The sequence below is a fragment of the Salvia splendens genome, chromosome 1 (genome assembly GCF_004379255.2).
Source record: "Salvia splendens isolate huo1 chromosome 1, SspV2, whole genome shotgun sequence".
Taxonomy (NCBI): domain Eukaryota; kingdom Viridiplantae; phylum Streptophyta; class Magnoliopsida; order Lamiales; family Lamiaceae; genus Salvia; species Salvia splendens.
In genome coordinates this window covers 18207992-18262153 of record NC_056032.1, presented here as the reverse complement: position 1 = coordinate 18262153, position 54162 = coordinate 18207992, and the positions used below count along the sequence as shown (strand labels likewise).

General features: G+C 40.2%; 5 protein-coding genes and 1 pseudogene across 9 annotated transcripts in view; 4 read left to right on the top strand and 2 right to left on the bottom strand.

Moving 5' to 3' along the window:
• Positions 1-702: 702 nt before the first annotated feature.
• Positions 703-1387, top strand: LOC121744803 (ubiquitin-40S ribosomal protein S27a-like). The gene has a single exon (XM_042138457.1). The coding sequence runs from the start codon at positions 718-720 to the stop codon at positions 1288-1290; it is 573 nt and encodes a 190-aa protein (XP_041994391.1). The 5' UTR covers positions 703-717; the 3' UTR covers positions 1291-1387.
• Positions 1388-1948: 561 nt separating this feature from the next.
• LOC121744784 lies at positions 1949-4280 on the bottom strand. Of its 5 annotated transcripts, none has more exons than XM_042138435.1 (8): positions 3494-4266; positions 3372-3405; positions 3185-3286; positions 2982-3071; positions 2833-2898; positions 2658-2749; positions 2343-2450; positions 2112-2236 (listed from the first exon to the last, which is right to left on the bottom strand). In XM_042138435.1, the coding sequence occupies exons 1-8, from the start codon at positions 3700-3702 to the stop codon at positions 2212-2214; spliced, it is 726 nt and encodes a 241-aa protein (XP_041994369.1). In that variant the 5' UTR covers positions 3703-4266; the 3' UTR covers positions 2112-2211. The 5 variants fall into 5 exon arrangements, 4 of the variants coding, with proteins under 4 accessions (XP_041994360.1, XP_041994377.1, XP_041994381.1 ...); XR_006038680.1 differs by having other exon boundaries at positions 2204-2236; positions 2531-2749; positions 3494-4272; XM_042138426.1 differs by lacking the exon at positions 2658-2749 and having other exon boundaries at positions 1949-2236; positions 3494-4273.
• Positions 4281-8168: 3888 nt separating this feature from the next.
• LOC121741709 lies at positions 8169-24733 on the bottom strand (annotated as a pseudogene).
• Positions 24734-25339: 606 nt separating this feature from the next.
• On the top strand, positions 25340-25795 carry LOC121741638. The gene has a single exon (XM_042134521.1). It carries the CDS (start codon positions 25340-25342, stop codon positions 25793-25795), a length of 456 nt encoding a protein of 151 aa, XP_041990455.1.
• An 18160-nt stretch (positions 25796-43955) lies between these two features.
• Positions 43956-48536, top strand: LOC121744775 (shaggy-related protein kinase alpha). Its single transcript, XM_042138415.1, has 13 exons — positions 43956-44164; positions 44889-45082; positions 45168-45260; positions 45350-45409; positions 45520-45792; positions 45926-46000; positions 46073-46129; positions 46215-46355; positions 46452-46502; positions 47353-47448; positions 47530-47613; positions 48006-48108; positions 48204-48536. Exons 2-13 carry the CDS (start codon positions 44969-44971, stop codon positions 48284-48286), a joined length of 1230 nt encoding a protein of 409 aa, XP_041994349.1. The 5' UTR covers positions 43956-44164; positions 44889-44968; the 3' UTR covers positions 48287-48536.
• Positions 48537-51999: 3463 nt separating this feature from the next.
• LOC121744769 (polygalacturonase At1g48100-like) overlaps positions 52000-54162 on the top strand; it is a 3304-nt gene continuing 1141 nt past the window's right edge. Inside the window, exons 1-4 of the mRNA XM_042138405.1 lie at positions 52000-52513; positions 52919-53131; positions 53221-53428; positions 53509-53590. Coding sequence (XP_041994339.1) covers positions 52139-52513; positions 52919-53131; positions 53221-53428; positions 53509-53590 — 878 coding nt within the window. The 5' untranslated portion in view covers positions 52000-52138. The remainder of the gene's footprint in view (positions 52514-52918; positions 53132-53220; positions 53429-53508; positions 53591-54162) is intronic.

Below are 54162 nucleotides of genomic sequence, written 5' to 3'. Positions count from 1 at the left end.
AAAAATTTAAAAAAAATGACTCAATTAACATGGAACATGGGTAGTATGTATGAGGCTAATTTTTAAGTTAGAAAAAACAAGCTATATTCCCTTAATAATACTCGCTCTGCACATCTAAAGTGATTGATTGTTTTTTGACACATGTTTGAGAAAAAAAATTATAAATAATTAAAGTTGAGAGAAAGTAAAATAAGAGAGAGAATAACATTTGATTGATTGTTTTTCAGCACATGTTTGTGGAAAATGATTTTAAATAGTTAAAGTGAGATAAAGTAAAATAAGAGTGAGAATAATGTAGATGAAGCTCTCTTCTATATTATTATATATTTTACTTTATTTTCTCTCTTCTTTAACTATTTGTTACTCCCTCCGTTCCATAGTAGTAAAGTCATTTTGCCATTTTGGTACGTTCAATAGTAGTGGAGTCATTTCCCTCTTTAGTAAAATTCAACACATTTCTTCCAAATTACTTTTCTTTCTCTCTAATACTTTATTATCTTTTTATTTAAAACATTACACACCTTTTTTCTTAATCTCTGTGCCAGAAAAAAACATCTCTACTACTATAAAATGGATGGAATATTTATTATTATGTTTTCAAAATATCAGCAAAAAAAATTAATCACGTGAGGTGGGACGGGGGGAGCGTAATAATTACTACTAGTATAACATAAATATGAACCACGGACTTCTAACTTGGGCCGAGTCGACAAAAAGATGATAGGCCTGGAAGGAAAAGCCCAGCAATTTGTGAGCAAGAAAACCCTAATGTATAAAAACGAGGCATCCCCAATTGCCCCAATTTCCATCATTCTCAAGATGCAGATCTTCGTGAAAACCCTAACGGGTAAGACCATCACGTTGGAGGTTGAATCCTCCGATACAATCGACAATGTGAAGGCCAAGATCCAGGACAAGGAAGGCATACCGCCGGACCAGCAGCGCCTCATCTTCGCCGGAAAGCAGCTCGAGGACGGCCGCACCCTCGCCGACTACAACATCCAGAAGGAGTCCACTCTCCACCTCGTGCTCCGCCTCCGCGGCGGCGCCAAGAAGCGCAAGAAGAAGACCTACACCAAGCCAAAGAAGATCAAGCACAAGCACAAGAAGGTCAAGCTCGCCGTGCTCCAGTTCTACAAGGTCGATGACTCCGGGAAGGTGCAGAGGCTCCGGAAGGAGTGCCCCAACGCCGAGTGCGGCGCTGGAACTTTCATGGCGAATCACTTCGATAGGCACTACTGCGGTAAGTGTGGGTTGACCTATGTCTACAATAAAACCGCCGGTGATTGAGCGCCTTCTTTCAATTTCATGTTTCTTTTTTCTATAGGCTTCTGTTGTTTTGGATTTTGGTTTTGATACTCAATTTTAAGTTTCTGAATTTGTTTTACTTCTCTATTTATGCTTTTTCTTTCCAATTATGCGTTACTGTTTTGTGTAGGTTTGACAACTTTGATTGATAAATTCCGCATTTTTACTGTGAAAACCTCTTGAGTTTATTGGGGTTTCGACTGCTGGAAACAATTCTTTCATAGTTAGCAAATATCTCAATTTGTGTTTCATATAGGACATGTTCCGTTGGTTTTTTTTCCCTTTCTGCTCTGTAGCTGCTGTGTTGTTTCTTAGATAAAATAATCATGAGATATAATCTAAGTTGAGAAATTATTTTGGAGGGGAATGACTATGACTAATTAACGTATAATTATCCATTGATTGAGTTATGAGATTAATCCCATGAACTGTAGATGGTAGTATAGTTTTGCAAACTGCCAGTCATATTTGGTGTGGGTATGGATTTAAGAAATGCAAAGAATAGTAGGTTGAAAAAGTTATTAGGAATCATTTTTTATATTAGTTTTATAATAAAATGTGAGTGAGGAGGTAATGGAACGTGGGACTTATTATTTTTGGTAAAAGTGAAATAAAACTCTTATTGTGTGACTGACTGAAGTTACAAAATGCGAATAACAATCTGTTATTGGATTTTCATCTGTTTCATCTGTTAATCAAATTCTACAGTATTGGATTTTTTTGGTAGTACTAGTGATAACAATCTCTGTGTTTATCACAAATACAGTAAGAATATACCCTTCAGAAGAGAATGATCTAGCATATCATCTCGTATAAATATTGATCTTATTGTTGTACATTTGCTGTCTAACTCGAAATACATTTTACATGCATCCATTTCCAATTGCAAGAATCTGGCGAACCCTAAATTTCTTTCTTCTTTGGAAACCTGCAAATACACATTATGTGTTCAGAAATTTTAATATTGATGATCTTATCATACAGTAGTAGTATTTGATATGGAAATTGAGTAAAAAATTTGATGGTGATTGCACCTCATAAATGCATTGGGAAACCATGTTGAGAAGGCCTTGTGTTTTGCTTTTGTAAGCCATACATACAATCCGTAGAAGGGGATGTGAACCAACGCTAGAGCCAGATACCTTTGAAACAAAAAAACTTGTTACATGAGTAGTTGTAAGTGTTGTTTAGTTTCTTTAGCTGTGAGTTTGTGTTTTTTTACCATAGAGGTGCCCATGGTGTTGAAAGATCAAGAAAAGGATATGGCCACATGCACCCCTCCAAAATGTTAATCATGTTTTATGATGAGAAACAGTATGTTATACAATATATATTAGTGTATCAATTACCATTTGACGCAACAAGCATGAATAGCCCATTGAAAGACGACGTAGGAGCAGCTCCATAGAATGAAGTAGATGAGCCCAAACCAAGTAAATGGCTGGAAATGACATTGGTGTATATTTGAGTGTGTGTACTTACCATGTGGATTCAAGAAAATAGATGGGGTTAGGAAAAACTTACCATGCGATTGAGGGCCGATTCAAGAATGAGAAAGACGGCATTTACAGAGTGCATGGACCCGATCAACTGCAACATATAAATCAAATCAAACGAACCAAACTTAGAAATGATCTACTTAGTGCATTTGTGGAAAGGCAGATGATGCTCACAAGAGTGAGCTGAAAGCTCTCTCCCAACATGAATGGAAGTAAGAGGCACCAGAACACAATATCCGTGAGCATGACGGCTCCTGCAGATGTCTGTTTCAACACATTAGCCCAGTGTTATGCTGATTTACAATTGAAACAAGATGTACGACAATGCTAATACTGATAACTATCATTAAATTCATAAAATTAGGAAGGAGGCTAACCTGATAGATGATTTGCATTAGGTGTTCGAGAAATCCAAGCTTCTCATCTGATTCATTCTCCACAGGTTTCGTACATCCTCGAATCGAAACGAGAGTAGCAATCTGCAACAGAGCAAGCTCAAGCCCTAAGATTCAAATTAAACACTAAAATTGCAATCAGAGAGGGTGAATTAAACGATTTACGAACCCCAAAGTATACTAGCACTAGAACAAACGTCCACCTGGATTAACAATCACACAAATTCGAGTTAAATCTAGCAAAATTATACTACTACTGTGTGTGTGTGTGTGAGAGAGAGGGAGAGTTACTGAGTGTAGAAAAAGAAGACGATGAAGCCCAAGGCAGCAACAGTCTGGTAGAGCAAGTAAGGGTGTCCACTATAAGGTGGACACGCCCAATAGCCCCGCCCCAGTTTTTTGTCCATAGCCCCGGATTTTTGTCCATAGCCCCAAAATTCTATTTCCGCCACTATAGTGGATACCTCCAATAGCCCCCAAATTTTATAATCAATTTTCATTTTAAAAATAAAAAATTTTGCATGCGTCGACCGCCGCGCCGGAAGCTGCGGTCACTATGACCGCCGCGCCTATAGGCGCGCCTCACCCCCACCAGCCGCGTCCTCGCCCCGCACGCGGCGAAGCCGTTTCCGCCCCCCTCCCCCGTCCTCAGGCGCGGCGGCCACCCCAGCCACTATGACCGCCGCGCCTCCCGCCTCGCCCCACACCCCTCTTCGGCGACCGCCGAGCCGCTCCCATAGTGGACACCCTAAGCCATGGAAATGAAGGCGAAGGCGCGGTAGAAGAGGAGCAATCGAGGATGGAGATTCCGCCAGCAAGGAGACCAGAGATCGGCCGACTTGACCGGATGGCTTCCGCCGCCTATCCTGCGGAGGAATCTGATCGCGACGACCGTAGGGATCACGCATACAAGAGCGGAAAGCAGTACCTGCCACTGTAACCAATATCCGACTCCCTCCGCCGCTCCGGCATTCTCCATTTCGAATTCAATTTTCCGGTGTAATCAAGCACGGATGGCAGTTGTGGAATTACTAGGAAAATGGGGACGGATTTGGGAATAAATATATTAAGCATATTTAATTTAGGTAGCGGAATAAATATAGTGACTCGTAATTTGGCATTAGTTGTAAGTTAATTTAGTCACAATCCTACGTAGACTTTTGAAGACACAGCTCGTGTTCGGTGAAGGGTCCACAATTGTAAGAGCATCCACAATACTGCCTAGCGAACCGCCTAGCCGAGCGCCGGCGCTAGGCGGTGCGCTAGGCGAACTATTGCAGCCGCCTAGCCGATTTCGCGGAAAAAAACCGCCTAGCGCTCGGCGGATCCGCGGCGCTAGGCGGTGCGCTAGGCGATCCGCTAGGCGCTATTGCAGCGTCCGGATCGCCTAGCACGAATTTTTAATTTTTTTTTTGTTTCCGAAACACTATATATACGCGACTTGCCCGTCATTTTCATTCGCACCACTTGTATTAACGAGTACTCTCTCTATCTTAATTTATGTACAAGATCAACATCTAGAAATGAGTAACGCCGGTGGTAGTGGTGGGAGTGGTGGGGATGCTGAGGAGTACGAGTGTATAATGACCGAAGCGCTAGAGGCCTATACGAACCGTGAGATTGATCAATTGATGCAGAGGGCATTGCAGCCGGCGGTACCTCGACCTCGACCAGTGGTACACCGCCGAGCGGTGATTGATCGTGATCACGTAGCTGCACATCAGCGCCTATACGAAGACTACTTCGCACAGGAGCCGCGGTTCAACGCCAACCTTTTCAGGCGCCGTTTTAGGATGCGCAGGTCCCTGTTTATGCGTATTGTTAACGGATTGGAGCAACGATATCTGTATTTCCGCTTTAGGCACGATGCGGCTGGCAGACCCGGCCACACTCCTATTCAAAAGTGCACTGCGGCAATCCGGCAGTTGGCCTACGGAGGCGCTGCAGACATGTGGGACGAGTACCTCCACATCGGTGAGATGACTGCCCTGGAGTGTATGAAGTATTTCTGTCAGGGTGTGATTGAAATATTCGGTGAGCAGTACCTTCGAAGCCCTACCACCGATGACTGCCGGGATTTGCTGCGGATGCACGGGGAACAGCATGGGTTCCCAGGGATGTTGGGCAGCATAGATTGTATGCATTGGGAGTGGAAGAACTGCCCCGCCGCCTAGAAGGGGATGTACACTACCGTCTACAAGGGAAAGAATCCCACGATGATCCTCGAGGCCGTAGCTGATTACCGGCTGTGGATTTGGCATGCGTATTTTGGGATAGCTGGTTCGAACAACGACCTCAACGTCCTCAACTCGTCGCCACTTTTCAACGAGCAGTGTCAGGGTGTCGGTCCGGCCATCAGTTTTGTCGCCAACGACAACCGACATGATATGGGCTACTACTTGGCGGATGGGATATACCCTAGGTGGCCCGTCTTTGTGAAGACGATCCGATGCCCAGGAGATGAGAAGAAGGCCTACTTTGCGGCACGGCAGAAGTCGGCGCGCAAGGACGTGGAACGCGCATTTGGTGTGCTCCAGGCTCGATGGGCGGCAGTTAAGGGGCCAACGCGTTTGTGGCACGTCGACTGCATTGCTGATATAATGTACGCCTGTATAATCATGCACAGCATGATTGTCGAAGATGAAGATGGACAACTGACTGATTGGGCCAACGACGATAATGAAGCTGGTCCAAGCCACGGCGTTGCCGCCCCTAACGTACGGAGTGGGGTACCCCACGATGAAGACGGCCGCCTCCAAGCACATGCCGACATGCGCCAAACGGAGGCTCATATTCGACTCCAAAAGGATTTAATTGAAGAGTTATGGGCGCGGAGGACTGCACGATGTTAATTTTTTTTTAATTATGTAATTTTTTTTTAATTAATGTACTTTTTAAATTTTATTAATATTAGTGAATTTTCTCGTTTTTGTGGCGTAAATTTAATTCCGTATATTGTGTGATTGTTAATTATTTCATTTTATATAATTGTTATTAGTGATGTGGCTATTGATGTGGCTGGGCTATTTATGATGTGGCTAGGCTATAGCTGGGCTATTTATGATGTGGCAGGAGGATTTTTAGTGCTGATGATGTGGCAGTGGCTAGGCTATGGCTGGGCTATTGCTGGGCTATTCCTATTGTGGATGGCCTAAATGAACTATCAACCTCTATTTAATTCTTAACAAATCTACTACTCATAAAGTTGGTAATTCAAGATTAGATTTCAAATTATGGCTCACTTTCTTCTAGATTAGATTTCAAATTATCTACACTATTTTCTCCATTCTATTATAAGCGGCCCACTTTCTTTTTTTTTTTGTATGATGTACCACCATAAGTCATTATTTTCATTTCTAGTAAAAATAATACTTCATTCATCCCATTTAAAATGACATATTTTTCTTTTTAATTTGTTTCAACTCTCAATCAAGATGACATTTCTATATTTGGTTATTTCTCTCTCCGATTAATACATTCAACTATTTTTTTCTCACACCAATTAAATATTCAACTCTTTTTCTCACTCTATTTAATACTTACATCCCCTCTTTCTCTCTCTAATTAAACATATTAACAACAACTTCAAAAATCTTGTGCCGACTAACATCTAAGCCGGGACCAAGGGAGTACTATAAAATTAATATTTCATTAATACTCTCTTTGTCCCACTCTAAGAGATACAATACATTTTTCTTTTTGGCATGTCCCACTTTATTCTCTCTCCACTTACCTCACATAATTACGTTGTATAAAATCTCTTGTCTAATAGAAAATGCTTCACGCACTTCGAGTGGGACATAGGAGTATATAAAAACGAGATCCATATTCCGCTACTTTTTTACTCATTTTTTTATAAAGTAAAATAATTTCTTAAACTTCGTGCAGAGTCAAAATGTGTCTTGACGGACACAGAGAGTAGCACTCTCAAATCCGGAAACCTAGTTTAGAGGAATCAAAAGTAGATTTACTAAAATTTTGTGAGATAAGTGTAAATAATATAGTAGGAAAAAGAATAAAATAGGAGAGGGTGGTGTTTTTAGTTAGAATAAAGTGGGACATAAGGTAAAAGTTATTTATCAACAGTTTTGTAATAATAAAACTGTCTGAGAATAGAATATAACACAATAGCGAAGCATATAGAGGTTGACAGACATTTTATAAAAGATATTGAACCGAGAATTGTGAAGTTGCCGTTTGTTAGAACAAACGACCAGTTATTAGTTGTTATTATAGCTAAAGTTTCAAATTTCAAGATGTTATGCAAGTTAAAAATAAAAAATCCCATTACTAAATAAATATCAATCAAGAACAAAAGATAAAAATAAAATTATTTTCTTCTTGATTATCAATTTATTCAATAGATAACTTTAAAAAATAAAATAGGCCTATAAAAGCGTAAAAATCAAATGTTAAGATATGCAAAACAATGTTCAATAGTACAATATACAATGTCTGTCTTTATTGTTTTGAATCGGTTTAACACTTACACGTGATGTTTTAAAAAGTCCATGAGCAAACCATATCCCTTTAAATATTTACAATAATTAGTGCTTTAATCTCTGACAACAGTAATTTAATTTGGTCAGAGTTCTTAATGTTAATAAAAACTAAAGAATGTCATTTTCTTTGTTCTTAATCCTAGCTTTCACATCTCCATTTTCTGTTCAATGTCTGCATCTCTCATGTTCACCACCCCATTTTGTGTGCATTTATTACACTACATGATCGATTTCCTCATGTGTAACTATCGAAAGTTGAAACACACCCATGATAAACTCCACCGACACCAAAAAAATCAATTTGAATTCAATCTAATCAAGTTAAAAAATATGATCAATTAAAATAGGGAACAATTTTCATGTTTATGAGACTTTTTTTTTTTTACTTTACTATCACTAAAAACACATTATCAAATAAAAATGTGTTTCCAATATACTAGCTAAAACAATTTTTTTTACCACATTCAAACTTTATGAATTTTTAATGTGCTAGGCCGGTGATCTTGAGACATATCGATCGCGTCGCCTTTCCGACAGAGAACTGCTCTGCAGTCTCCTGCGTTCGCCACCATTAGAAGCCTGAGTGGGATTTTAGGAGTTATTGGTTAATGTGATTAATTAGAGTGGCAAAGAGAATTGAATAGTATTTAATTGGAGAGAAAAATAAGTGGTTGCGTGTATTAATTGGAGAGAAATTAGTTTAAAAAATATAAATGTGTCATCTTGGTTGGGACAAACTAAAAAGAAAATTGTATCATCTTAGTTGGGACGGAGGGAATACAATCTACGGAGAGCGCGAAGAAAAGAAATGTACCTTCCAACAACGAGAGCTGTTAAAGCAGTCGTTCCAGAAGAACTGCTCACGCTGCTGTCCTCAGCCAAGGCCATATCTGCTAAGAGAAATGCTTCCCTCAGATAATTCTCAACATCCAATACGAAGGCATCGTTTACTTCAGAAGCTCGTGGGAAATCACCGGCTTCAAAAAATGAATCTCATCGCTTGTTTTCTAACATAGGCTGCAGCCTCAGGCCCTCCATGGCCATGAAAAACCTGCAAAATGGCACCAAAATCAGATGTTGCCGCGATTTCAACATCATCAGAAAAGATAGGGCGAAAAAGCCACTTGCCCCACTAGGTTCGGGGACTGTGATGAGCGACCCCAAGTGTGCTGACTGATCGTCTATTCTTATGTGTTCGTCTTCTATGTATCTCCGTGGACCAATATCAGCAAAACCACCAGAACGGATGCTTGGGACAAACAGCACAGGCGTCTCCGGGGATTTAACATCCTTTGCATACACATACATATTTGTGAGTTGCGATCAAACATGATACAAACAAATTTGATCGTGCTAGTTCACAGTTAGTACTATCAAATATGGCTTAGTTATAGAATTATGGATCAGCCTTAACAATGTTTGTCAAATAATCATGGATTTATCAAAGATGATCAAAGTTAAGGAGAGGTCACAGAAAAAACATCATGGAATATGCCATAAAGAAAAAAATGATTCCCAGAAATTTGCTTAAATCTTGCGTTGATTTAGTAGCAACAATATAAAAACTAATCAATTATCAAATTTGTTAAATTTCATATCCAATTCCTTACTACAACACTTTCTTCACCAAAACAACTATTCTAAGGCAATTTACAATTAACAGTATCTTCCTAACAATACAATAATAGCCCCAGATATCTTTCCACCAAAAAGATAAGAGTCATTTTTTCCAGAATCTTCCCCAAATCTCATCAACAAATCCAAGACTCATGACCAACCTAAGTTTTCCCCAGTCAAGTAGAAATTTTCCACCATTAAAAACTAGAGCAACAGCTCAAGCAACAAGATAAAACCAATCAAATATTATACTAGTACTAGTACTTGTTAATTTCATATACATTTCCTTATTCCAACAATTTCTTGACAAAAAAGTATTCTAGTGCTATTTTTTTCAATTCACAATATGTCCACAAGAATTCAAGAATGGCCCAGATATCTTTCATCAAAAAGATTGAATCTTTTTATCAAGAATCATTTTATATTGTTTCAACAAATCCAAGACTCAAACAATCTCAGGTTATTTCGCAGATAAGCAGAGATATTCCACAATTCATGAACCAAACATACAACAATACAAAACAATTAATTTCAAATTTGTTCAATTTCACACACAATTCCTTACTACTCCAATAATTTAGTGTTATTCTCAATTCCACCATATCAATAATCTTCCTATGTTCTCTTCTCCCCTCAAACATCATCAACAAATCCAAGACCAACAACCAATCTCAATTCCTCCCCAGACAATCAGAAATGCCCCAAAATTCAAGAACTAAAAAAGTTATGGAAAAAGGGAGTTGAGGTAGGAATCTTACAAGTTGAGAAGAGGGCACATCCAACATAGGGATGCTTGTTCGAACAACCACCTCAGCTTCCGCTCTGATGGTTGGGCGAATTTTTGATGGTAGTAAATGCAGGTAATGAATATGGATCACGACACAAGGAATTACGTGGTTCGATTTACTGAAGTAAATCTACGTCCACGGGAAGAAAGGAGGGCAAGATTGTATTGCTTGATCTGGTTTACAGCTTACAAATACAGACTTGCTATATGATATTTGATGTCTCGGCCTTCCTCTATCTGATCTAAGTTCTATTTATACATTGAACTAAGATCGTGGCTTGCATCACCACTAACTAGGTAGTGGATGTCGTGGAGGTCATGAGATCCTGCATGGGTCCACTATCTCTTTGTTTGGTCCGCTATCCTGCATGAGATCCTGCATGAGTTGACACCACTAAATAGATCGTGTAGTGGAGGTCGTGGAGGTTCTGCATGAGTCCACTATCTCCCAGTTCGGTCGAATACTGAGACCGAACTTCTGAACTATTGCCGAGCAGCTTTTGCCGATCTGAGAGTAGAGCTTGATTGGTCGGCTTTTACCGAGCTGTAGGCTGGGGCCGAACTCTTTGGTAATGCCGAACTGATTGGTTGGCTTTTACCGAGCTGTAGGCTGGGGCCGAACTCTTTGGTAATGCGGCTGGGGCCGAACTCTTTGGTAATGCCGAACTGATGCTCTTCCTCGGGCTTTGGGCTGATGGGCCGTCACTGCTATTGGGCTTGTTTAGTACGTACCCCATCACTACCCCCCCCGAAAAGCGAAGTGAATCACTTCGGCGAAGCGAGTCACTTCGGCATTCTGGATAAAGGTACGGGGGAGGCTGACGTCAGGGGACGTGCCTTGCGCGTGACTGCATTAAATGCGACAGTAAAATCCGGCCGTTGAATCCTGAAAAGGTGGGATTCGAAACGGTGCGATGATTTTGAAATCTTCTCCGAATCTGATAAATACGTCCTTTCTTCATCAGTTGAACACTTTTGCTATTGCTTCTTCTGCAATCTCTCTCTTTTGCGAAAAAAAATTTCCTTCCGCTTTCGAGAATTTCTTCAGAATTTCTTCAGACATTCAAAGAGTAAGAACCATGTCTTCTTCTTCTTCTTCTGAGTCAGGTAGCGGTAGGAAAGGGGATAAGGGGTCTTCTAGCCGGAAAGAATCCGGGGAGAAGACCGTAGAGTATTTTCACAGTATCTTGAGTAAGGATACTGTGATATCCTTACACGAAAAATATTTTTTTCCTGGGGGGAAGGTTGCGATTCCCGACGACCTTCATAGGGCTGACTCGCCGCCGGAGGGTTACGCCACCGTTTATGAAGCCGGCTTGGAATGCGGGCTTCGTTTCCCTCTTCCCCCTGCCTTTGTAGAGCTGCTAGATTTTTTTCAACTCCCTTTAGGTCAGGTGACTCCGAACTCTTGGAGGCACTTATCGGCCTTTGCTGCCGAACTGCGTAGGCTAGATAAGGATCTGTCTCTGAGGGCAATCCTTAATTTCTTCCAGTTTAAGAGGAAGGGATCTTGGTTTTACTTGATCCCTTTACAGCCCTTTAGGGCCTTCTGCAAAACCAAGTGGCCAAAGTGGCAACATCGCTTCTTTTTTTATAATAGGACAGCGGCTCCGGGCTTTCCCTGGAGAGGGCCGAAGTCCGTGATTCCTCATCCTCGGTTAGAACCGTTGGACGAGCTCGAGGGCGAGCTCAATAAGATTCCTATGATTAGGAAGCAGTACCTGGAGTCTGAGCTCGTCAAGGGCGACTTCGTGTTCGACTCCTCGTCTTCGGACGAAGAGGCTGAGGGTGAGGATTTCTTTTTTATGCATTACTGCCTTGACGACGAAAACTAACCTTGTTTTCTTGCTTTTTGGCAGTGAACTTGCTAAACAAGTTCGGTCGCAAATCCTCCGAATCTAAGGAACCGGAGAGGCCGAAAACCAGCAGCTCGGCGTCTGATGCCGAGAAGAATCCGAAGAGGCAGAAGACCTCTTCTTCGGATCCAAAAGAGCCGGAGTCCACTTCGGCAAAGAGGAAGGGGAAGACCCAGAAGCCCCCAAGAGCGCCAGAGAAAGACGTGGTCTTGGCGCCTCCTTCGGAACATATCTGTGAGCCTTTTTTATGGCCCACGGACTTCGCCGAGGTGAATTCTCTTCTTGATTTTCTGGCCTTGCTTTTTTCCTGTATTTTTTGTGGCCCCTCGGTTGACTTTTTCCTTTTTCCATTTTCAGAGGAACGATATGCTCTCCAAGCTCGTCGCCGTTGAACTCTCCAAAGCGTCCAACGATTATGCTGAGATGTAGAGGAAGTTGGCGGCTGCTCGTCACCAGGCCGAACAGGCTAAGGCAGACTTTGAGAAGGCCAGAGCTGCTAGGATCTCGGCCCAGGATGAAGCCCAGTTTGCCAAAAACCAGCTCGTCATCCAGCGAGAGCAGACGAAACGGAGGGATGCTGCCGCCGTGGTGGCCCAAGGGGAGGTTCTCCGTGCTTTCGCGGAGAAACTCTTTCTGAGCAATCAATTTTCGGCCTTTGTCGGTGATCTGCTGAAACTGATGACCGATAATGCCGAGCAGGGGCCCGAAGTCGTCCTGCCGCTGTACGGCCGAGAGATAGCAGCTCGTCTCCAGAGTCTGCCGCTCCTTGAGGAGCTTGCTTCGTCCTCGGTCCTGCTTTCTGCTGACCGAGTTCGTAGTTGCCGAGCTGACCGGGACGAGAATATGGAGGCTATCTTTACCTCCTTAGGGCCAGTTTCACCCGCTCCAATTTTCCACGGAGAGGGTGAGACCGAGCAGCTTGATCAGCAGACCGGAGACAGGCAGGCCGAGCAAGAGGTGCTGCTGATCGGTGATGGGGGCACCGAGCAGGCTGGGGGGAGCAGGGAGGCCGAGGCTGAAGCTGAGGCAGACAAGGAGAAGGAAGCTGAACCTCACCGAGGAGCCGGAGACGAAGCTGGCGGAGTATGATTTCGTCTCCCTTCTCTTAGTTTAGTTTCTTCCTTCTTGTAAAATGGCTTTGAAGCCCTCCTTGTGTAAAAATTTTTTTCTTATGAATGAAAAAATTCTTCTTTCTGCACTTGTGTCTTCGTATAGCTTTTCGTACTCTCTTTTACTCCTGTTGTGGTTTACTACCTGCTCAGTAAACTGAAATGCCGAACTGACATAGCTGCTTTGTATTCTTAACTCTTAAGGAGCTGGAGGTACTTCACTGGAAACGGCTGTACTCTTCCGCTTTAGACGAAGCTGAGAAAAAAGCCATGGCTGACCAGATGAAAAATGACGAACTCTTGGCTTGTTTAGTGAAGCTGGAGGCCGACAATAAGGACTTAGAGTCCGAAAAGAAAGATCTGGAGGCCGAACTGAATACTGCTGTCGCTGAGAGGACTGCGTATGAGGATTTCATCAGCAGGCGCGGGGGAATGACCATCTCTGAAGTTCAGGAACGAGTTGACGAACTGTGGGAGGAATATCATGTACTCCGGAGGAACAATGCGCTGGAGAGCTCGGCTTGCCAACAAGTTGTGAAATCATTGCGGCGCTGGGCTTCTCGGTACGACATCATTCTTTCCCGGCGTCCCTCAATCGAGAGATTCCTTAGGCATTTCCCGCCAACAGATGGTCGCACTCCAGCTCAAACCCCTGATTCACTTGCTCAAAACCCTACTCCAAGTCAGCAACGAACTCAGGAACAGCCGGAAACGTCAAGACGAGAACGGACTCAGGAGCAACCGGAAACGTCAAGACAAGGACGGACTGAAGTTCGTAGAGGAGCTGTGATTATGAGTGAGCAAGATCAACAAATGCTTCGTGAAGAGACTCTTCGCCGCCGAGGTGCCAGAGCTTCCCGGGCTCAGGGAAGAGGCGGTAGGTCGATTAGAGCATCTCGTCGACCTGCTTATTCTTCAGCTGCCCGGAATGACCGAACTCGGCTTCACGAGGATTTTGTGAATAGATGGCTCAACTTTAGCAGCCAGGGACAGTAGAATAGTCCTTTGTAATGGCGTAACGCCTTCTTGTAGGGCAGCAGAATTATATGCCGAACAAGATTTAATAAATGAAATTTTCATTTCGCTTCTATCACTGCGTATTTACAGCTCAGCGAAAAAATTTCATCGTGCTCGTCCTCGGTCTTATGAAGTAAACTTCTTTGACCGGACTCGTCCTCGGTCTTATGAAGTAAGCTTCTTTGACCGAACTCGTCTTTGGTCTTATGAAGTAAACTTCTTTGACCGGACTTGGTCCTTGGTCTTATGAAATAAACTTCTTTGACCGGACTCGTCTTTGGTCTTATGAAGTAAACTTCTTTGACCGGACTCGTCTTTGGTCTTATGAAGTAAATTTCTTTGACCGGACTAAGCTTGTGTCCTAATTTGGCGAGTTTTATCGCTTGGATCGGACTTTCCCTTGTCCTAATTCGGCGAGTTTTATCGCGTGGATCGGACTTTCCCTTGTCCTAATTCGGCGAGTTTTATCGCGTGGATCGGACTTTCCCTTTGTTGCAGTTCGTTTCAGACGAACTGCTTGTTTCTTAAGCTGAATTGTGGTCTTGTATCCTCCTTAGAAGCTTGGACTCACAATCGTTGGCTTATATATGTTCTAAAAAGGGGATCAGCCTTCGAAGAACAAGATACCTCAGTAACATTTGTAAGAGACGACACGCACATAGACAGACAAAACGCACATAGACAAACATGAAAAACAAGTAACAAACAAAGAAAGCACATACCCCTAGGACCGAACTAGACACAAGACTGACTGACCGGACTGTCTCTTACAAATGGAACTTCTTGAGGTTGGAAATGTACCATGTTCGGGGTGCTTGTTCTCCTGACATGTGAGTCAATTTATAAGACCCTTTGCCGAGGACTTCTGACACCCGATATGGACCTTCCCATGTGGGTTCGAGTTTGCCCAGCTTTTCTGCTCGGCTTACTTCGTTGTTTCTCAAGACGAGATCTCCCACTTGAAATTGCAGCTTTTTCACCCTTTTGTTATAATACCGGGCTACTTGCTCCTTGTACTTGGCTGCTTTTATGCAGGCCAATTCTCTTCTTTCTTCGGCCAGATCTAGTTCGGCCCTCAGTCCGTCATCATTCATTTCTGAGGAGAAATTTAGAGTTCGGGGACTGGGTACGCCGATCTCAACCGGAATCACGGCTTCAGTGCCGTACACCATCGAGTTCGGCTCCGGTGTGACTTCGGTCATTTCGCCTGCCTCTGACTCCGGCTGCTGTGATTGCTATGCTTGATGGTGCCGATCTGATTGCTCGGCACTTTTAAGCGCAATCTGCAAACACTCGCTCTTTTTTGATCACCTCGGATGACCGCTATCCCTCCTTTAGTGGGGAAGGAGTTCGGCGAGGAAGCCTCTGATCGCTATGATCGGGCTTCTTTTTGTCTTCTCTAGATGAGCTGTCTAAAGACCGTTTTCGACGGTCTGCCTCATCGGCACGAGAAAACTGGTCCGCAATGTCCCACATCTCTTGAGCTGTTTGCGGACTGCATTCCACGAGCTTTCTGTAGAGAGCTCCGGGCAGGATTCCATTTTGGAATGCCGAAATGACAAGTAGATCATTGAGATCATCTACTTGTAGGCATTCCTTGTGGAACCTCGTCATAAAGTCGTTGATCTTTTCGTCGCGACCTTGACGTGTAGAAAGCAGCTGAGCCGAAGTGATTCGGGCTTCCGCTTTCTGAAAGAACCTCCTGTGAAAAGCATCCATTAGATCCCGGTAAGATCTAATGCTGCCTTGGGGGAGGCTATCGAACCACCTTCTTGCGTTCCCGATAAGCAGCTCGGGAAACAGCTTGCACATATGGACCTCATTGAGACCCTGGTTCACCATGTTATACTGATAGCGTCCCAGGAAGTCATGAGGATTCACTAACCCGTCATAAGTCATTGACGGAGTTCGGTAGTTCTGTGGTAAGGGAGTTCGGGTGATATCGTCCGAGAACGGAGTCTTCAATGCTCCGTACATGGCGAACCCGACATCTCTTCGGTATGGAGGAGATGGAGTTCTCCTGTGATTCCGGTACCGAGGAGGAACAGGAACATGTCGGGGTTGAGGATTCTTCTTCCTGGAAGACACAGCACTACTGCGGTAGTGACTTTCATGTCTGGATGAGGAGGGAGAATCCACCGTTTTCGTCTCCGGCTTTTGGCCCTTTTGCAGGAAAATTAAGAACTCTTCCTGCTTCTCGGCCAAAAACAACTTGACAGCCTCGTTCAAATCGGGCTGCTGGGAAGACTCGGTGCGATGAGTCTTTGAGCGGCTTGTTCCTTCTCCGTGAGAACTGGAAGTAGATTTCTCCCGAGGCTGTTTTCCAGACCTGCGGGCTGGACTAGCTTCCTCATGGTTATCACGAACGGTATTATGGGTGTTACGTGATCTGGTATGCATTTTTTTGGTGGAAGAGGATCAAAAACTCGCTTTATCACAAATTTGGTTCTCTGTTTCCCACAGACGGCGCCAGTGATGGTTGGGCGAATTTTTGATGGTAGTAAATGCAGGTAATGAATATGGATCACGACACAAGGAATTACGTGGTTCGATTTACTGAAGTAAATCTACGTCCACGGGAAGAAAGGAGGGCAAGATTGTATTGCTTGATCTGGTTTACAGCTTACAAATACAGACTTGCTATATGATATTTGATGTCTCGGCCTTCCTCTATCTGATCTAAGTTCTATTTATACATTGAACTAAGATCGTGGCTTGCATCACCACTAACTAGGTCGTGGCTTGCATCACCACTAACTAGGTAGTGGATGTCGTGGAGGTCATGAGATCCTGCATGGGTCCACTATCTCTTTGTTTGGTCCGCTATCCTGCATGAGATCCTGCATGAGTTGACACCACTAAATAGATCGTGTAGTGGAGGTCGTGGAGGTTCTGCATGAGTCCACTATCTCCCAGTTCGGTCGAATACTGAGACCGAACTTCTGAACTATTGCCGAGCAGCTTTTGCCGATCTGAGAGTAGAGCTTGATTGGTCGGCTTTTACCGAGCTGTAGGCTGGGGCCGAACTCTTTGGTAATGCCGAACTGATTGGTTGGCTTTTACCGAGCTGTAGGCTGGGGCCGAACTCTTTGGTAATGCGGCTGGGGCCGAACTCTTTGGTAATGCCGAACTGATGCTCTTCCTCGGGCTTTGGGCTGATGGGCCGTCACTGCTATTGGGCTTGTTTAGTACGTACCCCATCACGCTCCCATCTTCTTCTTCTTCAATCACTGATAAGGCTCATTTCATGCATCGGTTTAAGGGTAAAATGTATGCTACTTGATCAGTTTATCGCGCAAAACAAGTGTTAAATGTACAGAAATGCCACTTGACCAAGGCAGCAAGGCCGAACTGATCAAGCAAGTACAAAAGGCGATAAGAGGTCAAGGATCGCGGGAGTTGATCAAGGGGGAGTGATCAAGCAGTTAGGCGGGGACCGCTGGCTTCTAGAAGAAGAACACGTGAGGAAATGAGCTGGATATGGCGCACCATTCTGTTATCAAGGACGACGTTCTAGAAGGGGACACGTGCTAACTTATGAGACGCAAGGACGGAGCTGAGTCAGGAATCTGTTACTCAAAAGCGTCGTTCTAGAAGAAAGAGCTCGTAGCAATCAATGAGTCGCTCATTCTCAGCATTAGCGAATATTCCCTATCAAGATCGTTATCCAGCTGGAAGCCGAATCGAGCTTATAAATAGAGGGTGTGCCACCACAAGAGGGAGAGATCCGACACTTTACTTTCCGTCTAGCTTAGCTTAGCTTAGTTATCTAGTTTAGTTCAGCTCTCTAGCTTAGTTTAGTTCAGCTCTCTAGCTTAGTTTAGATAGCTTAGTTAAAAGGGCGACCGAAGGGAGCGCTGCAGAATACTCATTTCTGTTAGCGTTATCTTAAGTTTCCCGCTGAGATTCTTCTCAGTTTTTATCGCTTTCTTAGTTTCCGAAGTGTTAGCTTAGTTTAAATTCACGCTGTACTCAGTTTTTAGTTTAATCGAAGTTATTTTTCGTTTACATCCTCCCATTTACTTTCCGCTGTTACCTGCAATTTACTTGACCTAGTAGTTAAAGTTCCATTGATCAAGCTAGCTAATTTAATTCTGCCTAGATTAAAAACAGTAGTTAAAAACTCTCAAGTTAAAGCGTGGCAGCAGCCAACCCCCCTGTTCACTACTCACACACTCGACACACCATCTTTTCTGTGGGATCGACCCCGAACTTGCCGCTTTACTGTTAAAGTTGTGCAAAATTGGGAGTTATAAATATTTTTCTTGCGTGAGTCGGTTTGAGGATTGATTTGATTAAGTGGCAATGACAATTTGCTAACTGATCCGAACGGTTCGGTTATCTTCCATATAACTTAATCCAATTCCAATCCGTCGATCTCGACCTCACCAATCACATACACCACAAGATAGGTTTCTGCTCAGCTCTTTCAGACAACGATTTTCTTGAAAACTGGAACTTTTTTCTCTTAATTTTCAGGCGATGAATTTGATAGTAGTAACAAAGATTGAATTTTTAGGTTCTGGGAGTTTCTCGGGATTCCTATCCGTGTGTCAAAGAAGACCAAAACAACGATCAAGTCGGCTGCTGGAATGGATACTTATAGGTGGGGTGAAAAACGGGAAACCGGCAACTGACTCATGGTTTGTACCTGTATTTAATTTAGAGTGATGCTAAATGGCCATAATGTGGCCGGCCATAAAGAGTTAATTTAGTTCATTTACATGTATAAAAAATTAGAATTACCGATATAAACTTATATGTGTATGAATGGACTTGTGAGTTGATACTTATCTTTGAATTCCATTACGTAAAACACATTAATATCACGAATTACTGTATACGTTGAGCAACAATCAAGAAATGACAGTAGTAATAAGTTGAGCAAAAACTAACATGTTAAGCAACATATAATGAAGATGATATAAAAGTAAAATCAAGTAGTATTAAACCAAAAATTTGAAAAAAAATCAACTTTTTTTGTTATTTAATTAATTTATGGCTGACCATAATGTGGCCGCATAGCATTATTCTTTAATTTATGATTACTCTAACCGTACTTGTTAAGTGGGTTAACTTTTTTATCCGAATTAAAATTCTTCATTTGCTCATAAAAATAGTCTTCATGGCGGAAATGTTTTACGCAAAATTGATAAACAGATTCAACATTATTAATGAAAATAGAACTCATTTTAATTACTTAAGGTAAATCATTTATTGAGTATAAAGTTTTTAAATGCATGATATACAGTAAGAGTATCTCTAATTATTTACATAAACTCAAACTCATTTTAGTGTAAATGTCACATCAAATATGATTTTATTCTAATTATTTTATAATAATTCAAACTTAAAATAACATTCTCTATATTATACGGCATTTTTCACTCAAAATTAAAAAAAAAAGTATTTTATTTTATTTTATTTTAGTGTAAATCTAAAAATAGGTATTTTTTAGACTTTTAGTGTACAATTGATAATGTAGTTATATTGCGGAATGTTGTATAGTACTCCTACTAGTAACACTTTTATGAATAGGTCATATCTACTAAAAACACACACCCCGAATGCACTATTTGAATCTAAACACACGTACACACATACTTATACTATTAGGTACTAATTCTTTTACCAAATACTACAAAATAACTCAAAAAATACTCCCTCCCCTCCATCCCACAAGAATATGCATTTTGCCAAAGTGCATACACTTTTTCTTTTTTAGTCTGTCCCATAAAAATATACACTTTCTAATTTTGAAAAGTCTTTTCTTTCTAATAAGGTGGGACTCATTCTCCACTAACAATACTTAAATTACTTTTTCTCTCTACCTCTCTCTTACTTTACCAATTTTACATTAAAATCGTGCCGAACCCAAAGTGCATATTCTTTGAGGACGGAGGGAGTATAAAATTACTGTTATCTTATATAATTATTTAAATGTTAATTTCAGTTTTGATATAAGTACTACTCCTAATTCTTTTATCAAATACTACAAATTAACTCAAAAATATATAATTACTATTATTTTATATAATTATTTTAAATGTTAATTTCAGTTTTGATAATAAAATATAATTAATTAGTAAGATAATTCTACTTAAATTAATAAACTTGGGTTTGAGACACTATAAAGGATCGAAAAATAAGAAAAGATATAAAATAAAAAAAGTTATACTACTACTATAATATTGAATTGATTTCGTTTATACTAGCCATTATTTATAAAAAGAGCAAGTGATCAATAAAATTAAATTTATCAAAACAATAAATATTGGCAAAATGTTAGTCCCTCCATCCCACGATATGAGTCACAATTTGTGTGAGCACGAATTTTAGGAAATATAAATAAAAGTAAGTTAAATAAGTTGGTGGACTATATGTCTCACTTATATGGAATAGTATATAGGACTGACTGAAATAATAAATATGAGTCTTATTGTAGGACGGAAGAAATGTTAATAGATAAAAATAAGAAGACGTTTGTGATTTGTGGATGGCACACGCAAGAGCAACGTCCAAACATGGCAATAGACACACGTGTAGGTTTTGATTGTCCTGAAGTGGGACCCAGACGCGTGACTTTGTATGAACCCACCCGTTGACAAACATCAGCAATGACGTTTTCAACTGTTTTACACTAAGCTATACGGGGATGGATCCCCTGCAGAGCATACAATGCTGTGGTCAAAACGCAAATTTTAAAGCACCAAACGCAGGCCAATTTGTTACTATTTGATTAGTGGAGTATTAGAATTTTCATTATTTCTTACATGTTGTGCATGAAACTTAATTGTAGAGTATGTCACAAAAGCTATATTTTTATACTATTTCTAAACATTTTTTTTTGAATAGTTTTAGCCCTCAATTGAAACACTACTACAAAATCCAATCATAAAAATGAGCTCTCTTTATAAATTTTAAAAACTTATAAATTCTAATTTACGTACAGTAATCCCTAAAATAAAATAATTATCTAAATGAAATAAAAAATTTGTGAAATAAACTTATAAATGGTATAGTGGAGTATATAAAAATGAACCCACTCAAAATAATAAATCAACTAATTGGTATGTGTTTAATGCTTTAAAACTCGCTTTTTGAATTAACTAATAAAATGGCCAGCGTTTAGTGCTTTAAAATTTGCGTTTTTAACCACAGCATTGTATGCTGTGGAATCCCCCACTGCAGGGGATCCATCCCCAAGTTATACACCCTCTTTTCCTTTACTTCACACTCTTTTTTAAGTACTCCCCATCGTTTCTTGTTAATAGAAATATTTCTTTTCAGCATGAAGTTTAACAATAGTGTATTAAATGGATGGTAGAAAAAGTAAGATAGAGTAAAATAAGTGAGATGAAGAGAGAATAAAGTAAAAATGAGAATTACTTTTTGCCAAAACAGAAATGACTCAATTAACTTGGAACTTCCCAAAATAGAAAAATGACTCTATTAACATGGAACGGATGGAGTACTTCCTCTGTCCCACTATAAATGGAGGCTGGAGCGATAAATAGTTAGAGTGGAGAGAAAGTAAAGTAACAGAGAATAATATAGAAGAGAGTAGTATATACATTATTTTCTAATTACTTTACTTTCTTTTCACTCTATTTATTTATTACTCCCTCCGTTCCATGTTAATAGAGTCATTTTTCTATTTTAGGAAGTTCCAAGTTAATTGAGTCATTTCTATTTTTAGCAAAAAGTAATTCTTCCTTTTACTTTAGTCTCTCTTCATCTCTCTTACTTTACTCTCTCTAACTTTTTCCACCATCCATTTAATACACTATTGTTAAACTCTGTGCCGAAAAGAAATGTCTCTATTAACAAGGAACGGAGGGAGTATAATTTATGCAAAAGAACGTTCGAATAAAATTGTCTCACTTGCAATGGGACAGAGGGAGGATGTTTAGTGTGTTAAATGGTTAAATAAATAAATAAATAAAGTAAGAGAATGAAAAAGTAGAGGGAATAAAGTAAAAAAGTAAATAAAATAGAGAGTATAAAGTATGAGAGAGTATGACTGTGGAAAGAAAAAGTAAGTTAATTATTAGTATATATGGAAATGACTCAACTATAAAATAATTTCTCAAAATAGAAAAATGACTCAACTATGAAGGAACGGAGAAAGTATATGACACAGATTTTTATGCACAATTTGTAAAGTAAAAGTTGTAGGAGGAAAAGGTAGATGTTGAAGTAGTGTTGTGGGGTCCATATTATTTGTTTAAAATGTTCTATATTTATAAATTAGTCTAATTTTGATAGACGACCAAAAATAGTAAAACTAGTAGTATATTTTTTTATGGACGGAGATAGTAATAAATTTGTGTCTAGAATTTAATGTTCTGGATAAGCCACGATTGGCGGGCTGGGATCTCCTGCTGTGGAGTGGTGCACAACAAGGGGTGCTGGGGTGTGAGGGACAACACCCCCTTCTGTGCACCCTCGACAGTAGCGGATCTCATCCCCAATTTAGCAGAGTAGCGTTTTTTCTAGTACTAGATAATTTCACGAGTTTGAGATTTTCTTAAATTATGGTTGAATTTTTAGGCTATGTTAGGTAGTAGTTAAGCCATTTTATCTGTGCTCTCCTCTTTGTTTGGTATAAGTTGGGAAACACTTGGGAGCCATTTTGTTTCGGTGAAACTCAATCAATAATTAAGACAATGGGCATAAAAGCAGTTGTCCAAACTATAGTTTCATTTTCTGGGTCAGCTGTTTGGTTTCTATGAAACAAATTCTGTATTAGGATATACCTATAATGGGACGCCCGATGGCACGCCCTATGCGTGCCATCGTCCTCGGGCGCGGACGATGTCTCCATTGTGGGTGCTCGCCATAGGGCGCGCCCTATGCCCACGCCCTAAGCTTCGGGCGCGGAAGAAGCGCGGACGATAGCCTATCGTCCGCGACATCGGGCACCATTGTGGGCTCGGTGGAAGATGGTCGTGGACGATAGGCCATCGTCCGCGCCATCAGGCACCATTGTGGGCTCGGCGGACGATGGCACGCGTTTTTGAATTTTTTTTTTCCGAATTTTGTCTATTTAAACTTCGTTTCTCATTCACTTGTTCATACGAACATCTCGCCTCTCTCATTTCTCTCATCTCTCATCTCTCATCTTTTGACCTCTCTCACATACCAAAATGAACCACGACGACGACACTAGTTCTAGTTCCTCGGAGTCAGGTAGTTCGACCTCGGAAGCCTTAGATGCAGCCGTTAAAGAGGCCATGGCGGAATGCTTAGTCGAAATGCAGCGCGAGGAGGCGGCGGCGGAGCAGATCCACAGGCCTATTCGACGTCGGACGGTTGTCCGACTTCGAATAGGCCTGTGGATCTGCTCCGACGCAACCACGCGGTAGCTCACCAACGTCTGATTGCAGACTATTTTGCCGAGCAACCACGGTGGGGACTGACCATTTTCCGCCGCCGGTTTAGAATGTCGCGTTACCTTTTTCTCAGCATTGTTCGGACTTTGTCGTCACGTGATGAATACATGACGTATCGGGAAGATGGCGTCGGCAGACCCGGCCTTACACCATTGCAAAAGTGTACAGCTGCACTCCGTCAGTTGGCCTACGGCACCACGACGGACATTTTCGACGAGTACCTCCACATCGGGGAGACAACAGGCCTGGAGTGCCTGAAGAGATTTGTAGGGGAGTTGTGGAGGCCTACGACGACACATATTTGCGCAGGCCGACTGCCGTTGATTGCCAGGGCTGATGAAGAAGCACGAGACGACGCGCGACTTTCCTAGGATGCTATGGAGCATCGACTGTATGCACTGGGAGTGGAAGAATTGTCCGACGGCGTAGAGAGGCCAATTCACTAGTGGATACAAGGGTAGCCACCCGACGATGATCCCCGAAGCCGTCGCTGACCATCTGCTCTGGATCTGGCATGCTTACTTCGGCGTGGCTGGGTCGAACAACGACATTAACGTCCTCAACTCATCCACCCCCTTCACCGAGCAATGCAATGGACCGGCCATCGAGTTCACTGCCAACAGGTGTCAATACCACATGGGGTACTACTTGGCCGATGACATATACCCACGGTGGCCTGTTTTTGTAAAGACGGTCAGCTGCCCAATTGGTGAGAAGAGGGTTTTATTTGCGCAAAAGCAGGAGGCGGCGCGGAAGGATGTCGAGCGGGCATTTGGTGTGCTCCAAGCACGGTGGACAATTGTGAAAGGGTCGGCTCGTCTCTTGTTCAAGGAAGTCATCGCCGATGTCATGTATGCGTGCATAAGCATGCACAACATGATAGTCGAGCATGAAGGTGGGGCCATCACCGACTAGAACGATGATGAAGGTGAATCTAGCTCGTCCAGCACGACAACCGAGCCCCCTGCTAGAGGATTACCGACAGGCTTCAATGATGTTCTATCTAGACAGGCCTCAATGCGCAACCAACAAGACCATGCACAGCTCATGAACGACATGATTGAAGAAGTGTGGGCCCGTAACCCTTTTGGGTTCAAGCTGTGGTGGAGACTGCTAGCTCAGGATTCTCTTTGGGCCAATTTTATGACCCAGAAGTTTGGCTTACCTCCAGATGTGATAGACCAGATCAGAGCCACGCCGATCGAGTTGGGGGCGAAGGATGTGAGGCGGTGGAGTCTGACTAGCCATGGCGAGTTCTCTGTGACCTCATCGTGGGAAAGCATCCGGACTAGATTGCTGAAGAGGGAGATTTTTGGGCTTATCTGGAACCAAGGGTTGACCCCTACCATCTAGGTGTTCATTTGGAGGTTGTTATTTGGTAGGTTGCTGGATGAGAAGTTGCAGAGGAGAGGGATTGAGTTAGCGTCTAGATGTCAGTGTTGTCGGTCTCCTTCAGTCGAGTCTCTTAGTCATGTCTTTTTCTTGAGTCAATCGGCTTTTTCTGCATGAGAGTATTTTGATGCCTGGTTTCCTTCCTCGCACACACCGATTTACACGAGCACTAACATTGCACTTAGACTAGGTCACTGGCGGAGGTCCTCTTTCCAGAGGGCTCCAGCCTTACATATTAGTTTTCTTATTCCCTGTTTGATTGCTTGGTTTCTTTGGACGGAGAGGAACGACTGCAAGCATGGCGGTCGTCCTTTTCGTCATTCTCATGTTATTTGGCAGGTCACTAACCACCTGCACGTGCTTGTCTTGGCCGGCAAGATCACCCCGACCCACTGGAGGGGATGCTCGCCGTCGGTTGATTTCATGCCTTTCTCCCCCAGACAGCGTGTTCTGCGGTCACTCATGGTCCTATGGCATCCACCTGATGCCCCTTGGGTGAAGCTAAACACTGATGGTGCATTCTCTACATTGACAATGGAGGCGGGGGAGGGAGGATTGGTTCGAGGCTCTGATGGAGGACTTCTGCGTGCCTTCTGTGCTCCGATAGCCGCATCATCGAGCTTTGAGGCGGAGCTGTTGGCTCTGATTTGGGGGTTCGAGATGGTTATGAAGCTTTCGACACACATCTGGATTGAGCTTGACTCCGCGGCTCTGGTTACCTTGTTGTCTTCTGGACAGCTTGGTGCTGCGGATTTCAGACATCACATGGCTTTGATCCGGAGTATGACTTCTCAGCGGCATGTTCGGTTCTCACACATCTACAGCGAAGGGAACCGAGCTGCTGACTTTCTTGCAGGTAGGGGGTTCAGACCCCTGCCCTTACTTACTATGATTCAATCTCTGCGCCTCGGTATCTGAAGGCGCTGGTTAGGATGGACCAACTGGGATATCCTAACTTTCGTTTCCGACGTAGAGATGTGGGTTGGTCCAGCGTCCTTGGTGGCTGGTTTTAATAATTTTTCGTTCCTCCCTCGTATATATATAATCAGTTTCTTTCCACTTGATAGTACTGAGGATCTCGACTTGTGGGACCTCTATTTGGCTTCTTCATGTTCTTGTTTAGATCCTAGTTACTTTTGGGCTAAGATCATGCTGTTAGAATATTTTATTTTGATTCTATTTACGGATTGGAGGTCTGCCTAAACCTCCCACCCACAAAGGGTGTTTTTGTTGGAAAAAAAAGTGTAGGCCCGTAACCGCCGTCGCTGAGTTTGCGTATTTTTTTAATTCGTATTGTAATGTATTAATTTTTATAAATGAAATGAAGTTTTTCCCAATTTTTGTAGTTATTTATATATTCAAATAAAAGAAAATGCATAGGGCGCGCCTTAGGGCGCCACACTGCAGGTGGGAGGGTAGGAGGATAAAAATGATGATATGGCGGTGCATAGGGCGCCCCATTGCTAATGCTCTTACAGTAACACATGCTTGGTTCAACAGATTTAATAACTGATAAATGACTACAATGACGAATTTGTCCTCCATTATTTCACGAATGACACTTATAACCTTTTAAGCCCTAGCGGTCAAAATATAAGCGGGAATTCTCTCATTCTTTTGTACGCCGCCTTCAACAAACTAGAAATAAAATTGCAAGTGCATGCAAACCCTTGAGTAAAAGTTCTTCTATTGCTTCATGTTTAACCATTTGCATATTTTGTTCTTAATTTTATTTGGGTAGTCGTCGTCATCCGGTAGCAAATGTAAAATTTGGAAGCAAAATTGATTACACCATTGCACACAATCTCCTAATGGATTCGCGATCTGCCAAATTTTGAAATATGGATGAGGTTTTCGTGGAGCAGAGAACTGACCTCGAAACTGCTATGGAGCAAGGACTGAATTTTTGAAGTCCAGGTCTACAGCGCCGACGAAGAAGTGTGGGTGAATAATATGTGGTCGAAAGAAGGAAAGCATCGAATGTAGTGGTGAAGATAATAATTGAGGGATAAAATAGGAATTTCAGCTTCTTTAGTGGGTACGGAGAACGAGAAAATTTATATATCGGAGCCTCACTCTACAATTTCGTAAACAACAGCTCTCAAAGAGCATCTCCAATAGAGATAGCCCAGGCATAGCCCAATCATAGTCTAGCCACAAACTCCACCTGCCACATCATCAGCACTAAAAACTCCTCCCACATCATCAGGACAAACAACTAAACAAACAATAGGCCTGTCATAACCTAGCCACAATAAACAAAATTATAAAAAACAAATAATTAACAATCACACAAAATACGGAATTAAATTTACGACAGAGATACGGAAAAATTTGATAATAATATTAAAATTTTTAAAAGTACATTAATTAAAAAAAGTACATTAATTAAAAAAAATTACATTAATTAAAAAAAAATTACATTATTTGAAAAAAAACTCCTCCTCTACACACGAGCCCCCTCACCTCCGCCTCACTCCTCGCCGTCGTCGCCGTCGCCGCCGCCGTTGTCACCGCTATCCGGGATCCCCAAATCTGCGACATCTGAGCCCGCGTCTGAGCCCTCCAACTGTGCTGCGGCGGCATTCAAATCGGCCCGCATACTCACGAGAATTGAGTGAAGAAAACTCTTCTCCTCGGGGTCAGTTGTCGTCTTCCAGTCAGCTAAGATCTTGTACATCTGAGCTCGCGTTTGTTGACGCGCGTAGAAGGCGAGCTCGGCTGTCGACCTGCCAAGAGGGGGATGCCGACTGGACCTCCTGGGACCCCTGGCGAGCCCGTTGCGCCCGCCTTTGACCAACCGGGCGAGTGCGGCGAGTAAACGCGGGAGGGGACGGGAACTCCTGAACATCCTCGGGGAGGTCGTGGGAACCGCCGCTGCTGCCGCCGCTGTAATCACCGGTATAGTTCAGTCGCTGCTTCTTCGGCCAGCCAGCATCGACACCTGCCCGAAACTTCTTGGAGTCCATCAGCACCTCATAGCAGTTTCAGTACGTGAACTCCTTATAAAGCCCGGGCATAGGGAAGGCTTTCTCCGCTATCCTCCTGCAGTCCTCGTCAGTTTGGCCACTGGTCTGCATGCGGAGGGCATTGGTGTACAAGCCCGAAAATCAGGATACCGCAGCCCTGATTCGGTCCCACCCTTTCCGGCACTCCTCCCCGCTGCGTGGCCTCCCCTCTGGGCAAAATGCCTTGTAGGTTGCTGCTATTTTAGCCCACAAGTTGACGATCCTCTGATTGTTCGAGGCGAAGGGATCATCGCAAACACTCACCCACGCCTTGGACAGCTCGACGTTCTCCGCATCCGTCCACTTCCTCCGTGCCGGACTATCGTCATCAGCCGGCTGCGACTACTCGCCGACCACCCTCTTGCCCTTGCCCTTGCCCTTCTTCTTCTTCGGTGGGCCCCGACCCCGCCCTACTCCCCCCCGTTTAAACGGGAGTGTCCGCATCCCCGAGATCTATCCCCAACTCCTCTAAGGAGAAAGTATCACACCCAGTGAACTGCGTCTCCGAAGGGATCGATGTGTGCGAAGAAGCAGTCAAAAATCAAAACTGGGGCGATAGACGTTGTCCCCCCCGGCTGCATCCCCGACTGCCACCCCAACATCATCTGCATCCCGGGTGCCCACCCCGGCATCATCTGCATCCCGGGTACCCCCTGCCCGCCCGGCATCGCCGGTCCGCCCTGCATCCCCTGCCATCCCGGCATACTACCCCCGGATGCCATCCCGGGCATCATCTGCTGCCAAGGGTACATGTTGTAGTACCCGGCCATCGGACCCCATCCACTTCCCACGGGTACCGTGGGAGTTTGAGACCCGCTCGTCACTGGAGTAGACTCGTTGTTGTGCTCCATTTCGCGTTATTGCTCTTGTACAGAAATTAAGATAGAGAGAAAACTCGTTAAAACAAGTGGTGCGAATGAAAATGACGTGCAAATCGCGTATATATAATGTTTCGAAAATTAAGTAAAATAAAAAATAAAAAATCGGCTGGCTGATCGGGAGCCTGCAATGGCGGCCAGCCGATCGGTGAGCGCATCGACCAGCGCCCGAAAACGGCGTGCGCTCGCCGTTTTTCTCGCCGATTTGCCACTCGCCAGCTGCAATGGTTCGGCGAGCAGACCGGCCAGCGCTGGGAATCGGCTAGCCGGTCCGCTCGCCGCCATTGTGGATGCTCTAAACAATTAACACGGGTCTACTCCCAGTTCTTGGGTCAATGAGTAATAAAAGCTGCAAAACCAAACACGTACAATCAATAGATAAAATTCACTAACTACTCATTTCATGGAAACCAAACGACTCCTTCACGAACCCAGATAAAGCTCCGTTCCGTCCAAAAACCACCGTTTCACGTTGATTATTAACATCTTGATTTTTTTGGATAAATTGTACGCCTTAGGGCATCAATAACTCCAGCCCGGTTTCAGGCCCCAAGTCCCCTCCACGTCATCATTCCTCTACAGTTGCTGCCCAGGCCCCAACTGCTCTAACACTGCAGGCCATAACCCGGGCCGCAACTAATAAATGACATTATTCACAACTTCAACATATTTAACTCGTAAATGCAATTCGTTGAACAGTTGAAACTGGGAAAATGCATTGTTATTGTTCATTAGAAATTAACATTACATTTCCTAGACGAAGCAAATTAAAAATACTAGAAACCCGGGCCACAACTACTACTTCTTCATTTGGGCGCGAAGGTAGGCGATCATCTCACGGTGCAACTCGAGATCGAACTCCGACATCGTCGAGGTATCCCTCGATGTCAACTCCGTCAGCTGGCTCATCCGCCATGTAATACCCATCTCCGACAAAGAGTCGGATATCATATCCAGAGACGGATTGATCGGCGGTGGCACCATGGCGGAGTTGCTCGCAGTTGCCTTCCCCTTTGCTTTCCTCTTTGCCGCCTTTGTTCCCATCGGGAGGCTCTGAATGCTAGGAGAGGAGCCGAAGACGTCGTCGTCCGTCACGTTGAGGTCGATCGTCGGACCTCCCTCGCATAAGAGTAGTTTCCGGAGGCGGAAACTTTGGTTCTCTTCGCCGCCCCAGTTGCTGTCGGCTCGGCACCGCTGGTGAACTTCGCGCTCTTCTCGACAAGCTTCCAAACGTCGAAGTACTTGAAGGTCTTCTTCCCGTCAGCGAAGAACGCCTCCTTCGCCTTCTCGACGAGGTCCGCCTCGCTGTGCCCGCTCGGCCACATCTGGACTACGTTGGCCCACTTTCCATTCAACTTGCTCATATCCGCCTGGACCCGACCCCAATGCTTGCGCAGCTTCACGTAGCTACGCTCGATCGACCCTTTAGGACGTCCAACGTTATACCTCTCAGCAATCCGCTCCCAGAAAACCTTGTCGGACTGCTGGTTGCCGATGATAGGATCCTCGGCGACGTCGATGTAGTTCCTCGCAAGCCACATTGTCTCTTGCGGACTGTGCTTCGTCGGCCCATCCTCCTCGCTGACCATGCCCTTGCCCCGCCCTTGAGCGGGCTCCATCTCACTGATCTCGAACTCTTCGGTGTTGACCGGCGATGTTACGTCGACGTTGCTACCGACTCCCGGACTAGGCGTCGGCTGCGATGGTGGCGACGCCGACATGTACCAATTGCTCGAGTTAACGAACTCGTCCATCTGACGTTCATCGCTGTTGAACCAATCCATTGACGCCGAAAGAAAGTGTATAATAGAGGATTAAAATGGATAATGCACGTAAGAATGATGCAAACAAGTCTTGTATTTATAGCCAAAAAATCGAAAAAAATTAATTTTTGGGGACTTGCGGCCCGACCCGAAGAGCATGTAACGCTGGGCCGGGACTCGCGGGATGCGGCCCGTCCCCGATTAACGCTGGCCAGGCCGGGCCGCGAGACCGTCACCGAGCCGCAAATGCGGCCCCGAGACCTGCCTGGGCCGTGACTCCCCTCCGATTAACACTTGGTGACGGGCCGGGACTCGCGATTTGCGGCCCGGCCCAGTGCGTTACCGATGCTCTTAGAACCCGCACCGAGTTAGTTGGTTAATTGATCGAAATATCCCAGACCATTCATTTACAGTGCGGAAAAAATATACTCCCTCCGTCCCACTCTAAGTGAACCGTTTTTTCTTTTTGGGATGTTTCACTCTAAATGACATTCTTCTAAAAAAAGAAACACCATTCTCTCTACTTTCTCTCTGTTCCTCACTTTATTCTCTTTACTTAACTCACAAAACAACACTATATAAAATTATGTGGCGGAATAGAAATGCTCCACGTAAAGTGGAATAGAAGTAGTAAAAAGAAAGACAGACTGAAACCAAACTAAGGATAAACAATGCCCGTTTCAATTAAAAAGTTAAACCACACTTTCATAGATTAAATTAAAAACTAGTATAAAAGTTAAATAGATATGATATAATACATAATACTATTTATTTTATTACTACTAGGTGCTTAGGCAATCCACAACGTTGTTCCCCCACCGTTCCTTAAACTACTATTTGCGGGCCCCGCTGTACTTTTTTACTCCATTCCATAACTAAGGAACGAAACCTGCAACCCTCCGTTTCTTATCCGTTCCTTAACCGTTCCTAAATTACTATTCATTCAATTTCATTTTTTATTTTTATTTCCAACCCAATTCAATTAAAACAAACACACTTCATTAAAATTAAAATAATATTACAACTTAAAATTCAAAATAATAGAAAAAGACATAATTAAAATCCTAAAAAATAAAAAATGACATAATTTAAAATACAATTTTATAGAGACAACCAAGAATGAGTTTGTCCCACATCGAAAGTGGAACATAAAACATTCAAAGATGTCTCTATAAAATAGAGACAACCAAGAATGAGTTTGTCCCACATCGAAAGTGGAACATAAAACATTCAAGGATGTCTCTATAAAATAGAGACAACCAAGAATGAGTTTGTCCCACATCGAAAGTGGAACATAAAACATTCAAGGATGTCTCTATAAAATAGAGACAACCAAGAATGAGTTTCATAAATTCGCAAGCCCATCAAATATATATGGGCTAATACGAAATTCTAGTATTCATTTATTTGTAAAAATTGTTTTTAAATATAAAAAACAATTTTTATAAATAAAAAATATTTTTTTAAAAATTCATTTTTTAAAAAAAATGAATTTATTGCGTCAGCGTGACGACGCCCACTCGCGGGCCGGCGAGTGGGCGTCACGCACGACGCAGGGCGAGCCACGTCGCCGAAGCGCGTGGCGGCACGGACCGTGCTGCGGGTCGTGCCGTCGGCACCCAGCATGGCTTGGGAACGACACGGAGACGGAACGCACCTCCGCAACGCGTCGCGCGCCGGTTCCGTTCCGCCGGCACGAAACGCGGAACGCGGGCGGCCCGCGTTGCGGGTGCTCTTATATTTTAGAAGTAGAAGTTTTTACAAGTGATAATGTTAGCAATATACTCCATGTTAGTATGTTGATTATCCCTAATCCCTTAAGCTATAAGATTAGCTTTAAAGCTTCAACGATGTCAATTTTTAGTGGTTGTTTCGTATGCGATGTGTATTAATAACGTCAAAGTCAATATCTATCCTATGTAGAAAATTTATAATATTTCATTCGTCCATCAATAATCGTCTCATTTTGTCATTTTCGTCCGTCCACCAATAAATGTCTCATTTGTTTTTTATACTACTACTTTTGATAATGGAATACACATTTCATTAATTTTATTTGTTCACATTTTATTATAAAACCAATATACTAAGACACATCTTCCACTATCTTTTATATTCACTTTCTATTTGTACATTTTTTTTAAAAAAATCTGTGCCAAATTAAACTTAGTTTATTATTCGTAGATTGAGGGAGTACATAATTATGTACTCATCTGATTACTGTAAAGATCGTTAGTCGCGTGTCGCACTTAAATTAGTTTTCATAAAATGGAAGGAACAGTAGCGATCTCCAGTTTGGTATGAGATCACCAAAATCAAAACTGCCAAAAAAAATCTCATCTGCCCTAAATCAAACTTCTGTGGCGACACCTAAATCTCAAACCAATTTCAATAATCTCTCTCATTCACCACATATATTTTCTTTTTATTGCATTTTGGCGATATGACTCAAATGGATATTGTTGAATATGGCTAAGCAAATAAATTGGATTGACCCGACAAGACTGCAAAATTCCGGATTAGATGTTTTATTCACTTATTTCTTTCTTTTAAGTAGGAGGAAAAAAGGAATGTGAGAATTTATCAAAGAAAGTATCAATGCATCATACTTCCCATGTTTCATAAGAATATGCATTTTTTTCCCTTTTATTTGTCCCATAAAAATATGGATTTTCTAATTTTAGAAATTATTTTCTCTCTAATAAGGTGAGACTCATTCCCCAATAACAATACTTTAATTACTTTTTCTCTCTACATCTGTCTTACTTTACCAATTTAACATTAAAACTCGTGCCGAACCCAAGGTGCATATTCATTGGGACGGATGGAGTAATAAATTGGTCTTAAAGCTTTAAGTATTAATATCAAACTACTTGGTAAGATGTGCTAATATATAATGTATTAAAATAAAAATATTTTTTCTTCGTCCCTTAAAAATATGTGCACTTTCTATTTTCATTCGTCGCATAAAAATATGAGCATTTTCATTTATGGAAAGTTATCCCACTTTATTACCATATATATTAAGTTATTTACAACTTATATCACTATTAAAACACAAATAATAATGACGGTTTCTGTCACGACCCCTCCTTCTAGGGTATAATAAATGCGGCGATCGCGACTTAACATGACTTAAATGCAATCAAAGAAAAGGGCTAGGGTTTTACAAAAAGGGGTTTGACCAAGGAAAATAAATGAACAATAAATCAAGAGAAAATGATGACGCTTTGACAGATAGACCAAAAGGAGAAAACAATTATTATCATTGGTATTCAAAATAATACGGGTTCAACGTACTCTAAAACGTATCATGTCTTTAGATTCTAAAACGGAACTCAAAATAGTGTCAAGATTTAACAATAAGTAAAACAGGTTTCAGCGGAAGCATTCAAGAGAAGAGTGAAGTTATGTATGAAGACACAACGACACTCACAGATCAAAGATAAACAATTCATTCTTCAATTAACTTGCTCAACACCACCATACTCTCGTCGCCGCTCAACCTGTACATAGGAAAAACACATGCAGGGCTGAGTACTATAAAGATATTCAGTGGACTTATGCCAAAAATATTTTCATAAAAATTATTATTTATCATGCCATACATACGTAACCATCGGGGTTTAGCTTTAGAAAGGTCCGAGGTACTCAAAATCATTTCTCATTGTAAAAGTCGACTGATCAGTCATTTTCCCATAGACGTTATCCATATCTGCCAATACATGACTTGGAATGTGGCCACAAACCAAGTCACTAGACCGGCCAGCCCGTACGCTAGCACACAGTCTACCATAGGTGTACACTAATCCAAGTAGGGTTTGCGGCCCTACGAGGACCCGAATTCGATTTAAATAATAGTGGCAAAAGCCACATCAGATAGGCACGTTAAAATCAAAATACCGCATGATAAATATAGTTGCATTCCCATCGATAAGATATTTAGGACATGGTCCTTATTTAAAAGAAAGCCCACCTCGACGGCTTAGATCTCAAGTACTTTCTTCCCCTTGCTATCATGCTGAGAGCGTGAGTTATCACCTTTAAAATTTATGTGTATCATAAATCAGTCTCAATTATCGACTCAAAATCATGCATGTCCCCAACGTTTCCCTTTTCCCATCAATTCGTTTTATCAACATAAGGAAACACACCATAGCATATATCAACGTACAACACATCACTACATCATAGAATGGGTTCCTTAACACATATGCATCGTGTATATCATTCAAAGCTTAACAACATAAATTATCTTTGCATGACTTAAATCTGGCAAAAAAGCGCAGTCGTTTTGTAAAAATCATTAAAAATCCATCCGACCTCTGTTGGGGCTGAAAGTTTGCCACAACCCAGTATACACATCAAAGTTCATCCAGTTAAAATTTCACATCAAAATCACATGTTTAGGTCGGTTAAATAAAAAACGAAACTCACTGGTCGATAATACAAATTCTGACAGAACTGCGTAGTTGACTTCAAAACTTCATTAAAAATTCATCTTTCGACCAAAAAGGCTGATTTTCACACACAACACAGAAGTCACCTTGAAGTTTACTCAGTTAAAATTTTGCACCAAAATAAGATCGTTTGGTCAGTCAAACATACGTCGGAATCTACTGTCCGAACACCACAGTTGTCATGCTTCCAAATTTCGATTTAGGGTTTATCAAATATTCATCCCAACATATATATTCATACTTCCAACACATAATCATGCTTCAAAAAGATCTCACCATCATGTTCTCATATATTCACATAGCATTCACCACAAATCATCCCCAAGTTTATTCATATACCACCATAAACGCATATACATAATTTCCTCTCCTGAAACCATCAATCCCACCCGATTAAATTCTTAGATCTACTATCCCTACACTCATTATATGCATGAGGGAATAAAAAAAACAAGGGTTCAATGGAAAGGATGAGGAAAAGAAATTTGATTATACCTTTCTTGATCAAAAGCAACGGTGGAACCAAAGTATAATCTTGATGCTTCAACAATTCTTGAGGCTTCAACTTAAATTCTTCTTGAAGGATGAAGAATTTATGGAGAAATATAGAAGAATAATTGGGAGGGTGAGGGCGAGAAAATGGCGTGAGGGAGGGAGAGAGGAGGCGTGTAGTGTAGTGGTTTAGGTTTAGGGTTTTTCCCCTTATTTATAGAGTTCAAGGATAAAATATCCCACAATTAATTAAGGATATGGGAGAATATGAGGGAGTGGAGAAATAGGCGTGAATTTGGGGAGGAATATTTCTAAATCTTGGCTATTTGCTTAGCCTCTGATTTAATTTGGTATTTCACGGAGTAGGATCAAATAATACGGAGCTGAAAAAAAAATAATAATCCTCCCAAAACATAGGAGGTAGGCGTGTATTATGTTTCTTCCACAAGGAATAAATATCAAGTCTTTAATAGGATAAGACAAGATTTGTTAGGATATTTGAATCTATTATTGGGAGGAAATAATTAAGGGATCAAATAATATAATGAAATAATTTCCTCCTCCCATAATTAGGAGATTTTCAAGATCTCCCTTGGAACAAGCATAAGGATCGATTTTTCTCATGAAGAGATTAAGTATAAGTGGACTTTGGATTTAATTTGGATAATTATCCCAAGCAATAATTAAATCCAAGAAAAAATAGGGTTCCTCTCCGACAATTAATAAGGGTCGACATTTTCAAAATAAAAGGGTAGGGTAATTATTGATGATCCTATCTAATCTCACTCACCCTTAGAAATAATTCATCACAATATATTTCACCCCGCATAGATTATTCACACAACCACGTCACAATTTCAACCATTTTCACTTCCACCACATAATCTCAACAGTTTGACCTTTCAATGGCCACGTCATATGTTCCACATCTTTGACTATTCAACAGCCACGTCATATGCTCAACGGATTTGACTAATCAAATCAAATCTAAATTCCAAAATGCAATTAGGTCACACAGAAAACATGCAATTAATTCACTTATCATTTAATTCACATACTTCACGGCATTAAATGCAAAAATTTTATGCTTCGCAAATTAGGGTTCCGAAAGTGGGGCGTTACAGTTTCACTATCCGCTAACACTACTTTAGCAACATACCCTTCCCTTCATCTCTCTTATTTTACCAATTTTATCTTAATTATTGTATCATATCATATGCTCATACTTTTATAGAACAGAGGGAGTAATTGTCATTATTTATACATATGATTTGTACTTATTCGATAGTACTCCCTCTGTTCACCATTTAAAGAGTCATTTTGGCTTGGCACGAATTTTAAGAAATTGTTTGACTTTGTGAAGAAAAGTAAATGGAGAAAGTGAGTGGAATGTGAGACTCATTTAAAGTATTAGTTTTATATTAGATTGTGAGTGTAAAAAGTTGGTGGGATGTGGGATCCACATACTAAAAATGGAATAAAGTAAATGGTTCCATAAATCGTGGACAAACCAAAATGGTAAAAGAGTTCTTTAAATGGTAGACGGAGGGACTACTCACGTTTATAAGAGATCCTATATTTGTATCAAACGATTTAATTTTAAATATTATATGCTCACTATTGATCACCATAATCGCTTAGTAGCAAATGAGTCTAGGACATACGAATAAAATAAATACTACTTCCTCCGTTTCATAATAAGAGTCACATTTTGTCATTTCGATTCATCCCACAATAAAAGTCATATTTTATTTTTACCATAAATGGTAAGTATGTCTCACATTTCACTAATTTACTTCACTCACATTTTATTATTAAATAAATATAAAAAAGTAAACATCATATTCCACTAACTTTTCCAATACATTAACTTTTATATTTCTTAAAATTCATATTAATACCAAATGTAACTCCTATGGTAGGACAAATGGAGTAACAACTTTAGCTTTTGACGAGGTTAGCAAGTGAATTACCTCTTATTATTGGTGGGAGCGATAAACAATTGAGGTTTTTATATTATTGATTTTAGTAAGGAATTAGGTTGATATGAAATGTGTGGTAGTGGGAGACGCATGTATAGGTGCAGGAACAACCTTAGGTGTATAACCTATATTCGTATACAATATGTGAATGGATCAATCATTGCATAATAAAACTAAGTTATATTGACCGACCAGTTACCAATTTATTTGTAGAATTACTTTTTATATTCCATATGTGCCACAAAATTAAATCATAGTACTCCACTACTTTGTATTAGTATTATCTTTTACTTTTTCTACGTTATCATTTCGAAATTACTCCAAATGAATGTTATTGACCCTAAATTTATACACTTTCATACTGAAAAACTAAAAACTCCGATTCCAAATCTACGAACTTTTAATTGTCCGAATCATGATTGTTACTTGCCTTCACATTAATGATGATCAAATGAATGTTTGAAAGAATGAACGGAAAGTTTGGCATATGCACAATGCATGGATAAAATTTTAATTCATTTGTGGTACTGTTTTATTATTTTTAGACATTTTTGCATTTCTTTACTTTCTTGTATTAAGGGGTGTTTTAGTACATCTAAATTATTTATTTATCAATTTTCTGATTTATATCTCTTTTCTCTTCACAGTTTTTCAATTTATTTATGATTTCTATTCTCTTTTTTATCGTCTCGATCTCTATATTCCATACAATTATTAGTTATACTTTCATATGATTAATATTTTAAAATACGGAATGAAAGTAATATACAACAAAAAATTAATTTAAATTATAGTATATCATATTTTAGTTTAATAAAAATAATAATTAAATTAATAATAATATTATATAATTGTCGTTAATGAATTAAAAGCAAGTGAGAAATGACAAATAAAAATAAATCTTTCAACATAAATTAAAAAATATCTAGTAATTAACAATAATGTTGATAGAAAATGTATATAAATAATTGAATTTGAATATAAATAATAATGCAAATTGAAATTATTTTTTCATCAGTTGTATATTATTTTTCACTTGGTGTTTTAAAATATCAATCATATGTCAAGTATAACTAATCATTTTAAGAGGGTTATATTAAATAAATAAGAAAGTTACTTATAAAATAGAGAAAGTATAGATAGGAGAATAGAAATCATAAATAAATTGGAAGAGTCAGTAGGAAATAAAGAGATGAAAGATAGAAATCCTAAATAAATATTCCAGAGACAGAGAGAAGGTGATAAAAGAAAATGTCAATAGCTCCCTTGGGCCTGGAAGAGCAAAATGTAATAGAAAATATTGAAAAAGTACCTCAGAAATGAAATTTTGTACAGTACCTCAAATACAATTTGTTTTAGTGAATTACCTCAAATTAAATATGCATCTTACATTGTCCAAACATCATTTGTAGTAAAAATGAACTGAGACCTCTATTCACGGACGGATCAAAAAAAAAGGGGACTCCTAACCGCGGACTAATGAAGTATTTCGTAGAGCGGAAAAAGAAATGACCGACTAGGCTCAAGATTTTTTATGCGAACTCTATTGTTGTTGTCAGACCAACTATGAGGGCTATGGATCAACTAGGGGGCAAGAAATGAAGGCGAAAAGAAGACGAGGGCTGAAGTCGGGGCTGAATAAAGAGGATTGGGCCGAGAAGATGCAATGACGGAACCAAAGGGTAGCACCTGACCAGGTAGCTTGGCACCATGTCAACCACCCAACTGAGTGAGGACATGGCAAGACAAGGTATGTGAGACGTGAAAACCCAACTACAATGGATGCCTCTAGAGTTATTCTATTGGCATTATCAATTATTTTGTCTCCCATTTCAACGCTCTTTATGTTTACGTAGATGTAATATTTATAACTATTCTATATTGGTTGTGTCACTTAAAATTAAAAATTTATAATTTTAGGAATTTGTTTTCTCTAAGAGCACCCACAATAGTGGACGAGCAAACGCTCTAGCCACAAGCTAGGGGCTAGAGCGAACGGCTAGTCCACTATTGCAATCGGCTAACGGTAAGGACGAGCGCGGAGCGGACGAGAGGTCGGGCGTGGACTAATCGGCCAACCGAAATATTTTTTTATTTATACTCTATATTTACAACTCATTGCATTTCATTTTTTTAATATTTGATAAACACCAACAATTGAAATGAATTAAATTGTATTTGTCAATTTATTTGTTGGACTAGGGCATTGACTAGGCTATTGCTATGTTGTTACTTGGCTATGGAAGTGGCTAGGCTATAGGAAGGTATGATGATGTGACAGAAGGAGTTTTTGGCTAGACTATTGCTAGTCCAAGATGACACATTTTTATTTTTAATAACTTTCTCACTCAAATGAATACATTCAACAACCTCTCTCTCTAATAAATAAGTACTCAACTCTCTTTGTCTCTTCATTTAATATTTAAAGCATCCTCATCCATGTTCTTGCCAAAGAGCATGGATTGGCAAGAGCATGGATGTGGGCTCAGACCCACTTTTATTCATTTTTTTACTCCCTGTTCTTCCGCAAGAGCACAATACTCACATCCATACTCTTCCGCAAGAGCATGCTCAAGAGTCTCACCATTCTATTATTCAATTTTAATAAAAACATTTTCACAATATTAAAATGCATTAAAAATACAGGAACTAATATTACGAATTACCAAAATTTTTTTTACATAATTAAAATCCTAAAAATTGAAATGACTTACTTAAAATCCTAAAAATTAAAAATTACATAAATAAAATCCTACAAATTAAAAATTACATAATTAAATCCTAAAAAATACATCCATGGAAATTTAAAGAAGAATAGCTTGATGGTGGTATCCCCAATTGTTGTCGTAGAGCTCGTATCATTGCATTATGTGCATCAAATTGCTCGGGAGTCATCCGAGATATATAGGCTCCTGTGGCTTGATACAAAATTGCCCACAAACTGTTATTGGGGGTGGATGCGGCACAAAGAGAGCGGGAGCCGGCGGTTCGGCTGGGGTCGCGGCACGGCGGCGGCTGGCCGTCGCCTGTTTTCTTCCTTGTTGCTGGCGTCGGGAACCGCTCGGGTCGGCATTGGGGCTATCCAAGTGAGCTCCGGCAAGCTGACTTGCCACCTCGTCCTCGCCGACGTCGGATAGGGATAGCGTCCTCGACCATTTGCTGGAGGAGCTAGAGGAGGATCGGATGCTTCTCTTATACTTCGGATGATGACGCACCTCCTGCCAAGTGTTGAGATGCTTGAATGGTTTGCGATGCATTGATTGGTAGGTCGACATGGCGGTCATGATGATGTCGACCTCGCTTGTGCCGTTCCCTGCCGATCACCGTTCCTCGAGGTAATACCCTTGGAACTTTTGGATTTCTTCGGTGGCTCTTCAAATGACATTGCACACCATACTCTCATTGCGCTCGACCGTTCTAGCCGGTCGGCCAACATTGTACCGGCGAACGACGCGGAACCAAAACCTGTCCCCGGTTTGGTTCGTGCCAAAAATTGATGCACTTTTTATTAGCACTATAAATACCTGCAAGTATACAGAGTAGGAATAATATAGCAAAGGTTAGTACCGGATATCAATCACGGGGAAAACAGACACATACTGTCTATCTTCTACTAAAACTCAATTACTATTTGGAAAACCGAAAGATTTGGGAGTTTTGAAAATAAAGAACAATTTGAAAGCAATAAACAACTAATTGCAAATAAATCACAGAGATAAAAGTATAGAGATAAGGGAATTCTAGGGATGTGCGTTCACAGTTATTGTTATACAAATTCCAACTACAATATCCTAGCACAGTTCTTACTTTGATAGAACGAGTCACCTAGCTTATGGTCATGCGATGCAAACGTTGATTACAAACGTTAGGGTTGTCAATCCTAAATACGTAACTCCTAAAAGCTCCTAAGACCCCTGAAAAGTCCTCACTCTCAATTAACAGTGCCGTTTTAAAGGAAGCTAATTGTAGTGTCTATTAAGTGGATCTAACTCGCCTACCTCCTCTCACGATTATGTAGCAAGTTATATTAAATCATCACAGAATGTGTCACCTAAACGTGAAGCATTATCCATTAACTTAAGAAAGAAACAAAGTAAGAACAAAATGAATATTAAATAGAAAAAAAATTGTATAACCAAAGTGGTTACTAACACATCCCTAGAATCCTATGAACTTAGTTACACATGATAGAATAATCTAAACACATAGATTGTAGGGAAGACAATGAAAACATAAGAACTAAAGCAAATAAAACCCAAATGTTGAATCCTTGTAGACTTGATGTAAACTTGAATCCTTCTTCAACCCCTTGCACAATGAAGTACTCTAGCTTTTAATCTCTGAAAAATATTTGGCAAAGAGAGGATCCTAATGATGAAGTTTGAGGGGGTATTTATAGCTAAAATTCGTCCTCCTCAAATAAGGAAAAAGACTGCAAAGTATGGTAAATCTTGGGGAGTAAGTAGGGCAATTTCTGTTCACCGCGTTTTCCCAGCGGGCCGCTGCACCTTGGCCAGCGGTCGCTGCACGATGTCCCATAGCTTCTAGAACTATTGGAGCGGTCGCCACGCACTGTCCAGCGGTCGTTGGACGTGTTCTTCATTACATGCACAACTTTCCCGGAGCGGACCGCTGCGCATTCAGCGGCGTTGGCGTCCAGTGGTCGCTGGACGCTTCCATAATCTTCAGATTTCCAACTTCGTCTTCTATCTATCTTTTTTGGCTCAAATTTGCACATTTCTCACAAAACACGTCAAAATACCAAAATAGATAAAACATACAAAATATGGACATGAATTGTGATTTTGACATTAAAAACGGACCAAATAAAGGCCTTAAAACAGTGCAAAATTCAAGCGTATCATCTACCTCCTCATCTTCGGAGATTTTCAAATAGGCCTCGAATATCTTCTCCATCCCCCTTGGAGTGTACAGGGTGCAGACGTTGGGGTCACCGGTACTGCCACGAGTATGGACACGGACACCACGAGCAGGAGTGCCGGAACTGCCTGAAGCGCCCTTCGGATTTTGGGACAACGGTGGCGTCGAGGTGTTGCCTCCCGTATTGCCCCGAGGGGGCATCTTGCTCGTCCACCGGGTAAGCCCGGTAGCTACCCAGAATTTGAGAACCTTGGGTAGGAGGAGGAGGCGAGATATTCGTATCCGGCGAAGGGAATGGCGATGTGCCGAACCGTTTGCGGTTCCATCCGCGGGAGTCGGATGGGTGATCGTCGGAACTGGACATTTTTGCAAGAGAGAAAGAGTGAGAATTTATAGAGAAGTATATTGATGAGAGAATTGCTTAGTGTAGTGTGGTGTAATTTTTTGTGTTGAAATGTGGGATATTTATAGATGAAAATGTGAATTTTGGGGTAAAAATATTGAAAAAGAAATTAAAAGTGGAAAAAATGGATATATTTTATTGGGAAGTGAGAAAAGATTTTTTTATTTAATTCTGATTTTTTTATATTTTTTGAAATTTTAAAAAAAAATGATAAATAGCCAACGACATTGCTGTTGGCGAATCACATAGCGACACATCAACCAGCTCTTCGGCACGACGGTGCTCGATGCTAAGAGCAGGGCTGTGCCGTTGGCAAGAGCACAACGGTGAGCAGGGTACTCGCCGCGCCGACGACACGACGCCTGCTCTTAGCATCGGGCACCGATGCAGATGCTCTTATACTTATTCTTTCTCTTTCTCATAATAAACAACATTAACCAACAATTTTTAAAATTCCGTACTAACACCCTTCCGAGAGGAGGGAGTACGTGACGATTTTCGGATCTGGTCAAGTCTTCAATACTCTAGTCCCTCTGTCCCCCATTAATTGTCCACTTTTGCCATTTCGTTCGTCCCAATTAGTTGTCCATTTTCACTTTTACTATAAATGGTAACTATAAATGATAAGTAGATCTCATATTCCACTAACTTATTTCACTCACATTTTATTATAAAATTAATAAATAAAAGTGAATACATATTCCATTAATTTTTTTTTCAATCCACCTTTCTTTATATTTTTTAAAATTCGTATTGGAATAAATATGGAAAATTAACTGGGACGAATGGAGTACATGTTTGATTGAAAAACCATACTTGAATTAGTCACACTCAACTATTGTTTTTAAAATCACAAGTAAAATAATTAATTTGGCAGACGTGACACTTGATCACTACATTGTCGTTAAAAGTCTATATTAAAATAACGAGACTAATCACATGCATTAAAAGAGGGAGAATCACAAAAAATGATTATCGGCACCGCCCAATCCAGACGACGCCGTAGAATCTCGTGGATTAGCCCGTCGTTGTGGAAAGAGGGCCAATTATGAATTTGAATGAGTCCCAAAATGGTGACTGATAAAATAATTTTTTCGATAAAGCAAATGGGGTTGGTTTGAACGGTCAAAAGCAAAGAAAAGTAACGCAGCAAAAGCAACTTGATTTCAGTTTTTACCCCTAAAATACTTTATTTTACTATATGCTTTGGGGGCGGAGTCATTTTCGTGTTGACTGACTCCCATCAAATAGCTGCCTGCCTATTCACATTACCCCCATTCAAACATTTTCAGGCGAAAATCTGGAAAATTAGAGGAATTGGTGATTCGCCACTGATAATTTCACGATTTCGCCGCTGGCTGATTTGTTGGACGAATTTTTGTCGATTGGTTTCGTTTTCGTTGGATGCGGTTTTGGATCGGTGAGCTTAGTTTTAATTTTTGTTTCGATGCGGCGCGGTTTGGAAGCCTGATTCGCTGAATTAGTCTGCGTGCTTGGATCTTCGCATATTTGTCGTTTAATTTGAGTTTCGATTGGAGATTTGGGTGGATTTGTCATTTTTAGCTGATTTTCTGGCTGCGATTGATTTTGTTCCGTTTGTTTGCCTTTTGTGTTGGTTTATATAATTGTACGGCTTGTTTTCGCCTGATTATTCTCGTTTTCGTTGGGTTTGCGCTTGTGGTTGAACGAATTGGAATTATTTGGGATGATTTCATGAAATTGGGTTTTCCGGACTTTATGATAGCTGTCTTACTTCCTAGATCTCGATCTAATGCCATCGACCGTTATGTTTTTTGTTGTTGTTGTTGCTGTTGCGATCCTTGTGAAAACTGCAAGGAATTTTATTTTATGCGCTTTAATTTTACCGTTTTGCTGTGTAATTCTAGAGATGCTTTACATGTTTGTATTTTAAAGTTAATTTGAGGTTTTGGTTCTGTATTGACCTATATATGAGTGCATGTTCAGTTTTATTGCTTGATCTGTTCACTAACTTAAAAACATATAAATTCCCGAAGTGGTGGCCGTAGCTGTGTGTTTCTTGTTGTATGATGTGATTATTCCCTACTTTATTACGTGTTTTGGTGGAATTGTTGCAATTTCTATTTGACAAAGATCTTGTTTAACTGAAGTTGGATTTCTTGCAGATAGGTTTTGAGTCAGCTTCTTTATCCGAGCCCGTGTAACTAGTGAGAAAGCTTGCTTCGATTGTCACGATTAAAAGTGAATGGCCTCAATTAGTGTAGCTCCCCCTACTGGTGTAAGAGACCCTGGTCGAAATCCTGGTGGACTGGATAAATTGCCAGATGAGATGAATGAGATGAAACTCAGGGATGACAAGGTAACTAATGATTATGAACTCTTCTTTCTGTTTTTTGGCACAGCTCATTGCTTATAAATGTGCTAACTGAAATCCTATGTCATAGGATATGGAACCGGCTGTTGTAGATGGTAATGGAACAGAAACTGGTCACATAATTGTGACCACAATCGGGGGAAGAAATGGTCAGCCAAAACAGGTTAAATTCGATACTTAGTACTTGCATTATGGTATATTTGTTAAGTTTGTTATTTTCCTCTTCATAACCTTCAATGTGTGATTTTTCAGACAATCAGTTATATGGCTGAGCGTATTGTGGGGCAGGGATCTTTTGGAGTAGTGTTTCAGGTACTGCCATTTGTGATGCCTTCTTCTTTCCTGTTTCAAGGAAAAGCAGTAGCTTCCATGTGTTTGCAATTGAGCATTTCTTATATATATATTCTAATGTTCTCTTTCAGGCCAAATGTCTAGAAACAGGTGAAACTGTTGCCATAAAAAAGGTTCTTCAAGATAAGAGGTACAAGAATCGTGAGCTGCAAACCATGCGTCTGCTGGACCACCCCAATGTTGTGTCTTTGAAGCATTGTTTCTTCTCGACGACTGAGAAGGATGAGCTTTTCCTCAACTTGGTGTTGGAATATGTTCCGGAGACTGTTCATAGGGTAATTAGACATTACAACAAGATGAGTCAGAGGATGCCCATGATATATGTTAAACTTTATGCCTATCAGGTATGATTAGTCACTTGCATTTTGAAACAATATTTTGTAGAAATCCCGGTGCTTTGTGTTCCAAATTTAATTATTTATGACTGCTTTACAAGCTGAATCTTTTCTCTAAAGCTAAAGTATCTTTTCATGGCAGATTTTCCGAGCACTAGCTTATATCCATGGTAGTGTTGGAGTGTGCCACAGGGATATTAAACCACAAAATTTATTGGTTAGTTTATTTTCAAGTTAAGGCATATACAGCAAGTAACAAACAACTTACTTATGACCACACTGTCTACAGGTCAATCCACACACACATCAGGTGAAGTTATGTGATTTTGGAAGTGCAAAAGTACTGGTGAGCATCATTCGTTACCCCCCTCTGATGAAGACATCTTTAGGTCTTTAACATAGTAGTGTTACTTATTGGACTCGATATGTAGGTCAAAGGAGAACCAAACATTTCATATATATGCTCGAGGTATTATCGTGCTCCCGAACTGATATTTGGGGCAACGGAATACACTACTGCCATTGACATCTGGTCTGCTGGATGTGTCTTGGCTGAATTGCTGCTTGGACAGGTTGGTGACAAAAATCTGTCATTTTAGAGATCACCTTCGACTGCTTTCTTGATGAAGCTTATAATTTGCTAAACAAGAGTTCCATTTCTGTTTCAGCCCCTTTTCCCTGGTGAAAGTGGAGTTGATCAGCTTGTTGAAATCATTAAGGTAATCATGGTTGATCTTCACTACTCCCTCTGGCCCAACTAAGATGCCACATTTTCCTTTTTAGTCAATCTCATACGCCCTCCGTCCCGGCTAAGATGACACATTTCTCAGCCGGCATGAGATTTTAGGAGTTATTGGATAATGTATTTAATTGGAGAGAGAAAAGGTGGGTGTAAGTATTAAAATAGAGAGAGAAAGAAAGATGAATATTTAAATATGAGTGCGAAAAAGTGGTTGAGTGTATTAATTGGAGAGAGAAAGTTTTCAAAAAAGGAAATGTGACATCTTAGTTGAGACAAATTAAAAAGGAAAACATTTCATCTTAAGTGGGACGGAGGGAGTATAAAATAACACATTTCTATTTTTGAAAAATAATAAAACTACTTTCTCTCTCCAATTAATACACACAATGGAATAATAAAAAGTGGTTGAGTGTATCAATTGGAGAGAGAAAGGTATCAAAAATGGAAATGTGACATATTTGTTAGGACAAACTAAAAAGGAAAACATGTCATCTTAAGTGGGACGGAGGGAATATAAAATAACACATTTCTATTTTTGAAAAATAATAAAACAACTTTCTCTCTTTATTCATCTCTCTTTCTCTCTACATTTAATACTTATACACACATTTTCTCTCTCAAATTAAACATATTAACCAATAACTCCTAAAATCTCGGCCATGAAATGTGTCATCTTAGCCGGGACAGAGAGTATATGTTAATAGTACATTTGTGGTTTGAAACACCTGTCCTATATTTATATCGCATTCATATTGCATTGCTTGTTCATTATGGTTTATGTAATGTAAGATGAAGGATAGGAATTTCACACACTTCTATATTTGTAGGTCCTTGGCACTCCAACAAGGGAGGAGATCAAATGCATGAACCCCAACTACACTGAATTCAAATTCCCCCAAATAAAAGCTCACCCATGGCACAAGGTAATGACATTTCACTTCTGCTTGTTTCAAAGATGATAATTATGTACTTCAAGCATGGTTTGACAAACTTTTCTTTTTCAGATATTTCACAAGAGGATGCCACCTGAGGCTGTTGATGTTGTTTCAAGGCTACTTCAGTATTCTCCAAACCTCCGATGCACTGCGGTGAGCATTGCTTTATTTTAATGTTTCTTGAATACACACATGTATAGCAATTAATACAACGTTGTGCATTTATGTTTAAACATTGTGTAAAAAATCTCACCCATGCTTCTAAAGGTGACTGAGTATATAAAATTGATCTTTGCATGTAGTTTAAGTTTCTTTAGCAAATAGTTTATGTCAAGGTTACACAACTCTCCTACTTTTTGTTCCATCGAATTGGAAATGCCATAAAATGGTGTTGTTGGGTTGTTAAAACTCTCTTTCTTATCATAGCTTAGTATCTCCCATCTTTATTTCTGTACGGTTTGGTCAATGAATCTAGAGATAACTATGGCATTGACATGGCAACCATTCTCATTATCATCTGTTGTGTTTGCCTTTTCATCATGCAGTTGGAGGCGTTGGTCCATCCATTCTTTGATGAGTTGCGTGATCCAAATGTTAGGCTACCTAATGGGCGGTTTGTTCCACCATTATTCAACTTTAAGCCTCATGGTGAGTTATCATTTAGGCTATCCAGTCTTTTTTCCCATAATTGGTGTGCCATATGCAACATCATCTAACCCGTTCCTCCCTGTTCCATTGACCAGAGCTCAAGGGCGTGCCAGCAGAGTTATTGGGGAAGCTGATCCCGGAGCATGCTAGAAAGCAATGTGCATTCCTTGGACTGTAATATATAAAAGTGGTCTTCATGTTGTGAAAAGGGCTACTAACGAATTGTAATATGTTTGTAACCTCGTTCGAAGCGATGATCTTCTCTTTGTATTCGGGTTTCCTTTCTTGTATTTATTAAAATTTGATTGTAGCAGCGAACAAGAAGGTTTAATTATGTACTCCTTTTATCTGACCATTTTTTGTTTTTTATTATGATTGACGAAACTGTAATACTAGTTGAAATGGAAGAAGCTCACTTTGTGTTGTCTTGCCGCCCTTGTGGCTTTGAGAGGTCGCATTTCTTTTGCTGCTGTTAACTGAATTAGTTTTTGTTTGTGTAGTTTGCTAATCTCACCAGGCCTCGGTTGTCGTCGTCCATTAAAATGGAACAATATTATGCTAATCGAAAATACAGTTTGTTTTCTACTAACTTGTTCTTATGATGACTCGGGGCTTTTGAATTACTCCCTCGGTTCCACAATAAAGTCATTTCATTTTCCGCACTAGTCTTCGAAAAATGATATTAATAAATAGTTAAAGTGTATAGATTAAAATAAGAGAGAATAATATACAGAAGAGTCTTATCAACCGTATTCTTTCTCTTACTTTATTCTTTCTCCACTTTGACTATTAATGATTATTTTTTAAAATGAGTGCAAAAAATGAAATGACTCTACCATTGTGGAAGGAGTGAGTATTAGATAGAGGAGAATCATCTTTGTACTTAAGTTGTGGTTTGATTTGTTAAAAAAAGTAACTTCGTGGGTGAGAGCAAAATAGTACTCCCTCCATGCCTTTGTAGTTGAGTCGTATTTTTTTTTGGGTTGTCCCACTCCCTCTGGAGCTGAGTTGTATTGCTTTTTGGGTTGTCCTATTGTAGTTGAGTTTTTTTAATTTTAGCAAAAGCAACATCTTTCTTCTCCCTTACTTTACTCTCTTCTATTTTATTTTCTTTTCTTTTCTTTTTATCTCTCTATTTTTTTTCCTTTCTTACTCAATTATTCATTTACTTAATTTCACTTTAACATAAAATTTCTTAAATCTCATATCGAAAAGAAACATCCTAATCATGAGCAACGGAGGGAGTATAATAGGTAGTGGTGCCACATAATGTGTAGGGTGAAGCCACCCAGTCTATGTCTCTATGTTAAGATAATGCGGGGAAGAAAAGGAAGTCATGCGCGCTGAGAATGTAGACGGAAAGCCGACTGTCTCATTCATGCATTCCTACTTACTTTAATACTCACCTTCCACCTTTTCTTGTTACACTTACATAAGGAATATTATCATTTACACCATTGAATATCTAACTTAGTCTTAATGGGTAAAAGTAAAACTATCCATATTTGGTAGTGCACACCACAAAAGCACCCCACTTTTATAGAAATAAGTTTAAATGTTAAAATACATACATAAGCATTTTAAATATTTATCCTATAACTTTGTTGCATTCTTTGACAACAAATATTTGGACTAGATTTGCATTTTATCTTTTCCTTTTTTTTCAGTTGGTAAAGTTGAAAAAGGTAAAAATGGATGGAGCAAATGTCAGTAAAGTAGTAGCTTCGAGTGCGGACAATCTTAATCATACTCTACTAGTGCTCTGTTTATGCTTTGATTCAAACACAAGGTACTAAAATCTTGACACCAGTCCAAGATCTTCTGACCTTCCTAATTTTCCCAAACATAATTATAGGAAATAACAAAATTTTCGGGATGCAATTCTTTTGTTCTCACAGCAATAAAAAATCGGATAAAAATACTTTTTAATGCTATTAAGGACACTAATTTGAGTCTCTAATTATACCACCAACATTTCATAAAATGTCCTTACTGGTAGTGTTCCAACTAAAATTAGGGGACACAAATAAAAACGCCACAAAAAAGCAAAAGACTAAGATAATTTGCTCTCAACTTAGGATCGATTTCTTTTGTACTCCCTCTGTCCCGGATAATTCGTCTCACTTTGACCGGGTATGAATTTTAAGAAATATAATGAAAAGTTAGTGAATGTGAGTCCTACTTTTATATATTAGTTTTATAATAAAATGCGAGTAGAAATGAGTTAGTGGAATATGAGGTCCACTACAAAAAATGGTAAAAAGTGAAATGAGACAAATTATGTGGGACGGACCGAAATGGAAGAATGAGACAAATTATCTGGGACGGAGGGGATATCATAAATTATGGTTATTTTTAAAAATTTCTGAACGCTAGTAAATTACATCTCAATTTTTGTGTCCCTAAAAGATAAGTTTATTGTAGTGTTTTTTTTTGTGTGAAAGAAGAAATGTGATTATTTATACTCAAATTTATTTTTAAAAATTGAATAGAAATTCTCTCTCTCTCACACACACACACTTAGCGCAAAAAAAAAAGGGAAGTGCCAATATTTTGAAGTTTGGGGGGTGAAGTGTCATCTACCTTACTTAAAGAAAACATTATCATCCTAGTATATATCAAAATAGTGAAAATGGAATAGATGAATCCAAATTAAGCAGCTTTTCTAAGTTGAAAATCCCATAACCAAAATCTTGATAACGATAGATATTTATTTTCAAATTTGGGTAGGGGGACCAAGACTGTAGAAATTTCTGGAGAGGAGAATAGTGGCCATTGGCAAATGGCAATTCATGTATCACTCAACTTTAAATTCTGGTGACTCCAATGCAAGGAATATTCAGTTATCAATTCTTTTAATTCTTGCTACTTTCTTTCCATTACATAAGATCTTCTTTTTTATAATCAGTAATTTGTCTTGATATGTGCTAGTGTTAAATTGTACATACCAAACATGTTATTATTTAATCCATTTCAAAATGTATGGGATTGTAACACTGTACATTCTATGTGAATTAATATATCATTTGAAATTTTAAGATTAGCTTTAACCAAAAAGGGTCATGGTTGACAGGGAGTGGCAGTGAACCAAAACAAGTGGGAAGTTATGGGAAGAACATGCGAGTGTGGGAGTGTATCTCATTTCTTGTTTTTTCCTTCACTACTTAACCTTTTTCTTCCACACTCATAAAACTCCAATGCCTCATATATAGGGTAAGGTCATTTTATTAATTTTCAACATAAATTTCATAATTCTATATGAAGCATATAACTCATGGAGAACAACCTCCTCACTACTATTGACATCAAATTACAACTCAGTTGATAAGACATTTCTCCTCCAATCAGTGTCGAACACAAGCATGTTGGGGAGACTCAACCCTAATTGCGGAAAAGTATTTGATAAGAAAATTACATGTTTTCTTTTAAATATTGAAAAAATCAAATATATTAATACTATAATTAACACACACATGAAAAGGAGAAACTAAATATTTTCTTGGTCACAAAAATGTGCACATCTTGCTATTTTTGGATGTCTCTCAAAAGAGTGCACGATTTATAACTTCTTTTTTGTACTCCCTCCGTCCCAAGGTAGTCACACTTTCCTTTTTAGTTTGTCCTACAAAAGATGTCATATTTCTTCTTTTGGAAAAAGTTCTCTCTCAGATCAATTATAAAATTATATTTTTTCTCACCACTTAACACACAAAATAACATCTCCTAAAATCCCGTGTCATCTCGACATCTACCTTGGGACGGAGGGAGTACCTTTCTACTTTACTTTATTCTCATTTTAATACATTTTTATCTCTTATTCTTGCAAGGCCCTTCAAAAAGTTATATATAGATGAAACTGGTTTTGCATGTGAGTCATAAACAGATCAAAGCCAAGTCGAAGTTAGAGCCGAGTTTGGTTGCTCATACTTTTCAACAAACTCAACAGCTTCTTACTACTTTCCTAAACCTAAACCTAAACCTAGTTCGTCCATCTTTTCAATCATCCATCACTATCTCCCCTTGCAAAAACATGGTGTCCCGAACTTCCTTTCTCCTATTTTATTTTATTATTATTATCATCGCATTAATTATGCCGGAAGGCCATGCTAGACACCACCACCACCACCACCGGCATTCCTACCCGGCCTCCCAAATCTCCGCCCCTCCCGAGGCATCCCCTCCGGCTGCGCCACCTTCATCCGAGGGCGATGATTGGCGAGTGTACGACGTGAGAATGTTTGGTGCCATAGGCGACGGTGCGACTGATGATACCGATGCATTCATGAACGCGTGGGAAAACGCATGCCAAATTGATTCCGGCGTCTTGCTAGTTCCCTACGGCTATACTTTTATGATCCAATCCACTATTTTCACCGGTCCTTGTCAAAACGGCCTCGTCTTTAAGGTGTTACTTCTTGTTAAAAAGTCTAAATCTTGTCATGAAAATCCCATCTAATCTGTATAAGTATGGATAACCCAGCCCCCTCTTATCAGAGGCTTAGTGACCCATTTTAATACTAACTTTGTCAAAAAAAATAGACAAAGTTGTGAATGACATAAATTTTAGTGCACTTTTGATAAAGTAAGAGAGATGGATGAAAAATTAGTAGATTGTGGGGTCCACATCATTAGTAGCGTTAGTAGAGTTTAAAACTTTTCATTTTTAGAACTGGTCTGATTTTGGTGGACGACCCAAAATGGTAAAAGTAGTCTATTTTTTTGGAAGGAGGTGGTACTTCTTTTACTAGTTTTAGTTTGCTCTTCTTTTTCTTAAAGATTTTTATATGGGAATAATTTTGTATCTCCAAAGGTTGACGGGACGATAATGCCCCCGGAGGGGCCGGAGGTGTGGCCGACGGATTACAGCCGGCGGCAGTGGCTCGTTTTCTACCGGATCAACGAGATGGCGCTGCGCGGACACGGCCTCATCGATGGACGCGGCCAGCCGTGGTGGGACTTGCCCTGCAAGCCTCACAAGGCAAGATATGGTCGCATTGTGCGGGAGCCATGCGACAGTCCAGTTGTAAGTGATCCAAAAACAAATATGTGATTTCGAAATGAAACAAAAAATGTTAGTATAAGTAGTAGTAATTAAGTATTGGATGAATGCAGGCGATACGATTCTTCATGAGCAACAATATTAGAGTTGAGGGAATCAGAGTGAAGAATAGCCCACAATTCCATTTCAGATTTGATGGGTGCCAAAATGTTCACATACAATCAATTTATATAACTGCTCCACCTCTCAGTCCCAACACTGATGGGATTCACATAGAGAACACCAATAATGTTGAGATATACAATTCAGTCATTTCTAACGGTTAGTATATATATTCATATTCATATTCATATTCATTTTATTTCAAACCTAATTAATTTAATTTCTCAATTGTTTTGCAGGTGATGATTGTGTTTCAATAGGATCTGGCTGCTACGATGTTGACATTAGGAATATAACTTGCGGCCCCAGCCATGGCATCAGGTCCATTCATATAATTACATAATATCCAAAATCGTTAGAGTGAGTGAGATTTTGTGAACGAAAACATCGTGAGTTTTAGCTATTCCAACCAAAATATATAGAGAGAGGCTCAAAATATAATATTGTCTCCGTCCCATAAAAATAGACTCTTTCCGTTTTGATTCATCCCATAAAAATAGTTCACTAACATACTCCAATAACTTTTTCTTTTATTTTTCTCTTACTTTACCAATTATGCTTTAAAACTCATGTCATCCCACAATGTCTATATTTTTATGGGACGGAGAAAGTACTCATAACTATTTTACTTATTCAATATAAATAATAGCCCACTAAATCATGAAGAATACTCAAAATATGGTTTGTCCCTTATTTTTCAAACCTGAAATAGTGAAATGTTAAGTCACAAAGTTTCAAGATTTCGCAATTATCCTGTACGCTGTTTTTACTGTTGAAACATGCCATAATGTGGCAACCAGGTCTATCTACATGGGCAAAACGACGCCGCATGGTATCTAAAACGATGGTGGGATAATTATGATATCTGGTTGCCACATTATCGCATGTTTCAT

Excerpts from the sequence above, each read along its gene's own strand:
- LOC121744784 (XM_042138426.1), bottom strand. The coding sequence starts at position 3,702 with ATGAAAATTGATTATAAAATTTGGGGGCTATTGGAGGTATCCACTATA. Across the intron at positions 2,451-2,832 it reads AATCGGCCCTCAATCGCATG|GTATCTGGCTCTAGCGTTGG; the intron begins GTAAGTTTTTCC and ends TTTGTTTCAAAG. Across the intron at positions 2,237-2,342 it reads TTTCCCAATGCATTTATGAG|GTTTCCAAAGAAGAAAGAAA; the intron begins GTGCAATCACCA and ends GTGTATTTGCAG.
- LOC121741638 (XM_042134521.1), top strand. The coding sequence starts at position 25,340 with ATGGTCCTATGGCATCCACCTGATGCCCCTTGGGTGAAGCTAAACACT.
- LOC121744775 (XM_042138415.1), top strand. The coding sequence starts at position 44,969 with ATGGCCTCAATTAGTGTAGCTCCCCCTACTGGTGTAAGAGACCCTGGT. Across the intron at positions 47,614-48,005 it reads CAAACCTCCGATGCACTGCG|TTGGAGGCGTTGGTCCATCC; the intron begins GTGAGCATTGCT and ends TTCATCATGCAG. Across the intron at positions 48,109-48,203 it reads ATTCAACTTTAAGCCTCATG|AGCTCAAGGGCGTGCCAGCA; the intron begins GTGAGTTATCAT and ends TCCATTGACCAG.
- LOC121744803 (XM_042138457.1), top strand. The coding sequence starts at position 718 with ATGATAGGCCTGGAAGGAAAAGCCCAGCAATTTGTGAGCAAGAAAACC.